Source organism: Salvelinus fontinalis, chromosome 5 (assembly GCF_029448725.1).
Source record: "Salvelinus fontinalis isolate EN_2023a chromosome 5, ASM2944872v1, whole genome shotgun sequence".
Taxonomy (NCBI): Eukaryota; Metazoa; Chordata; class Actinopteri; order Salmoniformes; family Salmonidae; genus Salvelinus; species Salvelinus fontinalis.
In genome coordinates, this window is record NC_074669.1 from 53,488,581 (window position 1) to 53,546,004 (window position 57,424).

The following is a 57,424-nucleotide window of genomic DNA, read 5'->3' on the forward strand; positions in this document are numbered from 1 at the left end:
CAAAATATATTTTGATACATAAAAAGGAAGTAGCTAAATGATCCTTGGTATGACCATCTTAAAATAATTCTACATGTTAGCTTAGTAGAAACCCAGTCCCGGGCCCTTAGACTTTAGTTATAGTTACTGAAATAAAACAGATCTTGGTCAGCTAACAACTTACGTGAGTCTGGAAAACACAAAATTGCAGAGATAGAAAAGTTAGATAAATAGCAAGTTAGGTTCTCCATGTCCAGCACTGGTTGTGTGACTTACACCTGGGCCCTTAGACTTTAAGGGGTTTTAAGTTGAACATGTGCTCTTTAAGACAGAGTTTTACAATGAGGTTACACTACTCAAAAGGCACCTAATTGGTGGAACGACCCAGGTTTCAGATAAATGGATCATTTATTTACTTTTGTAAAACATTATTTGATGTAAATAAGTTTGATTTAATTTGAATAACGATATAATGGTCAAACAGTACAGTATAGGCTGTTGTTCAAAGTGTGGTATTGATTTTTTCATGTTAGAAACCAGAATTTCCCAGTCATTGGTTTTGGAATGTTTTGAGACAAATGTTATTGATACATTCAACATTTTGTACTAAACATTTTAAATAAAAAACAACTAATTAACTAATCAATTATTTTATTAGAAACATTAATCCCCCCCCCCCACACACACACACACACTTATGCCGTGTTCACGTGCTTGTCAGAACTAGGAAACTCAGACATTTCTGACTTGCTAATTGTTTGAATGCAGCACGCAGTGGAAACCCATTCAGGGTAGGTGGGGCAGAGACCCACCTGTTTTGAGACCCACCTGTTTAGCTTTAAAAAAGTAACTGTTTTTGTGTGCCTGTTTTGCATGTTATTTTGGCATTGATACGTGTCACATATCAGTTTGCAAACAATGTAAATAAAATAATTAAAAAATGTTAATAAAGCCGCATACAAAAATTGTCTATTTTTTGCTTTCTTGGGTAAGGCTGTTCCAAAATACAGGTGTTTCAGCATAGCTTAGTGCATTCTGTGGTGGTGGGGCAGCCAGCGGAAAATACGAAGTGTAGGGGTTGGTAATGTTCTCTAGTTACGCCGTGATTGGCTCAGTGTTCTGTCACTCATGGGGACACTACATCGCCGCAAAATCTACGGGGAGAGCTTGAAAATTCAAGCCCCTTCGGTGCTGCCATAGAGTTACATTATAGGTGCCCATCCAAGAAGGCTCAAGGTCATGGCCACAGATAAAATGATGTCACATCATGTTATCTCTACCATAGCTTTGATTGGACTGATCATGACAACATCATACTTTCAAAATCTTAGTAGCAAGCTAGCAGTCATCATCATGAATCAAGTCAATAATCGACTGGAAAATCCTTTTCAAATCCGTGTCATATAAAGAGAAATTATGAAGAGAAATTATAGATAAAATGTATCGGTGCTCATCAGCCATTGGACATAAACATTACACAACAAGTTGGAATTAGAAAAATTCAACAATAAGTGGTTTGGAAGGAATCAGTGGCTAACGGCAAAGCAATCACAAGCCTGCTACTCAGTGAAGTGGGTGTGTAGTCCAAGTCTCAGTTTAAGGGTTTCTTTTCCAAGCTTAAAAGGATAAACATTCAACATTTGCCATGCTGTCAATCCATCATGACTTCTGCCGCATTCAAAACAACTGGAAACTCAGAACTGGGAAATGTCAGACTTCAGTGAGTTCAATACAACTGGGAAAATGAGCTCCTATTGGGAAAATACGTTTTGAACGGTCATTAAACTCGGAATTCCAAGTCAGGAACTTGGGCCTCTTTCGAGGGCTCCAACCTGAAGATCACTGGCGTAATGATTCAGCTTTGTTTTTTTCCCAATTGTCTGAAAGCACCATACATCCAGAGAATGCCAGACTTTGATGTCAAAGTTTGATGACAACATTTCCCCACGAAGGACCACTGCGCCACCTTCCTGTTCCAGTGATCACAGTAGAACAGGGTGAGTCAAAAAATGTATTGTATGCTGCTGCATAAATTATGTAATATGACAGGGAAATATGTATCCTGCAGCTAAGAAAGTAATACTAAGTGTATGTTATGTAGTAAGCTGTTCATAATTTAGCCTACTGTTCTGACTTGGTGGTGCACACGTATTGTAAGAGCTTTCATTGTCTGCTTATATGCCCTCTTTATTTATCCTCAGGTTCTGACTTGGTGTACAGGGAGAATACTGTAATAATGACCCATGTTTTGAATTCTGTCGCTGTACATTTCAAAAGTGCTGAACAAATAGTTATATTGACTACGTCCACCCTAGCTCGCTCATTAATGTCTTCATCGAAATTACAGATTCCCTCTTATCCGCTTGTCGTCCCCTTTTGCCATAGTTTGTACATCTTAATTGTCAGTAGAAACCACATTTGTTTAAGCGAGTCAGCCATATCAGCTATGTTTTTTTAAAGGCAGTAAATGAGGCTGAATTAACTGTTTCGCTGCCAGACAAGGCTCCGCTGATAGCCAGGTGTAGCAGTGGTATTGTGATGGGACTGCTGGTGAGACAGCTCTTTGTCGGCCCAAACAGTTTGTGGTCACCGTTTTCACCGTTATAGTGCAATTAATGTATTGTTTAGTGTTGTGTAGGGGCTTTGCTGGCATGCATCTATAAAAACATTTTGTTGTTTGCCCCACTAAGATTTACATGCTACAATGACCACTGGCAGCACGTGTATAACTACAGTTTCCTAGTTCCGACGCGTGTGGCAATAACTATTGCAGGTGTGAGGGCATTTTCTATTGAACCTTACCAATGCTTGTGTACTAAAATATCCTTCTTTAAGCCTAGGCATTGGGCTTGAGATAGTTAAAGAAACTAACTCATATAAGATAGAAAAGTGTGTGTGTATTAATACGAGGCCTGCTCTAACTGTTCTGTGTGTGTAGAATGACCTCATGATACCTGGGCTCTCAGCCAACAGCTGACAGAGATTAACTGGTTCCTCTTAGTTTAGCTGGAGACAGGGCAAAGTGTATTATTCTGCACACCAGTGATAAAGCTATTGTTCTGTTTGGAGCCTTTTTCTGGGCGAAAGATTCATGTTTTGTGTGTGTGTGTGTGTGTGTTCTGTGTGTGTGGCCAGTACGACCATACATAGAGGAAGTATATCTGGAGTGACTTCCTGTCACTCTGGCCCCTGTTGTCCTCTCTCAGTTGCGACAGACCGAGGCAACCTTTTCACCCAGTTTTCTCCCCTCACACACACATACACATACATAGGGTCACGTGTTTTGCAGATTCATGCATGGGGTAGCTTGACTATATAAATGCTCCTGTACTCTTTGTACAGCAGGCTCCCACTCCATTTCACCTGCGTGGGTGGTGCGACCAGCCTCCTTATTATAATACGTTTTTAATAAAAGTACTACCTTGATTGATTGTTGATTTTGCCTCTCCTCATTATTAGTTAAAGGTAGAAATTCCACCACACAGGTGAAATGGTTGGGGAAAAATAACAAAAAATGTGTCAGGATGTGAAACATCTGAAAACAAGGCCCTTTATCTAAATAAAAACATTCACAATTTCCTACAATACGGGGAATATCGAAGACATGATGTCATACCCATGCCTAGTATACATTTGTGGGAAAACATTTGTGGGCCAGGTGGGAAACGTCTTAAGACTATCCAGTCTGCTCCAGGAGTTCATCCAGGTCCAGATTACGGATGATACTGATCAACCCCTTACTGATGCGATAGGTGCGCTGGGGGTCAAAAGCATCTCTGTGATGATCATGCTGGGTCACGTAGATTCTGTCCAACACCAGGTCTGACTGAATGCTGATAATGATCCGGTCTATGTTGCTGTCGTTATTGTGTCCTGTGTGGTTTTCGCTGACATAATGCGGTAGGTTCTCAGACCCTGGAGCATTCAGATTGCCCACTTCGTAGTATGGTAAGCCCTGGTCTGGTAGCAGTTGGTTACGCTGGCCATCATGCTCCTCTATGTAGTCGAAGAAGCGGTGGAATCCGAACGCCTTCTTCTTGGGGCTTCGCACGGTCACCATTTCATCCTTCTTGTTGAATTTGACGTATTCATGGGCGAACCAGTGAAGGAGATGAAGGCCGTGTCTGGGCCGGGGTGTACCAAAGCCAGATGACTGGAGGTGTCTCATTTCGTTCAGTGTCTCAATGGAGGCAGGGCAAGGAAGAAAATATCCAGTCTGCTCCAGGAACTCATCCAGCTCCAGATTACGGATGAAACTGATCAACCCCTTACTGATGCGATAGGTGCGCTGGGGGTCAAAAGCACCTCTGTGATGATCATGTTGGGTCACGTAGATTCTGTCCAACACACGGTCTGACTGGAGGCTGATGATGATCCGGTCTATGTTGCTGTCATCATTGTTTTCTGTGTGGTTTTGGATGACAGAATCAGGCAGGTTCTCAGACCCTGCAGCATTTAGATTGCCCACTTCGTAGTATGGTAAGTCCTGGTCTGGTAGCAGTTGGTTACATTGGCCATCATGCTCCTCTATGTTGTCGAAGAAGCGGTGGAAGCCGAACGCCTTCTTCTTAGGGTTGCGAACTGTCACCATCTCGCTGTCGTTGTTGAATGTGACATATTCATGGGAGAACCAGTGAAGGAGATGAAGCCCGTGTCTGGGTAGGGGTTTACCAAAGCCAGATGATTGGAGGTGATCGATTTCATTCAGTGTTTCCATGGTTATGATGTTCTCTAGAAAGGAGGGAGGGCAAGGTAGAAAAGGGGGAAAGATGGAGAGAGAACGAGAAAATAAGAGTGGGTTTTGTCGTGGAAATTCAGCGCTGAGAAATAATTTCTTATTGCATTAATGAAACCGTCAGCCCAACAGTCTTGTTCTGCCTGTTAGGCTGAGAGCCTGAATCATACAGACAATGCACAGTTCATATAGCTAATAACCAGAATTCTTGGTTCCACCCCTCCCATTGGGGGGCACCATAAGCCACTTTGGGCTCATCCTGTCTTTATCTGCCCCTGGAGTTATCTTAACCCCCGACCCTGGCCTAATTTCCCAGGCTAGGATGTCTAAGAACCATTGAGGCCTTTGTTCTACTCCTCTCTATCCCAGTTACAACACCACACATCCTGTCACTGGAATGCCAACTGTAGATTTTGTTCACCAGGAAGCTAGAGTGGACACCATAAAACTCAGCAGTAGCAGGACAGAAATATTTCACTGTTTAGGTAAATAATTGTTACATATCCAACAAATAAGGAGAATACATTATTTTTCTGTCACAGTTTGCTTGCCAAAGAGTACGAGTGAAACCTTTATTTAACTGTCTGTTCCAAGAGAAAGAGGACACACACTTTTCTGTCATTGTCTCTACGGAGTGGTCCTTGAGAAAATGGTTTGCATCCTCTTCTCAACACGACAACCACACACTAACTGGAGGTGGACTTCACCCTCATTGTATCTTTGCTGTTCTGCCTATGTGCCCTTCCATGGAAATCTGAACAATAAAAGGGATATAACAAAGGTGTGGGCAACGGCAGGACAGTCAAGTTGCATCTGACTGTAAAACTAGAGGAGCAGCGTAATTTCTCGTGACCATTCATAGAGGCCAGGAGGGTACCGGCTTAGGTGTACACACCTGAATGCAGCAGTCACACCGGTTCAGGAAATGGTGGGTACCCCAAGTCAGGTGGCTGAGACCCTAGCAGGACAGGGGGCCTGACAAGGCAGGGGACTCATAGCCAGCTACTACTAAGGCCACAAACTGCTGGAGACTTGATGCCTAACTGGGCATGAGATATACAGCAGGGCCTAGGACTTCAAATCGAACAAGGGACTGTGGACCTATGGAACAGGTAGCCTAGTAACTGGACAGAAGACAATCCGATAGGGTGAGATGTTTTTCATTATCGATGGCAGATCAGTATTGGGGTTATGGTCATCTGAGGCTAGATCTGTGGGTAATGTGAATGTATCCCAATTGGGTTACTATTTATTAATCCACATATAATCATAAATAAAAGTCCCAATACAAAATCCCCTCTCCCTTTCATATTTTAGCCGTCATTAAACAGGTGATCACGTGATCAACCTTCTGAGCCTGAATTGTAATGTCCTCAAGAGGAATTTGCATTTCAATACAGACTTCTCAGCTAGCATAAAACATTCTAAGAACCATAGAGCGTGGTGAGTGTTGATGTCCAATGGTTATTTTGCAAACATCCTTCCCTGGGAATGTTGAAGCATAGTGGCTTGGCTTTGGTACATTCTCAGCACATTTAAGGAACTTAATAAAAAAAGCTGGTAAGGCGTGCTTGTAAAACAATTTTAAAACATTTAGGCCTACATTGTTGTCTTAAATCAGTCAAGCCTCAATGCAAGATATCATCTTTGAGCAAACCTTGAACGTCTTGTCCAACTAGTCTAATAAAACAACCAAGACTTTCTGTAACCAACCAGCTTATGTCCATCATTATCCAGAAGACATTGATGCCAAAGAAATAATTCAAATTGACAACTTACCTATTACAAATCAAGTATATTCAATGTTCGTGAACTGGTAATATGCTAGGCTGCTATGGAGTTACAATTGTATAGCAATAGTTTCACTCTTAGTCTGCCGAGTTGTTTATGTGCAGAATGTAGACGTGTCCTAACCACTCCCCAAAGTTCCATGGGCAAAAAGCCAAGGCTATTTAACACTATAATCTCCTAATATTATTTGGTAAAAATGTTTTTGTTTGTTGCCAACTCTCAACTAAAATCACAGTTTATCAGTATGCTTAGTAACACAATATACAAACTCCAATTTGTTAATTGGATCTGAAAATAATTTCAATACATGAATTGAAATGGCTTGCGTTCAACTGTCCAAAATTAAATTCAAGCCGGTAATCACAATACATTTCATAGAATGCTGATAACGATGAGCAGCATGCCACCCTTTTCAAATCTTGTAATTGTTTTAAAGCAACCACACTGTGTGGTTTGTATTTTTCATGAATCCCCTCTGGAGAGAGTACCGGTACGTTAATATATACACATTAATTTAGAATCAACTCACTATTTAAGACATGAGTCATACTTTCAATACCACATATTCTTTAGATTCAGAGATGTCTCTGACGTAAGAGATACATGGAATACTGAAAGCCAACCTTTGTTTCAAACATTTTAATTCTTGTGCCATTTCCATGTCACACAGTCACAAAACTTAACCATAAAGAGGACAAACTGTACTAACAGGTTCTTCGTTGTCACACGGACACATGAGAGAATCAATACCTCAGGGCACGTAATGCAAACAACTTATTTTGCATTGCCTGCCCTGAATCATTCATTGTTTCATGTGTCAGTGTGACAACGAAGAAGCTGTTTAGCAGAATAAGGCAACAGCGTAAAATCATGTTTAATTCCCGTACTATAAACAGCATTTTATCAACACAGAAGTTATACAGTGTTATGCTTGAATGTTTGTAGTTGAGCTACATCTGATGACAATGTTTTCCTTTCAAATTACACAACTGGATTGGTTACTATGGGCGTTCACATAACGCCTCCTGCAACACCCATATTTGCAAAGCTGCTGGTTATAAGCGCAGTGTGTCTTTCTAAAACTTGTTTTGCAAAGACGCGCTGAAGGGAAAGGTATATATTCTCAGATTAACTTGTATTCCAACATCAAAAAAATGTAGTCCTACATTCTGATGTGACATGTTGGGAAATTCTCTCTCCATTTCATGATGCGTCTTTCCACAGTAATCCTTTTTTAGTCCGAAAAATATAATATATTCTTCTATAAAATGTCCTGATGGATATTTTTTTAAAGGGGGTTGTAAAGTAAGAGTATGTCAGAGAAATTGTACAGGAAGAGAGACTGCAGATTCTTTCAAACAACAGTTTTGTCAATGCAGATTAAGATAGTTGACGTTGCCATCGTTGTCTGTTCCTTCCTGCATGTTTTCCACACATCTGAATTCCTGTAGATGGTTATGTAACGTCCTGACCAGAGTTATTATGTGTTTTGCTTGTTTAGTGTTGGTCAGGACGTGAGCTGGGTGGGAATTCTATGTTGTGTGTCTAATTTGTCTGTTTCTGTGTCCAGCCTAATATGGTTCTCAATCAGAGGCAGCTGGTAATCGTTGTCCCTGATTGAGAATCATATATAGGAGGCTTGTTTGGTGTTGGGATTTTGTGGGTGATTGTTTCCTGTCTCTGTGTTTGTGTTCTGCACCAGATAGGACTGTCTCGGCTTTCACGTTTGTTGTTTTTGTATTGTTGTAAGTGTTCACCGTTTATTGTCGTATTAAACATGTTGAACACTAACCGCGCTTCATTTTGGTCCTCTCCTTCATCCCAGGAAGAAAGTCATTACAGGTTAAAACAGTTTGTCACATACTGCAGTCGTATCCCAAAGGGCTCTTATCTGTACACCCAGACTTATGACTAAGTCACATGACAAGATTGTATCAGTAAAAATACTAACATAACATAATAGACAATTCTCTAAGTAAAAACAGCATAGTATGTCTAATTAAACAGTGGAGTATGTAATTCATATTTCATTTCCACTCCAAGTATTATTTAAACAATGATGTTAACTGGCCAACGACATCTTTTTTGGTGTTTTTTCTCTCTCAGATTAATCAAGTGCATCAATCAACAGGGCAATGTACAATCTAAACAATCTCAAATCAAATGACCAGACAAAACAGGACAGATAAATAGAGGAGGGAGGGGTTGGAAAGAGGATACAAACCCGATTTAGGGTAAGGAGAACATCAGAGGAAGAGCAGAGGGAGCAGGGGGGGGGGGCATAGACTGGGAGAAGATCAGAGAGGTAGGTGGATACCAGGTCGTGGAGGGCTTTGAAGGTGAGAAGGAGTGTTAAAGTTAATACAGGATTGCACAGGGAGCCAGTGTAGATTGATAAGGATGGGTTTGATGTGTTCAGTTGAGCCGGTGTGGATTCTGGAGAGTTCAGCACCATTATAGACTTATTGGTGAGTTTGGTGGGGATCTGGTGAGGAGAGTGTTACAGTATTTTAGTCGGGAAGTAATGACGGCATGGATGAGGGTTTCGGTGCTGGAGTGTGACAGTGAGAGGCGGAGCCTGGAGATATTGCGAAGATGGAAGAACGCTGTCCGGGTGCTGGTTTTCATGTGGGGTTCGAAAGAGAGGGAACTATCCAGGGAGACACCGAGGATTTTGACTTGTGTTTACAGAGGGACCGGGAAATCATCTGTGGTGATGCTTGGAGAGAATGTATTGGAGCAGAAGAGCATGACCACTGTCTTGTTGCTGTTCAGTTTGAGGAGTTTCATGCTCATCCAGCTCTGGATGTCGTGAAGACAGCTGACGAGGGAGGTGGGAGGGAGAGTGGGTTTGGTGGAGAGGTAGAGCTGGGAGTTATCAGCATAGCAGTGGAAGTGAACTTTGCGATGTTGCATTTTCTCGCCCAGGGGTAGGAGGTATATGGATTCTTCTGACAGTAAGCATTCATGGATGAGGAAGCTTTTTACACATTAATGAGTGATTTACAGGAATGAGGTCCGTGGTTTGAATCATAAGTGGATTGTATTCGGAAATCTATTACTTAGAACTATGCGGTTCACTACAAATCACTTATCAATCCATAATCATTCAGGAGCTGTGAGATGGATGCCTATGTAAGTAGTAATGACAGTGTATCTAGTCACACAAAATCAAGCTGCCCTAAAACCTTTATAACTAGTACACAGTAATAAATGCAGTATCAACATTGTTCTGAAACATGTTGGCTGGAGTTGTGCTGTTATCTAACAACCAATACCGCTAGACTGTAATTACATAGCACTTATATAGCAGTTCTTATGTAAGAACAAAGTGATGCCATGTTTCCTAATTAGTTTCCAAGTGAACATTAAGAAAGCATTTTTATCCATCCAGCCACTATCACACCTGAATTGAGTGGCCAACGAATCACAAAGCCCTTGATAAAGCCTAATGCAATCAGTTGTATCTGATGTGCCTGAGATAGATTTCAAATAGACAGCAGATTTATTTTCTGAAGCGTCAATATCTTTCAGCACCAATATTAGAGAGTCGCGTCTCTATAATCACCATTGGAGCACTGCAATAATGTAACACAATCTTCAGAGCTAATATGATGTCACACAATCTTCAGAGATAACATAATGACACACAATCTTCAGAGCTAATATAATTTCACACAATCTTCAGAGCAAATATAATGTCACACAATCTTCAGAGCAAATATAATGTCACACAATCTTCAGAGCAAATATAATGTCACACAATCTTCAGAGCTAATATAATGTCACACAATCTTCAGAGCTAATATAATGTCACACAATCTTCAGAGCTAATATAATGTCACACAATCTTCAGAGCAAATATAATGTCACACAATCTTCAGAGCAAATATAATGTCACACAATCTTCAGAGCAAATATAATGTCACACAATCTTCAGAGCAAATATAATGTCACACAATCTTCAGAGCAAATATAATGTCACACAATCTTCAGAGCAAATATAATGTCACACAATCTTCAGAGCAAATATAATGTCACACAATCTTCAGAGCTAATATAATGTCACACAATCTTCAGAGCTAATATAATGTCACACAATCTTCAGAGCAAATATAATGTCACACAATCTTCAGAGCAAATATAATGTCACACAATCTTCAGAGCAAATATAATGTCACACAATCTTCAGAGCTAATATAATGTCACACAATCTTCAGAGCTAATATAATGTCACGACCCGGTGCGAGAAACAGTCACTAATAATCGGCAGAACCCAGAAGATGAGGCAGACACAGCAGTACTAGAGATGGTGGTTTAATAAAAGAACAAGATCTTCAGGCAAAGAATATAAATCCACAATGTCCAAAATAAAGTCAAGAGGCAAAAAATGGATATCTTCCAAAATACAAAGAAAATCCACAAAGTGGCAAGAACAGCAAGGGAAAAAACAAACCTCAAAAGACTAATCCAAAATACACAAGAACAAAACCAGAGAACCTCTGGAAAATCCAACAAGAGAAAATATATGTTCACAACAAGGCTTGGGCTAGGGCTGGGTGCTAACATACAAACACTGAGCAAAGAACTGAGGAACACACAGGGTTTAAATACCAACAAGGGAATGACACACAGGTGCAAACAATAATAGAGCAAGGAAAAAACAAAAGGTTCAAAAAAGGTGCAATGGGGACATCTAGTGACAAAAACCAGAACAGTCCTGGCCAAAACCTGACAGAATCCCCCTCCTAGGAACGGCTCCTGACGTTCCTACCAGCCTTCTCAGGGTGGAGGGCCCTGAACTGACGAATGAGGTCAGGGTCCAGTATGTCCTTGGCAGGAACCCAGGAGCGCTCCTCGGGACCGTAGCCTTCCCAGTCCACCAGATACTGCCAGGACCGCTGCACCCGGCGGGAGTCCAGTATCCGGTGGACGGTATAAGCCGACTGGCCTCCGATGACACGGGGCGGAGGGGGAGGTCTGCCTGCCGGGATAAGGGGAGAAAAAACAACAGGTTTTAATAAAGAAATGTGAAATGTGGGATTGATCTTAAGGGATCTGGGTAAGTGCAGGCGAAAAGTAACGGGATTGACTCTCCTGGCAATCTTAAAGGGACCGATGAATCTCTGGGACAGCTTGCGATACTCCACCCGTAGCGGTAAGTTTTTTGTTGAGAGCCATACTCTCTGGCCAGGGTACAGGGTAGGACCGGGACGGCGACGTCTGTTGGCTTGTCGTTGGTACTGCTGTGAGGAACGCAGGAGATTAAGACGGGCCTTCTTCCACGTAAGCCGACAGCGTCTGATGAACCTCGAGGCTGAAGGCACTCTGACTTCTGCCTCCTGGTCCGGGAACAATAGAGGAGCATAGCCAAACTGACACTCGTGCGGGGATATACCAGTGGAGGAGGAGCACAAGGTGTTGTGCGCGTACTCGGCCCAAACAATGAAGGATGACCATGTGGATGGGTTGTTGGAAACCATACATCTGAGGGTGGTTTCCAGCTCCTGATTCATCCTCTCAGTTTGGCCGTTGGACTCCGGATGGTACCCTGAAGATAAACTGGCCGTGGCCCCTAAGAGTTGGCAGAAGGCCTTCCAAAACCTTGAGGCGAACTGGGGACCTCTGTCAGAAACCATATCTTGCGGGATGCCAAAGACTCGGAACACATGGTTAATCACCAACTCAGCTGTTTCCTTGGCAGAAGGTAATTTGGTCAAGGGAACAAACCTGGCCGCCTTAGAAAACCTGTCGATGATGACTAGGATAGTAGTATTACCATGGGACGGAGGAAGGCCAGTAATAAAGTCCAACGAGATATGGGACCAGGGTCGGTGGGGAATAGATAAAGGGTGAAGGAGTCCTTGAGGGCGGAGGTGAGAAGATTTGCCCTGGCAGCACACGGGACAGGCCTTGACGAAAGTGGCAACGTCTTCTTTTATGGTGGGCCACCAGAACTTACGCTGAATGAACTCCAAGGTGCGACCTACGCCCGGGTGACAGGTGAGGCGAGAGGAGTGCCCCCACAGAAGGACTTGGGATCTTGCTGCCTTGGGAACAAACAACCGATTGGCAGGACCTCCTTTAGGACCCGGTTCGATGGCTTGAGCTTGTCTCACGGTATCCTCAACTTGCCACGAGATTGGAGCCACGATCTTAGCGGCAGGAAGAACAGTCATGTCAGTATCTTCTCGAATGGCAGGAGAGTAGACTCGTGACAAGGCATCCGGTTTGAGATTCTTCGACCCGGGTCTATAGGTGAGAATAAACTGGAATCGGCTGAAGAAAAGAGACCATCGAGCTTGTCTGGAGTTCAACCGCTTCGCCTGCTGGATATACTCCAGATTTTTGTGGTCCGTAAGCACTTGAAACGGTTGAGAAGCCCCCTCGAGCCAGTGTCTCCATTCCTTCAATGCCATCTTAACCGCTAGGAGCTCACGATCCCCCACATCGTAATTCCTCTCGGCCGGGGTAAGCCGGTGAGAGAAGAAGGCGCAAGGATGAAGCCTCTTGTCTTCACCCCTCTGAGACAGGACAGCTCCAACACCAACCTCTGATGCGTCTACCTCCACCACAAAAGGTTAATCTGCCGTCGGTAGTGTCAGGATGGGAGCAGAGAGGATGCGCTGCTTGAGTCCTTGGAAGGCCGTCTCAGCTTCTCTTCCCCACAGAAACCTTGTGTTGCCACCCTTGGTTAAAGCTGAGAGAGGGGCTGCCACCGAGCTGAAGTTCTTGATGAACTTGCGGTAGAAGTTAGTGAAGCCCAGGAAACGCTGAACTTCCTTAACGGACTTGGGGGTGGGCCAATCTGCTACCGCCCCTACCTTCTTGGGGTCCATCTGGACTCGACCGGGTTCCACTACAAATCCCAGGAATTGTACTCGAGAGGAATGGAATTCACACTTTTCCGGCTTAACGTACAAATGGCTGTCTAGGAGGCGTTTGAGCACTTGTCTGACATGCTTAGTGTGTTCTTGAAGGGAGCTCGAAAAGATGAGGATGTCATCCAAGTAAACAAACACGAAAATGTTAAGCATATCCCTAAGCACATCGTTTATGAGCGCTTGGAACACAGCCGGGGCGTTGGTCAGGCCGAAGGGCATCACCAAGTATTCGTAGTGACCAGTAGGCGTGTTGAAAGCGGTCTTCCACTCGTCACCGGGTTTGATCCGCACAAGATGGTATGCGTTCCGCAGGTCAAGCTTAGTGAAGACCAATGCTTCCTGGAGCAGCTCAAAGGCTGTGGCCATAAGGGGTAGCGGGTAGCGATTACGGACGGTTATGGCATTAAGTCCCCGGTAGTCGATGCAAGGACGTAATCCCCCGTCTTTTTTGGCCACAAAGAAAAACCCTGCTCCCGCCGGTGAGGTGGATGGACGCATGAGGCCTGCTGCCAGAGTGTCCTTGATGTTGGTATCCATTGCAGCTCGTTCGGGAGGAGATAGGGAAAAGATCCGACCCCTGGGGGGGCAGGTGCCCGGAAACAGGTCGATGGGGCAATCGTAAGGTCTATGGGGTGGTAGTTTGGTGGCCCTCTGTTTGCTAAATACCGGTTTGAGGTCATGGTAACACTCGGGAACTCGGGACAGGTCGATGGATTCTAGAGACTCGGGAGGGGAACTCGGGGAACTTGGGAAGATACAAGTGGCTTGGCACGTAGGACCCCACTGCTTGATAGTGCCCACAGACCAGTCGATGTGAGGGTTATGGCTGTGAAGCCAGGGGTATCCAAGGACGAGAGGGAACTCGGAACACGAGGTCAGATGAAAGTTCATCACTTCCTGGTGTTGGGAAACTGAAAGTCGCAAGGGGGTAGTGACACGAGTGACAAGTCCAGATCCCAAAGGGCTTCCATCCAACGTAGTAACCCTTATGGGGTCACTTAGAGGTTCAGAGGGAACGCCATTCTCCTTCGCCCAGACACCATCCATGAAGTTACCTGCGGCTCCAGAGTCTACCAAGGCTTGAAGGGGAAGCTCGTGGTTGTCCCAGGAAAGGGTAACTGGAATGAGCAGGCGGGAGTTGGATGGATGGGAGGAGGTTATGTTTCCCGTTACAGTCCTCCCAGGCCTGCACGGGAGAGTGCGTTTTCCCTGGAGCCCGGGACACGTAGAGAGGAAATGGCCCGGTTTGCCGCAATATAGACAGCATCGCTCCCTCATCCGGCGGTCTCTCTCAGCCTGGGAGATGCGTCCAACCTGCATGGGTTCCGGTGGAGTCAGCGACGATAAAGGTGGAGACTCGGAGCTGGGACCGATAGGAGCTAGGGTGAGAGATCTACGGTTGAGCTCTCTCTCTCTCAGACGCTGGTCTATGCGTGAAGCCAACTTGATCAGGGACTCGAGGTTGTCCGGTGGTTCCCGAGTGGCCAGTTCATCTTGGATGGTGTCGGAAAGGCCCTTCAAAAAGCACACTGTGAGCGCCTCGTCGTTCCAGCCACTCGCTGCTGCCACCGTGCGGAACTGGATGGCATAGTCCGTCACGCTGCGCCGACCTTGGCGGAGTGTCAGGAGCTGTTTGGCTGAGTCAGGACCGCTGGTAGGACCTTGAAACACTCGCTTGAATTCTTCAGCAAAGGTAGAGTAGCTGGCACAGCAGGGACTTTGGGCATCCCACACAGCAGTAGCCCAGGCTAGGGCTTTTTCCGACAGCAGGGTGATGATATATGCTATCTTGGACCGGTCGGTGGGAAACGACGAGGGTTGCAGCTCGAAGGAGAGAGAACATTGGGTGAAAAACCCCTTACAAACACTCGGATCACCTGAGAACAGTTGGGGAGGCGGCAGACGAGGTTCAGCCAGGGGGTTAACTGCCACGGGCACTTGAATCTGATGAACTGGAGCAGAAGCGGTTGCAGGAGAAAGTTGATCAGAAATCTGCTTTATGGAAGTCATCATCTCCGACAGAAGTTGAGAATGTCCAGCCATTAAGGCCTCTTGCTGAACCAGAGCAGCTTCGTGACGTTGGACAGTCCCCTCGTGGTGGGACAGCATGGGAAAAAAGTCCTGGGTACTGGCTGCCTCTGGGTTCATTTTAATGGCTCAGTGTTTCTGTCACGACCCGGTGCGAGAAACAGTCACTAATAATCGGCAGAACCCAGAAGATGAGGCAGACACAGCAGTACTAGAGATGGTGGTTTAATAAAAGAACAAGATCTTCAGGCAAAGTATATAAATCCACAATGTCCAAAATAAAGCCAAGAGGCAAAAAATGGATATCTTCTAAAATACAAAGAAAATCCACAAAGTGGTAAGAACAGCAAGGGAAAAAACAAACCTCAAAAGACTAATCCAAAATACACAAGAACAAAACCAGAGAACCTCTGGAAAATCCAACAAGAGAAAATATATGTTCACAACAAGGCTTGGGCTAGGGCTGGGTGCTAACATACAAACACTGAGCAAAGAACTGAGGAACACACAGGGTTTAAATACCAACAAGGGAACGACACACAGGTGCAAACAATAATAGAGCAAGGAAAAAACAAAAGGTTCAAAAAAGGTGCAATGGGGACATCTAGTGACAAAAACCAGAACAGTCCTGGCCAAAACCTGACAGTCACACAATCTTCAGAGCTAATATAATGTCACACATTCAGAGCTAATCACCAATATATACTTATTAGCCTTCACTGTAAATTAGAAACGGCAATACATACAAAGGTCATAGGTTTAGGGAGACGTGCCCAGGGAGAAGGAGAGCTGATCCTGGCAGGAGGTCATACTTTTACAATACTTAAGGTTCAGCTACCAGGCTGCCATTACTGGAAATTTGGTCTAAGTCACCTTCACCTATCTTGTCCTCTCAAGGCACTCCAACCTTAACAAATAATGGGAATCTTCTAGCCACAGAGGAACACTGTCAATTTATAGGTAAAACCCCATCAACCAATAACGAGACGCACCTGGGCGCAATCACAGTTAGGTGACGCATGTCAAACCAATAAAACAGTCGACTTGGGTATTCCATAATGTTTAATTAGAGAACAATTTAAAAGTGAATTGTATTGTGAACATATTTAGAAAGAGGTTAAGCTACGCTTGTCTTGTACCACCGCATCGGTACAATAAACCTGAGATTCGTGCCAGTTTTTAAAAGTTTTTGTTTGCTATTTTGGAGGGCTGCACTGCTAAAAGCAACGTCTCCTATGGAGTTGAGCATGGTGCAAGGGATGATGAGGAGGTCACTGTTAGAGTGCAGTGAGCTGGTGGGAATGTAGGGGTGCAGAAGGTCAGTAATGTATGAGGGCGCAAGTCCATTGAGTGCTTTGTAGGTGAGCATGAGCAGTTTGAAGGTGATCCTGTTCAAGTAAGTCAATAGCTCACGACAATTTCACCACGACAATATTGTTGTTATTGTGGACATCAGTATACAATATTGTCTTCTCAGGTGACCAGACAAGCCTCGTTGACAGGTGGGGGAGTTTAGGTGAGATGGAGAGGAGGACATTCCAGAAGATGACTGAGGAGCTCAGGGATTCAAGAGATAAAGGATAGATGACTGAAGCCGTTATGGCAAGAAGAGTTGATGACCACATACAGTCATTTACAGGCCAGGTCAGAGTAGGATGACAGCCTAGCACTATATTTTAGCCCACACTTTTTAGGCACTAATTTGTAGTTTGTAAGTGTTTCATAGGACGTTTCTTGGACCCTTATTAGATATTACTTCAATTTGATTTCAGAAAAACTCCAGTGGTTTGAACCAGCAACCTTGCAGCTATTGGCTCTTACTTAAAATCTGCAAATTGGTGCCTGATAAGTGTGGGCTTAAATAAAGTGCTACTGTTTTAGAACCTCACATAGGGTAAGATAAGAAGTCTGAAAGAAGAGAAGATGTTAATAAAGGTTCAGAGATGACTTAGACAGACTTCTGCGTTACAGAAAATGTAATTAGTCATTTGTTTTAAGTATTAAAAGTGTATAATTTACTATTATTGTCACGCCCTGACCGTAGAGAGCTTTTTATGTCTCTATTTTGGTTAGGTCAGGGTGTGATTTGGGTGGGCATTCTATGTTCATTTTCTATGTTTTGTATTTCTTTGTGTTTGGCCAGGTGTGGTTCTCAATCAGAGGCAGCTGCCTATCGTTGTCTCTGATTGAGAACCATACTTAGGTAGCTTTTCCCCACCGATGCTTTGTGGGTAGTTGTTTTCTGTTTTTGTGTCTGCTCCAGACAAAACTGTTTCGTGTTGTTACATTTTGTTATTTTGTCTCAGTGTTCAGTTTTTAATAAATAAACATGAACACTTCCCACGCTGCGCTTTGGTCCACACCTTCTTCAACAGACGATCGTTACAATTATCAAATACATGTAATGTTTGGTTCCTCCCAGCCATCAGGCTCCTACGCCTCAGCCGGTTCGTCAGGCGCCCACGTCTCAGTGGGATCATCAGGCTTTCACGCCTCAACAGGATCATCAGGCTCCCACGCCTCAGCCGGTTCGTCGGGCTTCTATGCCCCAGCCGGCTTGTCCAGCGCCCATGCCACTGCCGGCCCGTCAGGCTCGCCCAGTCAATAAGTGAAGCCGGTGCTCATTCTTGCAGGAAATCCCCAACACGTCTGTCTCGTCCAATTTAGGTGTTATGGGTTTGGACCTGATTGCCCGTTTGAAAACCCAGGCAACTCTACACATTTTTTAAAATATCAAGTACAGTACATGTATAACGTACTGAGCTGTTGCCTGAAGCAGATCACATAGGTGTGCCAGGTTCAGTGCCTAAATGGATGTTTCATGCATAATATTACATTCAACATACACAAAACCAACATGCCGTCTCCAACCTTAAGACCAATGAGTCAAACAGATGAAGTGGAGGGACAACTGCATCAAAGGTGTCTCCAGTTTGCATTCTTAGCCCGGTGCGCTCTATTCTAGCTCCTCGCGTTTGCCGGACTAGAATGGGCATCCAGCCAGGACATATTGAGCCAGCTCTATGTTCTGGATCTCCAATGCGTCTCCACGGTCCAGTGTATCCTGTTCCTCCTCCCCGCACTCGCCCTGAGGTGCGTGTTCCCAGCCCGGTACCACCAGTTCCGGCACCACGCACCAGGCCTCCAGTGCGCCTCCAGGGTCCAGTACGCCCTGTTCCTCCTCCCCGCACTCGCCCTGAGGTGCGAGTCCTCAGCCCGGTACCACCAGTTCCGGCACCACGCACCAGGCCTCCAGTGCGCCTCCAGGGTCCAGTACGCCCTGTTCCTCCTCCTCGCACTCGCCCTGAGATGTGTGTCCTCGGCACGAAGCCTCCAGTGATGATCCATGGCACGAAGCCTCCAGTGATGATCCATGGCATGAAGCCTCCAGTGATGATCCATGGCACGAAGCCTCCAGTGATGATCCATGGCACGAAGCCTCCAGTGATGATCCATGGCAAGAAGCCTCCAGTGATGATCCATGGCAAGAAGCCTCCAGTGATGATCCATGGCACGAAGCCTCCAGTGATGATCCATGGCAAGAAGCCTCCAGTGATGATCCATGGCAAGAAGCCTCCAGTGATGATCCATGGCAAGAAGCCTCCAGTGATGATCCATGGCACGAAGCCTCCAGTGATGATCCATGGCACGAAGCCTCCAGTGATGATCCATGGCAAGAAGCCTCCAGTGATGATCCATGGCAAGAAGCCTCCAGTGATGATCCATGGCAAGAAGCCTCCAGTGATATTCCATGGCACGAAGCCTCCAGTGATGATCCATGGCAAGAAGACTCCAGTGATGATCCATGGCACGAGGCCTCCAGTGAGGAGTTATGGCACGAAGTCTCCAACAAAGGCTGTCAGTCCGGAGCCTCCAGCGACGCCCTCCAGTACGGAGCCTCCAGCGACGCCCTCCAGACCGGCGCCTCCAGCGAAGCCCTCCAGTACGGAGCCTCCAGTGTCGCCCGTCAGTCCGGAGCCTCCAGCAACGCCCTTCAGTCCGGAGCTGCCAGAGTCTCCCTCCTGTCCGGAGCTGCCAGAGTCTCCCTCCTGTCCGGAGCTGCAAGAGTCTCCCTCCTGTCCGGAGCTGCCAGAGTCTCCCTCCTGTCCGGAGCTGCCAGAGTCTCCCTCCTGTCCAGAGCTGCCAGAGTCGCCCTCCTGTCCGGGGTCTCCAGCGACGGTCCCCAGCCCAGAACATTCACGATGATCCACGCAGCGAGGGTCCCCAGCCCGGGGCCTACGGCGAGGATCCACAGTCCAGAGCCTCCGGCGATGATCCACGGGTCAGTGCTACAATTGAGGACTCAGTGTAAAGAAGGGGGGCGGCATCCAGATCTAGAGCCGCCATCGAGGGTAGATGCCCACCCGGACCCTCCCCTATAATTTCAGGTTTGCGGTCGGGAGTCCGCACCTTTGGGGGGTGGGGGTACTGTCACGCCCTGACCTTAGTATTCTATGTTTTCTGTATTATTTTGGTCAGGTCAGGGTGTGACGAGGGTGGATATGATTGTTTTGTATTGTCTGGGGTTTTTGTATGTCTAGGCGTGTGTGTGTGTAGTCTAGGCATATGTAGGTCTATGGTGGCCTGGATTGGTTCCCAATCAGAGGCAGCTGTTTGTCGTTGTCTCTGATTGGGGATCCTATTTAGGTTGCCATTTTCCAGTTTGGTTTGTGGGTTATTGTCTATGTGATGTTGCATGTCTGCACTCGTGTCATTTAGCGTTCACGTTCATTTGTTATTTTGTGTAGTTTGTTCAGTGTTATTTCTTTATTAAAAGAAGGTGGAGTATCATCACGTTGCGCCTTAGACTCCTCTCTACGATGTTCGTGACACAAAACCATGCCTTCCGAGTTGTAAAGGGGTGGTCAGCTAAATATTTTTTTTTAAGTCTCCCATGACAACAAAAACTATCCCAAAGACTATATCCAGTAATAGACTCTTATTGCTCTAGTTACTCTAGTTATGATATCATAACACAGTGACGCTACTACAATTAATACACAAGCCATAATCAAGGGGTTTATACTGAGTATACCAGACATTAGGAACACCTTCCAAGTATTGAGTTGCACCTCCCTTCCCCCCACAACATTTTGAAAACACAAAAATGGTTATGTAGAGATCAAGTTGAAAGGTTTTTGTTTACTGTAAGATATTACAAACAAATGCTTAATTACTTCATCAAATACCCTCAGAAGTCTACTGTGGAGAGAACACTTATGGCATCTCTCCGCATCCAGTGTCATTCGAAAGCAAATTGAAGGGTCCTTTTAAATTGACTGTCCTAAAGAGGAAGAGATTTGGTTTAGAGTTTGGGCTTGGTTTCAATGATTTAGTCATGGCTAAAAAGTGTGACCTGGTGAAAATAAGTAAGTTGTGGGTGGAAATATGATTCAGATAGACAGATAGGCAGAGAGAGAGACACCACACAGTCAGAGCAAAATATTGTCTCAGAACCACCATATCATCTCTGGCTCGATCCAACACACAGAGCAGATTGATTTTACTGGGGGGGCCACGTTCTCCACATGGATGTTGTGCAGCTGCTCCCTCATTTCTTTCCATACACCATCCACAAGCTTCCATCCACAAGCTTCAACAGGAAGAGGAAATAACCTAACATTTACTGACTCACACAGGAGAGAAACCATTTAGCTGTGATGTCTGAGGGAAAAGCTTCTGACTCGAGGAGCCTTACGCATGTGCAGACATACAGGTACTGGAGAGAAACCATTTAGCTGTGGTGACTGCGGGATATTTTTCAGACACAAATTTAACCTTGAGAGTCATATATTGAACATCCACAAATAAAGAAAACAGGAGGAATTAGAAAAAAAGAAGGAAAGAAAATGAAGACAGGGAAGATTGAGTGCAGGCCAGGGGAAGCTCAGGCGAGTTGCAGGAAACCAGGTGCGGAGGCTGAGGTTGGAGCGAGAGGTATTGGGACATGGTAAGCAGGTCCGGAGGGGAATCCAAGGGAGCCGTAGAGTGGGGGATCCAGGACAGAGTAGCAGGACTGACGAGACTTCAGACTGGAGACAGCGACCAGAGTCAGAGCGGGCAGAACTGTAGCGGAGAGGAAAACAACGTCAGGCAAGGGAAAACAGGCACAACAGGACAACAGCATCTAAACAGCTAGAAACATAGACTGACTGAGCAGAGATTACAATCTGGCTGGTGGAAGTGGCAGGGCTGAGTATTTGTAGAGGTCTTGATTATGGAACAGGTTGCAGCTGGTGGGGATCTGCTCTGACTCCAGCACACCTGTCTCCACCAACACAATCACACACACACACACACACACACACACACACACACACACACACACACACACACACACACACACACACACACACACACACACACACACACACACACACAGAGAGAGAGAGAGAGGGAAAGAGCACTGAGGGAGTGGCGGCAGTTCAAGGGGACACTGGATGAGCTGTAGAGGGCGTGGCAGGTGCAGATGTAATAAGTACAGAGTATTGTAGGAAAACAAAATCCTACACTTTGACGAAACTCACACGGCTGTTGTTCAAAGTATGTTGATGTTTTCATGTTATTTGAAACAAGAATTCCTGGTCGCTTGCATGTCTCTCGGGGCTATGAGAGAAGGGTGAGAGTGATCTTATTGATACAATAAACATTTAGTAATTTCCAGAAAAAAAATAAACAAATAATTAACCAATCATTGATTCAAGTTCCTCTTTTCATTTTAAAGAAGTGTATCTTTAAAATGGTGTGAAATACTTGTATGCTTGAGGAATTTTAATTATGAGATTTCTGTTGTTTGAATTTTAAAGATACACTTCTTGTTAATCCCACCACAGTGTCCGATTTCAAAAAGGCTTTACAGCGAAAGCAGCACAAACGATGATGTTAGGTCACCGCAAAATCACAGAAAAACACAGCCATTTTTCCAGCCAAAGACAGGAGTCACAAAAAGCAGAAATAGAGATAAAATGTATCACTAACCTTTGATGATCTTCATCAGATGACACTCATAGGACTTCATGTTACACAATACATATATGTTTTGTTCGATAAAGTTCATATTTATATCCAAAAACCTGTTTACATTGGCGCCATGTTCAGAAATGCCTCCAAAATATCCGGAGAAATTGCACAGCCACATCAAATAACAGAAATAATCATCATAAACTTTGATGAAAGATACATGTTTTACATAGATAAAAAAGATACACGTGTTCTTAATGCAATCGCTGTGTCAGATTTCAAAAAGGTGTACGGCAAAAGCACAATATTCAATAATCTGAGAACAGCGTTCAGCCACAAAAGGAAGCCATACAGTTACCCGCCAAATTGTGCAGTCAACAAAACTCATAAAAATAATTATAAATCTTCACTTACCTTTGCTGATCTTCGTCGGAATACACTCCCAGGACTCCCACTTCCACAAGAAATGTTTGTTTTGTTCGGTAATATCCATCATTTATGTCCAAATAGCTATTTTTGTTAGCGTGTTTGGTAAACAAATCCAAAGTCACGAAGCGCGTTCACTAAAAGCAGACGAAATGTCAAAAAGTTCCAGAACAGTCAGTAGAAACATTTCAAACGATGTAATGAATCAATCTTTAGGATGTTTTTAACATAAATCTTCAATAACGTTCCAACCGGAGAATTCCATTGTCTTCAGAAGTGCGATGGAACAGAGCTCCCCTCTCATGTGAACGCGCATGGTCAGAGCATGGTCAGCTCATGATAGACCTTACTCATTCCCGTATCTTTCGACCCCACCTCACAGTAGAAGCATCAGACAAAGTTCTACAGACTGTGACATCTAGTGGAAGTCGTAGGAAGTGCAAACTGACCCATATCCCACTGTGTATTCGATAGGCGATGAGTTGAAAACCTACAAACCTCAGATTTCCCACTTCCTGGTTGGATTTTTTTCTCAGGTTTTTGCCTGCCATATGAGTTCTGTTATACTCACAGACATCATTCAAACTGTTTTAGAAACTGCAGAGTGTTTTCTATCCAATACTAATAATAATATGCATATATTAGCAACTGGGACTGAGGAGCAGGCAGTATACTCTGGGCACCTCTGGGCACCTTTTCATCCAAGCTACTCAATACTGCCCCTGCAGCCATAAGACGTTTTTTAATCAGCTTCTTGACATGCCACACCTGTCAGGTGGATAGATTATCTTGGCCAAGGAGAAATGCTCACTAACAGGGATGTAAACAAATGTGTGCACAACATTTGAGAGAAATAAGATTTTTGTGCAAACGGAAAATTTCAGTGATCTTTATTTCACATCATGAAACATGGGAACAACACTTTACATGTTGCGATTATACTTTTGTTCAGTATATACTGTATATTTTGATACATAAAAGGGTACTAAAAGTCAAAATTCAATAGCTAAATGATCCTTGGTATGACGATCTTAAAATAATTCCATATGTTAGCTTAGTAGAACCCCAGCCTTAGACTTGAGTTAAAGTTACTGAAGTAAAACGGATCTTGGTCAGCTAGTAACTCACGTGAGTCTAGCAAACACAAATGTCTATTATACATTTTTAAGAAAATAATTAATTAATTTAAAGATCTTGAATTTGACCATCAGATTATGTGTACGATGCCTCTGTCTATATGCCCTTGGCCAGGGGGGAAAATTCTTAAGACTATCCAGTCTGCTTCAGGAGCTCATCCAGCTCCAGATTACTGATGATTCTGATCAACCCCTCACTGATGCGATAGGTGCGATGGGGGTCAAAATCATCTCTGTGATGATCATGTTGGGTCACGTAGATTTTGTCCAACACCAGGTCTGACTGTATGCTGATAATGATCCGGTCTATGTTACTGTCGTCATTGTGTCCTGTGAAGTTTTTGCGGACATCAGGCGGTAGGTTCTCAGACCCTGGAGCATGCAGATTGCCCACTTCGTAGTATGGTAAGCCCTGGTCTGGTAGCAGTCGGTTACGCTGGCCATCATGCTTCTCTATCTTGTCGAAGAAGCGGTGGAATCCGAACGCCTTCTTCTCAGGGTTGCACACTGTCAACATTTCACCCTTTTTGTTGAATTTGACGTAGTCATGGGCAAACCAGTGAAGGAGATGAAGCCCGTGTCTGGGTCGGGGTCTACCAAAGCCAGATGATTGGAGGTGATTGATTTTGTTCAGTGTCTCCATGGTTAGTATGTTCTCTAGAAAGGAGGGAGGGCAAGGTAGAAAAGGTGGAAAGATGGAGAGAGAGAAAGAGAGAATAAGAGTGGGTTTGCTTGTCAAAAAGTACGAGCTAAACATTTATTTAACGGTCTGTTCCAAGAGAAAGAGGACACACACTTTTCTGTCATTGTATCTACGGAGTGGTCCTTGAGAAAATGGTTTGCATCCTCTTCTTAACACGACAGAAACACACACTAACTAGAGGAGGACTTCACCCTCATTGTATCTTTGCTGTTCTTCCTATCTGCCCTTCCATGGAAATCTTAACAATAAAAGGGATATAACAAAGGTGTGGGCAACGGCAGGACAGTCAAGTTGCATCTGACTGTAAAACTAGAGGAGCAGCGTAATTTCTCGTGACCATGCATAGAGGCCAGGAGGGTACCGGCTTAGGTGTACACGCCGGAATGCAGCAGTCACACCGGGTCAGGGAATGGTGGGTACCCCAAGTCAGGTGGCTGAGACCCTAGCAGGACAGGGGGCCTGACAAGGCAGGGGACTCATAGCCAGCTAAGGCCACAAACTGCTGGAGACTTGGATCCTAACTGGGCATGAGACATACAGTAGGGCCTAGGACGAGAACAGGACACTACGGGATGTGTTTCAGGTTTTAATGTCACACGCACAAGTACAGTGAAATACCTTGCTAACTTTCTTCAAATCGAATGAGGGACTGTGGACCTATGGAACAGGTAGCCTAGTAACTGGACAGAAGACAATCCGATAGGGTGAGATGTTTTTCATTATCGATGGCAGATCAGTATTGGGGTTATGGTCATCTGAGGCTAGATCTGTGGGTAATGTGAATGTATCCCAATTGGGTTAGTATTTATTAATACAAATATAATTTTAAATAAAAGTCCCAATACAAAATCCCCTCTCCCAGTCATATTTTAGCCATCGTTAAACAGGTGATCACGTGATCAACCTTCTGAGCCTGAATTGTTATGTCCTCAAGAGGAATTTGCATTTCAATACAGACTTCTCAGCTAGCACAAAACGTTCTAAGAACCGTAGAGTGTGGTGAGAGTGTTGTTGTCCTATGGTTATTTTGCAAACATCCTTCCCTGGGAATGTTGAAGGATAGTTGCTTGACTTTGGTACATTCTCAGCACATTTAAGGAACTTATTAAAAAAAGCTGGTAAGGCGTGCTTGTAAAACAATTTGAAAACATTTAGGCCTACATTGTTGTCTTCAATCAGTCAAGCCTCAATGCAAGATATCATCTTTGAGCAAACCTTGAACGTCTTGTCCAACTAGTCTAATAAAACAACCAAGACTTTCTGTAACCAACCAGCTTATGTCCATCATTATCCAGAAGACAGGTTTACAATTGTACATTGATGCCAAAGAAATAATTCATATTGACAACTTACCTATTTTTGAATGAAGTATATTCAATGTTCGTGAAGTGGTAATATGCTAGGCTGCTATGGAGTTACAATTGTATAGCAATAGATTCACTTTTAGCCTGCCGAGTTGTTTATATGCAGAATCTAGACGTGTACTAACCACTCCCCAAAGGTCCATGGGCAAAATGCCAAGGCTATTTAACACTATAATCTCCTAATATTATTTTGTAAAATGTTTTTGTTTGTTGCCAACTCTCAACTAAAATCACAGTTTATCAGTATGCTTAGTAACACAATATACAAACTCCAATTTGTTAATTGGATCTGAAAATAATTTCAATACATGAATTGAAATGGCTTGCGTTCAACTGTCCAAAAATAAATTCAAGCCGGTAATCACAATACATTTCATAGAATGCTGAAAACGATGAGCAGCATGCCACCCTTTTCAAATCTTGTAATTGTTTTAAAGCAACCACACTGTGTGGTTTGTATTTTTCATGAATCCCCTCTGGAGAGAGTACCGGTACGTTAATATATACACATTAATTTAGAATCAACTCACTATTTAAGACATGAGTCATACTTTCGATGTCATATATTCTTTAGATTCAGAGATGTCTCTGACATAAGAGATACATGGAATACTGAAAGCCAACCTTTGATTCAAACAATTTAATTCTTGTGCCATTTCCATGTCACACAGTCACAAAACTTAACCATAAAGAGGACAAACTGTACTAACAGGTTCTTCGTTGTCACACGGACACATGAGAGAATCAATGCCTCAGGGCACGTAATGCAAACAACTTATTTTGCATTGCCGGCCCTGAATCATTCATTGTTTCATGTGTCAGTGTGACAACGAAGAACCTGTTTAGCAGAATAAGGCAACAGCGTAAAATCATGTTTAATTCCAGTACTATAAACAGCATTTTATCAACACAGAAGTTAGACAGTGTTATGCTTGAATGTTTTTAGTTGAGCTACATCTAATGACAATGCTTTCCTTTCAAATTACACAACTGGATTGGTAACTATGGGCGTTCACATAACGCCTCTTGCAACACCCAAATTTGCAAAGCTGCTGGTTATAAGCGCAGTTGTCACGTTCGTCGTAATGTGGAAGAGAGGAGGACCAAGGAGTAGCGTGATGTGAATTCATTCTTCTATTTATTAACGAAGAACAATGGAAAAACGTATAAAACAACAAAATGAACGTGACGCTATAGAACAACAAGTGCAGACACAAGCAAATAACATAGACAATAACCCACAACCCACAATACAAAACAGGCTACCTAAATATGGTTCCCAATCAGAGACAACGCAAAACACCTGTCTCTGATTGAGAACCATATCAGGCCAAACACATAGAAATAGACAAACCAGGCATACAACATAGAATGCCCACTCAGATCACACCCTGACCAAACAAAACATAAAACCTACAAAGCAAACTATGGTCAGGGAGTGACAGTACCCCCCCCCCCCCCCCTCAATGTGCGGACTCCGGCCGCAAACCTAAACCTATAGGGGAGGGTCTGGGTGGGCATCTGTCCGCGGTGGCGGCTCCGGCGCGGGACGTGGACCCCACTTCACCATAGTCATAACCCGCTTTGGTGGACCCTCTGGAGCGGGGACCCTTGCAGCGGGTCCCGGACTGAAGACCATCCTAGAGGGTGCCACTGGACGGAGGGGCAGCTCCGGACGGAGGGGCAGCTCCGGACTGAGGGGCAGCTCTGGACTGAGGGGGAGCTCCGGACTGAGGGGTAGCTCCAGACTGAGGGGCAAGATAACACTCATGAGCATGATGGTGTTTTGTTTTACAACCCCACAAGGCGTCATGGGACTCATCTGAAGGTGTCCCGGGACCGGGACTAAAAAATGAATGGAAGTGAATAAGGCATTTCCACGTGAAAGGTATACGGGTAATTACACTAATTATTGTTTTTTTATGAGCTTTCGGGTCTCTCTCAGATATAGCACAGACACTTCAAAAACAGAACTCCTTTAGATTTTCTCCATGTCAGAATCTGTTATTTCATGTGTTTCTATGGGCTAATAGCAGTAAGGCCAAATTCAATGTTTCATCAAATAATTTCCAAAATATATTTTGATACATAAAAATGAAATAGCTAAATGATCCTTGGTATGACCATCTTAAAATAATTCCGTATGTTAGCTTCGTAGAAACCCAGTCCCGGGCCCTTAGACTTTAGTTATAGTTACTGAAATAAAACAGATCTTGGTCAGCCAACAACTTACGTGAGTCTGGAAAACACAAAATTGCAGAGATAGAAAAGTTAGATAAATAGCAAGTTAGGTTCTCCATGTCCAGCACTGGTTGTGTGACTTACACCTGGGCCCTTAGACTTTAAGGGGTTTTAAGTTGAACATGTGCTCTTTAAGACAGAGTTTTAAAATGAGGTTACACTACTCAAAAGGCACCTAATTGGTGGAACGACCCAGGTTTCAGATAAATGGATCATTTATTTACTTTTGTAAAACATTATTTGATGTAAATAAGTTTTATTTAATTTGAATAACGAAAAAATGGTCTAACAGTACAGTATAGGCTGTTGTTCAAAGTGTGGTGTTGATTTTTTCATGTTAAAAAACAGAATTTCCCGGTCATTGGTTTTGGAATGTTTTGAGACAAATGTTATTGATACATTCAACATTTTGTACTAAACATTTTAAATAAAAAACAACTCATTAACTAATCAATTATTTTATTAGAAACATTAATCCCCCCACACACACACACACACTTATGCCGTGTTCACGTGCTTGTCAGAACTAGGAACCTCAGACATTTCTGACTTGCTAATTGTTTGAATGCAGCACGCAGTGGCAACCCGTCATTCAGGGTAGGTGGGGCAGAGACCCACCTGTTTTGAGACCCACCCGTTTAGCTTTAAAAAAGTAACTGTTTTTGTGTGCCTGTTTTGCATGTTATTTTGGCATTGATACGTGTCACATATCAGTTTGCAAACAATGTAAATCAAATATTTAAAAAATGTTAATAAAGCCGCATACAAAAATTGTCTATTTTTTGCTTTCTTGAGCAAGGCTGTTCCAAAATGCAGGTGTTTCAGCCTAGCTTAGTGCATTCTGTGGTGGTGGGGCAGCCAGCGGAAAATACGAAGTGTAGGGGTTGGTAATGTTCTCTAGTTACGCCGTGATTGGCTCAGTGTTCTGTCACTCATGGGGACACTACATCACCGCAAAATCTACGGGGAGAGCTTGAAAATTCAAGCCCCTTCGGTGCTGCCATAGAGTTACATTATAGGTGCCCATCCAAGAAGGCTCAAGGTCATGGGCCACAGATAAAATGACGTCAAATCATGTTATCTCTACCATAGCTTTGATTGGACTGATCATGACAACATCATACTTTCAAAATCTTAGTAGCAAGCTAGCAGTCATCATGAATCAAGTCAATAATCGACTGGGAAATCCTTTTCAAATCCTTGTCATATAGAGAGAAATTATGAAGAGAAATTATAGATAAAATGTATCGATGCTTATCGGCCATTGGACATAAACATTACACAACAAGTTGGAATTAGAAAAATTCAACAATAAGTGGTTGGAAGGAATCAGTGTCTAACGGCAAAGCAATCACAAGCCTGCTATTCAGTGAAGTGGGTGTGTAGTCCAAGTCTCAGTTTAAGGGTTTCTTTTACAAGCTTAAAAGGATAAACATTCAACATTTGCCATGCTGTCAATCCATCATGATTTCTGCCGCATTCAAAACAACTGGAAACTCAGAACTGGGAAATGTCAGACTTCAGTGAGTTCAATACAACTGGGAAAATCAGCTCCTACTGGGAAAATACGTTTTGAACGGTCATTAAACTCGGAATTCCAAGTCGGGAACTTGGGCCTCTTTCGAGGGCTCCAACCTGAAGATCACTGGCGTAATGATTCAGCTTTGTTTTTTTCCCAGTTGTCTGAAAGCACCATACATCCAGAGAATGCCAGACTTTGATGTCAAAGTTTGATGACAACATTTCCCCACGAAGGACCACTGCGCCACCTTCCTGTTCCAGTGATCACAGTAGAACAGGGTGAGTCAAAAAATGTATTGTATGCTGCTGCATAAATTATGTAATATGACAGGGAGATATGTATCCTGCAGCTAAGAAAGTAATACTAAGTGTAGGTTGTGTAGTAAGCTGTTCATAATTTAGCCTACTGTTCTGACTTGGTGGTGCACACGTATTGTAAGAGCTTTCATTGTCTGCTTATATGCCCTCTTTATTTATCCTAAGGTTCTGACTTGGTGTACAGGGAAAATACTGTAATAATGACCCATGTTCTAAATTCTGTCGCTGTACATTTCAAAAGTGCTGAACAAATACTTATTTTGACTACGTCCGTCCTAGCTCGCTCATTAATGTCTTAATCGAAATTACAGATTCCCTCTTATCCGCTTGTCGTCCCCTTATGCCATAGTTTGTACATCTTAATTGTCAGTAGAAACCACATTTGTTTAAGCGAGTCAGCCATATCAGCTATATTTTTTTTAAAGGCAGTAAATGAGGCTGAATTAACTGTTTCGCTGCCAGACAAGGCTCCGCTGATAGCCAGGTGTAGCAGTGGTATTGTGTTGGGACTGCTGGTGAGACAGCTTTATGTCGGCCCAAACAGTTTGTGGTCACCGTTTTCACCGTTATAGTGCAATTAATGTATTGTTTAGTGTTGTGTGTAGTGGCTTTGCTGGCATGCATCTACAAAAACATTTTGTTGTTTGCACCACTAAGATTTACATGCTACAATGACCACTGGCAGCACGTGTATAACTACAGTTTCCTAGTTCCGACGCGTGTGGCAATAACTATTGCAGGTGTGAGGGCATTTTCTATTGAACCTTACTAATGCTTGTGTACTAAATTATCCTTCTTTAATCATAGGCATTGGGCTTGAGATAGTTAAAGAAACTAACTCATATAAGATAGAAAAGTGTGTGTGTATTAATACGAGGCCTTCTCTAACTGTTCTGTGTGTGTAGAATGACCTCATGATACCTGGGCGCTCAGCCAACAGCTGACAGAGATTAACTGGTTACTCTTAGCTTAGCTGAAGACAGGGCAAAGTGTATTATTCTGCACACCAGTGATAAAGCTATTGTTCTGTTTGGAGCCTTTTTCTGGGCAAAAGATTCATGTTTTGTGTGTGTGTGTGTGTGTGTGTGTGTGTGTGTGTGTTCTGCATGTGTGGCCAGTACGCCCATACATAGAGGAAGTATATCTGGAGTGACTTCCTGTCATTCTGGCCCCTGTTGTCCTCTCTCAGTTGCGACAGACCGAGACAACCTTTTCACCCAGTTTTCTCCCCTCACACACACATACACATACATAGGGTCACGTGTTTTGCAGATGCATGCATGGGATAGCTTGACTATATAAATGCTCCTGTACTCTTTGTACAGGAGGCTCCCACTCCATTTCACCTGCGTGGGTGGTGCGACCAGCCTCCTTATTATAATACGTTTTTAATAAAAGTAATACCTTGATTGATTATTGATTTTGCCTCTCCTCATTATTAGTTAAAGGTAGAAATTCCACCACACAGGTGAAATGGTTGGGGAAAAATAACAAAAAATGTGTCAGGATGTGAAACATCTGAAAACAAGGCCCTTTATCTAAATAAAAACATTCACAATTTCCTACAATACACAATGTATGGGGAACATCGAAGACATGATGTCATACCCATGCCAAGTATACATTTGTGGGAAAACATTTGTGGGCCAGGTGGGAAACGTCTTAAGACTATCCAGTCTGCTCCAGGAGTTCATTCAGGTCCAGATTACGGATGATACTGATCAACCCCTTACTGATGCGATAGGTGTGCTGGGGGTCAAAAGCACCTCTGTGATGATCATGTTGGGTCACGTAGATTCTGCCCAACACACGGTCTGACTGCATGCTGATAATGATCCGGTCTATGTTGCTGTCGTCATTGTGTCCTATGTAGTTTTTGCGGACATAACGCGGTAGGTTCCTAGACCCAGGGGCATTCAGATTGCCCACTTCGTAGTATGGTAAGCCCTGGTCTGGTAGCAGTTGGTTACGCTGGCCATCATGCTCCTCTATCTTGTCCAAGAAGCGGTGGAAGCCAAACACGTTCTTCTCAGGGTTGCACACTGTCAACATTTCACCCTTTTTGTTGAATTTGACGTAGTCGTGGGCGAACCAGTGAAGGAGATATTTGCCGTGTCTAGGTCGGGGTGTACCAAAGCCAGATGACTGGAGGTGTCTCATTTCGTTAAGTGTGTCCATGGAGGAAGGACAAGGAAGTGAGTATCCAGTCTGCTCCAGGAGATCATCCAGGTCCAGATTACGGATGATACTGATCAACCCCTTACTGATGCGATAGGTGCGCTGGGGGTCAAAAGCACCTCTGTGATGATCATGTTGGGTCACGTAGATTCTGTCCAACACACGGTCTGACTGGAGGCTGATGATGATCCGGTCTATGTTGCTGTCATCATTGTTTTCTGTGTGGTTTTGGATGACAGAATCAGGCAGGTTCTCAGACCCTGCAGCATTCAGATTTCCCACTTCGTAGTATGGTAAGTCCTGTTCTGGTAGCAGTTGGTTACATTGGCCATCATGCTCCTCTATGTTGTCGAAGAAGCGGTGGAAGCCAAACGCCTTCTTCTTAGGGTTGCGCACTGTCACCATCTCGCTGTCGTTGTTGAATGTGACATAGTCGTTGGAGAACCAGTGAAGGAGTTGAAGGCCGTGTCTAGGCCGGGGTCCACCAAAGCCAGACGATTGGAGGTGATCAATTTCGTTCAGTGTCTCCATGGTTATGATTTACTCTAGAAAAGAGGGAGGGCAAGGTAGAAAAGGTGGAAAGATGGAGAGAGAATAAGAGTGGGTTTGATTGTCAAATAGTACGAGCAAAACATTTATTTAACTGTTCTAAGTGAAAGAGGACACGCACTTTTCTGTCATTGTCTCTACGGAGTGGTCCTTGAGAAAATGGTTTGCATCCTCTTCTCAACACGACAGAAACACACACTAACTAGAGGTGGACTTCACCCTCATTGTATCTTTGCTGTTCTGCCTATGTGCCCTTCCATGTAAATCTGAACAATAAAAGAGATATAATCAAAGGTGTCTGCAAAGGCAGGACAGTCAAGTTGCATCTGACTGTAAAACTAGAGGAGTAGTATAATTTCTCGTGACCATTCATAGAGGCCAGGAGGGTACCGGCTTAGGTGTACACGCCTGAAGGCAGCAGGCCCACCGGTTCAGGAAATGGTGGGTACCCCATTTCCTGAGACCCTAGCAGACTCACAAGGCAGGGGACTCATAGCCAGCTAAGGCCACAAACTGCTGGAGACTTGGAGCCTAACTGGGCATGAGACATACAGTAGGGCCTAGGACTAGAACAGGACACTACGGGATGTGTTTCAAGTTTTAATGTCACACGCACAAGTACAGTGAAATACCTTGCTAACTTTCTTCAAATCGAACGAGGGACTGTGGACCTATGGAACAGGTAGCCTAGTAACTGGACAGAAGACAATCCGATAGGGTGAGATGTTTTTCATTATCGATGGCAGATCAGTATTGGGGTTATGGTCATCTGAGGCTAGATCTGTGGGTAATGTGAATGTATCCCAATTGGGTTACTATTTATTAATCCACATATAATCATAAATAAAAGTCCCAATACAAAATCCCCTCTCCCTGTCATATTTTAGCCATCATTAAACAGGTGATCACGTGATCAACCTTCTGAGCCTGAATTGTAATGTCCTCAAGAGGAATTTGCATTTCAATACAGGCTTCTCAGCTAGCATAAGACATTCTAAGAACCATAAAGCGTGGTGAGTGTTGTTGTCCAATGGTTATTTTGCAAACATCCTTCCCTGGGAATGTTGAAGCATAGTAGTTTGGCTTTGGTACATTCTCAGCACATTTAAGGAACTTAATAAAAAAGCTGGTACGGCGTGCTTGTAAAACAATTCGAAAACATTTAGGCCTACATTGTTGTCTTAAATCAGTCAAGCCTCAATGCAAGATATCATCTTTGAGCAAACCTTGAACGTCTTGTCCAACTAGTCTAATAAAACAACCAAGACTTTCTGTAACCAACCAGCTTATGTCCATCATTATCCAGAAGACAGGTTTACAATTGTACATTGATGCCAAAGAAATAATTCAAATTGACAACTTACCTATTACAAATCAAGTATATTCAATGTTCGTGAAGATGTAATATGCTAGGCTGCTATGGAGTTACAATTGTATAGCAATAGTTTCACTCTTAGCCTGCCGAGTTGTTTATATGCAGAATGTAGACGTGTCCTAACCACTCCCCAAAGTTCCATGGGCAAAAAGCCAAGGCTATTTAACACTATAATCTCCTAATATTATTTGGTAAAAATGTTTTTGTTTGTTGCCAACTCTCAACTAAAATCACAGTTTATCAGTATGCTTAGTAACACAATATACAAACTCCAATTTGTTAATTGGATCTGGAAATAATTTCAATACATGAATTGAAATGGCTTGTGTTCAACTGTCCAGAATTAAATTCAAGCCGGTAATCACAATACATTTCATAGAATGCTGAAAACGATGAGTAGCATGCCACCCTTTTCAAATCTTGTAATTATTTTAAAGCAACCACACTGTGTGGTTTGTATTTTTCATGAATCCCCTCTGGAGAGAGTACCGGTACGTTAATATATACACATTAATTTAGAATCAACTCACTATTTAAGACATGTGTCACTTAACCATAAAGAGGACAAACTGTACTAACAGGTTCTTCGTTGTCACACGGACACATGAGAGAATCAATGCCTCAGGGCACGTAATGCAAACAACTTATTTTGCATTGCCTGCCCTGAATCATTCATTGTTTCATGTGTCAGTGTGACAACGAAGAAGCTGTTTAGCAGAATAAGGCAACAGCGTAAAATCATGTTTAATTCCAGTACTATAAACAGCATTTTATCAACACAGAAGTTATACAGTGTTATGCTTGAATGTTTGTAGTTGAGCTACATCTGATGACAATGTTTCACCTTTCAAATTACACAACTGGATTGGTTACTATGGGCGTTCACATAACGCCTCTTGCAACACCCATATTTGCAAAGCTGCTGGTTATAAGCGCAGTGTGTCTTTCTAAAACTTGTTTTGCAAAGAGGCGCTGAAGGGAAAGGTCTCAGATTAACTTGTATTCCAACATCAAAAAAATGTAGTCCTACATTCTGATGTGACATGTTGGGAAATTCTCTCTCCATTTCATGAAGCGTCTTTCCACAGTAATCCTTTTTTAGTCCGAAAAATATAATATATTCTTCTATAAAATGTCCTGATGGATATTTTTTTAAAGGGGGTTGTAAAGTAAGAGTATGTCAGAGAAATTGTACAGGAAGAGAGACTGCAGATTCTTTCAAACAACAGTTTTGTCAATGCAGATTAAGATAGTTGACGTTGCCATCGTTGTCTGTTCCTTCCTGCATGTTTTCCACACATCTGAATTCCTGTAGATGGTTATGTAACGTCCTGACCAGAGTTATTATGTGTTTTGCTTGTTTAGTGTTGGTCAGGACGTGAGCTGGGTGGGAATTCTATGTTGTGTGTCTAATTTGTCTGTTTCTGTGTCCAGCCTAATATGGTTCTCAATCAGAGGCAGCTGGTAATCATTGTCCCTGATTGAGAATCATATATAGGAGGCTTGTTTGGTGTTGGGATTTTGTGGGTGATTGTTTCCTGTCTCTGTGTTTGTGTTCTGCACCAGATAGGACTGTCTCGGCTTTCACGTTTGTTGTTTTTGTATTGTTGTAAGTGTTCACCGTTTATTGTCGTATTAAACATGTTGAACACTAACCACGCTGCATTTTGGTCCTCTCCTTCATCCCAGGAAGAAAGTCGTTACAGGTTAAAACAGTTTGTCACATACTGCAGTCGTATCCCAAAGGGCTCTTATCTGTACACCCAGACTTATGACTAAGTCACACGACAAGCTTGTATCAGTAAAAATACTAACATAATAGACAATTCTCGAAGTAAAAACAGCATAGTATGTCTAATTAAACAGTGCAGTATGTAATTCATATTTCATTTCCACTCCAAGTATTATTTAAACAATGATGTTAACTGGCCAACGACATCTTTTTTGGTGTTTTTTCTCTCTCAGATTAATCAAGTGCATCAATCAACAGGGCAATGTACAATCTAAACAATCTCAAATCAAATGACCAGACAAAACAGGACAGATAAATAGAGGAGGGAGGGGTTGGAAAGAGGATACAATCCCGATTTAGGGTAAGGAGAACATCAGAGGAAGAGCAGAGGGAGCAAGGGGGGGGCATAGACTGGGAGAAGATCAGAGAGGTAGGTGGATGCCAGGTTGTGGAGGGGCTTTGAAGGTGAGAAGGAGGGTTAAAGTTAATACAGGATTGCACAGGGAGCCAGTGTAAATTGATAAGGATTGGTTTCATGTGTTCAGTTGAGCCGGTGTGGATTCTGGAGAGTTCAGCAACATTAGGAGTCTATTGATGAGTTTGTGGGGATCTGGTGAGGAGAGTGTTACAGTATTTTAGTCGGGAAGTAACGACGGCATGGATGAGGGTTTCGGTGCTGGAGTGTGACAGTGAGAGGCGGAGCCTGGAGATATTGCGTAGATGGAAGAATGCTGTCCGGGTGCTGGTTTTCATGTGGGGTTCGAAAGAGAGGGAACTATCCAGGGAGACACCGAGGATTTTCACTTGTGTTTACAGAGGCACCGGGAAACCATCTGTGGTGATGATTGGACCAGATGAGCATGACCGCTGTCTTGTTGCTGTTCAGATTGAGGAGTTTCATGCTCATCCAGCTCTGGATGTCGTGAAGACAGCTGACGAGGGAGGTGGGAGGGAGAGTGGGTTTGGTGGAGAGGTAGAGCTGGGAGTTATCAGCATAGCAGTGGAAGTGAACTTTGTGATGTTGCATGATCTCGCCCAGGGTTAGAAGTTATATGGATTCTTCTGACAGTAAGCATTCATGGTTGAGGAAGCTTTTTGCGCATTAATGAGTGATTTACAGGAATGAGGTCCGTGGTTTGAATCATAAGTGAATTGTATTCAGAAATCTATTACTTAGAACTTTGCGGTTCACTACAAATCACTTATCAATCCATAATCATTCAGGAGCTGTGAGATGGATGCCTATGTAAGTAGTAATGACAGTGTATCTAGTCACACAACATCAAGCTGCCCTCAAACCTTTATAACTAGCACACAGCAATAAATGCAGTATCAACATTGTTCTGAAACATGTTGGCTGGAGTTGTGCTGTTATCTAACAACCAATACCGCTAGACTGTAATTACATAGCACTTATATAGCAGTTCTTATGTAAGAACAAAGTGATGCCATGTTTCCTAATTAGTTTCCAAGTGAACAGTAAGAAAGCATTTGTATCCACCCAGCCGCTATCACACCTGAATTGAGTGGCCAACGAATCACAAAGCCCTTGATAAATCCTAATGAGATCAGTTGTATCTGATGTGCCTGAGATAGATTTCAAATAGACATCAGATTTATTTTCTGAAGCGTCAATATCTTTCAGCACCAATATTAGAGAGTCCCATCTCTATAATCATCATTGGAGCACTCTGCAATAATGTCACACAATCTTCAGAGCTAATATAATGTCACACATTCAGAGCTAATATAATGTCACACAATCTTCAGAGCTAATATAATGTCACACATTCAGAGCTAATATAATGTCACACATTCAGAGCAAATATAATGTCACACATTCAGAGCAAATATAACGTCACACAATCTTCAGAGCTAATATAATGTCACACATTCAGAGCAAATATAACGTCACACAATCTTCAGAGCTAATATAATGTCACACAATCTTCAGAGCTAATATAATGTCACACAATCTTCAGAGCTAATATAATGTCACACAATCTTCAGAGCTAATATAATGTCACACAATCTTCAGAGCAAATATAATGTCACACATTCAGAGCAAATATAACGTCACACAATCTTCAGAGCTAATATAATGTCACACATTCATAGCTAATATAATGTCACTCATTCAGAGCTAATATAATGTCACACATTCAGAGCTAATATAATGTCACACAATCTTCAGAGCTAATATAATGTCACACAATCTTCAGAGCTAATATAATGTCACACAATCTTCAGAGCTAATATAATGTCACACATTCAGAGCTAATCACCAATATATACTTATTAGCCTTCACTTTAAATTAGAAACGGCAATACATACAAAGGTCATAGCTTTAGGGAGACGTGCCCAGGGAGAAGGAGAGCTGATCCTGGCAGGAGGTCATACTTTTGCAATACTTATGGTTCAGCTACCAGGCTGCCATTACTGGAAATTTGGTCTAAGTCACCTTCACTTATCTTGTCCTCTCAAGGCACTCCAACCTTAACAAATAATGGGAATCTTCTAGCCACAGAGGAACACTGTCAATTTATAGGTAAAACCCCATCAACCAATAACGAGACGCACCTGGGCGCAATCACAGTTAGGTGACGCATGTCAAACCAATAAAACAGTCGACTTGGGTATTCCATAATGTTTCATTAGAGAACAATTTAAAAGTGGATTGTTTATTTCAAATGTACTCGTCATTACATAAAGCAATTTGTTTTCCAACATATTTAGAAAGAGGTTAAGCTACGCTTGTATTGTACCACCGCATCGGTACAATAAACCGGAGATTCGTGCCAGTTTTTAAACGTTTTTGTGTGCTATTTTGGGGGGCTGCACTGCTAAAAGCAACATCTACTACGGAGCGGAGCCTGGTGCAAGGGATGATGAGGAGGCCACTGTTAGAGTGCAGTGAGCTGGTGGGAATGTAGGGGTGCAGAAGGTCAGTAATGTATGAGGGCGCAAGTCCATTGAGTGCTTTGTAGGTGAGCATGAGCAGTTTGAAGGTGATCCTGTTCAAGTAAGTCGGTCCTGGCACCGTGGCATCCGAGTCAGACCGAGGCTCCTGCGGTGGAGGAGTGGGTGCAGCGCTCCAAGGAGACCTGGAGGGCCGTCCAGGAATCCCTTAAACAAGCCAGTGGATGGCAGAAGAGGAGAATTTCGACAATTTCACCACGACAATATTGTTATTATTGTTGACATCAGTATACAATATTGTCTTCTCAGGTGACCAGACAAGCCTCGTTGACAAGTGGGGGAGTTTAGGTGAGATGGAGAGGAGGACATTCCAGAAGATGACTGAGGAGCTCAGGGATTCAAGAGATAAAGGATAGATGACTGAAGACGTTATGGCAAGAAGAGTTGATGACCACATACAGTCATTTAAAGCCCAGGTCAGAGTAGGATAACAGCCTAGCACTATTTTTTAGCCCACACTTTTGAGGCACTAATTTGTAGTTTTTAAGTGTTTCATAGGACGTTTCTTGGACCCTTATTAGATATTACTTCAATTTGATTTCAGAAAAACTCCAGTGGTTTGAACCAGCAACCTTGCAGCTATTGGCTCTTACTTAAAATCTGCAAATTGGTGCCTGATAAGTGTGGGCTTAAATAAAGTGCTACTGTTTTAGAACCTCACATAGGGTAAGATAAGAAGTCTGAAAGAAGAGAAGATGTTAATAAAGGTTCAGAGATGACTTAGACAGAATTCTGTGTTACAGAAAATGTAATTAGTCATTTGTTTTCAGTATTAAAAGTGTATAATTTACTATTATTGTCACGCCCTGACCGTAGAGAGCTTTTTATGTCTCTATTTTGGTTAGGTCAGGGTGTGATTTGGGTGGGCATTCTATGTTCATTTTCTATGTTTTGTATTTCTTTGTGTTTGGCCGGGTGTGGTTCTCAATCAGAGGCAGCTGTCTATCGTTGTCTCTGATTGAGAACCATACTTAGGTATCTTTTCCCCACTGATGCTTTGTGGGTAGTTGTTTTCTGTTTTTGTGTCTGCTCCAGACAAAACTGTTTCGTGTTGTTACATTTTGTTATTTTGTCTCAGTGTTCAGTTTTTAATAAATAAACATGAACACGTCCCACGCAACGCTTTGATCCACACCTTCTTCAACAGACGATCGTTACAATTATCAAATACATGTAATGTTTGGTTCCTCCCAGCCATCAGGCTCCTATGCCTCAGCCGGTTCGTCAGGCTCCCACGCCTCAGTGGGATCATCAGGCTTTCACGCCTCAACAGGTGTCACACCCTGGCCTTAGTTATCTTTGTTTCCTTTATTATGTTTGTTAGGTCAGGGTGTGACATGGGGAAGGTTTGTGTTTGGGTGGTTATATGGTTAAGGCACAGGTGTCAAACTCATTCCACGGGGGGCCGAGTGTCTGCGGGTTTTCGCTCCTCCCTTGTACTTGATTGATGAATTAACATCACTAATTAGTTAGGAACTCCCCACACCTGGTTGTCTAGGGCTTTATTGAAAGGAAAAACCAAAAACCTGCAGACACTAGGCCCTCCGTGGAATGAGTTTGACACCCCTGGGTTAAGGGGTTGTTGGGTTTTTGTGTGTGTGGTTTTGTGTTGAGTGAGTATGTCTAGGTATGTCTATGGGTTAGTGAGGGTTTCTAGGTATGTCTATGGTTGCCTGAGTGGTTTCTCAATCAGAGACAGATGTCTTTCATTTGTCTCTGATTGGGAGCCATATTTTAGGCGGCCATAGGCATCATGTGTTTGTTGGGTCATTGACTTAGTCGGTGTCTTAGTCTGTGTCTAGGTCTGTGTCAAGTTTGCATGTTTTGCATTTAGTCGGTTTTGGTTTCACGGTCTTCGATTTGTTGTTTTGCTTCGTTTGGTCATCTCCTTAATAAAGAGAAGATGCATTTTTTACACGCTGTGCCTTGGTCTTTTCTCTCTCCCATGGACGATCGTGACAGAATGACCCAACCATTCAGGACCAAGCAGTGTGAAAGTAGGGAACCAGAGCCCGTTGTGCAGATACTGGAGGTGAGCAATGGGAAGGATACAGAGACTGTTAAGGATTTATTGAGGAGTTTGGAGGAGAGTGAAAAGAGGGACCTGCTGTGTTGGTGCGTGAGGCACGACATCCACCCGACAGAGCGTGTGCGGGAGGTGATGTTACCTGAGTCAGTTCTCCATGCTCGTCCTGAGTTGCGTGCTAACCGTCTGGGAATGACAGTCCCACGAACCAGGCCTCCTGTGTGCATTCCTAGTCCTACACCTCCTGTAACACCTTCCCGCTCCAGCCCGGTACCACCAGTTCCGGCACCACGCCCCAGGATTCCAGGGTGTCTCCAGAGCCCTGTTCGCATTGTTGCTTCTCCCCGCATTCGCCCTGAGGTGCGTGTCCTCATCCCGGTACCACCTGTGCCGGTACCACGCACTAGGCCTATAGTGCGCTTTGAGAGCCCAGTGTGTCCTGTTGCTGCTCCCCGCACTAGCCCTGAGATGTGTGGCCCCAGCCCGGTACCACCAGTTCCGGCACCACGCACTAGGCCTAATGTGCGTATCCAGGGTCCAGTATGCCCTGTTCCTTCTCCCCGCACTAGCCTTCAGGTGCGTGTCCCTAGCCCGGTACCACCAGTTCCGGCACCACGCACCAGGCCTATAGTGCGTCTCAGCCGGCCAGAGCTGCCAGTCTGCCCCGAGTCGTCAGAGCTGCCAGTCTGCCCCGAGCCGTCAGAGCTGCCAGTCTACCCAGCACCATCTGAGCCATCCGTCTACCCAGCGCCATCTGAGCCATCCGTCTACCCAGCGCCATCTGAGCCATCCGTCTGCCACGAGCCATTAGAGTCGCCCGCCAGCCATGATCAGCCAGAGTCGACCGCCAGCCATGATCAGCCAGAGTCGCCCGCCAGCCATGATTGGCTGAATCCGCCATTCAGCCAGGATCTACCAGAGACACCGAAGCGGAGATCGACTATGGTGGAGTGGGGGCCACGTCCTGCACCCGAGCCGCCGCCATATTAAGGCCTACCCTGGATCCTCCCCTAGACTTTGTGTTGGTGCGCCCGGTGTTCGCACCTTAAGGGGGGGGGGGGTTATGTCACACCCTGGCCTTAGTTATCTTTGTTTCCTTTATTATGTTTGTTAGGTCAGGGTGTGACATGGGGAAGGTTTGTGTTTGGGTGGTTATATGGTTAAGGGGTTGTTGGGTTTTTGTGTGTGTGGTTTTGTGTTGAGTGAGTATGTCTAGGTATGTCTATGGGTTAGTGAGGGTTTCTAGGTATGTCTATGGTTGCCTGAGTGGTTTCTCAATCAGAGACAGATGTCTTTCATTTGTCTCTGATTGGGAGCCATATTTTAGGCGGCCATAGGCATCATGTGTTTGTTGGGTCATTGACTTAGTCGGTGTCTTAGTCTGTGTCTAGGTCTGTGTCAAGTTTGCATGTTTTGCATTTAGTCGGTTTTGGTTTCACGGTCTTCGATTTGTTGTTTTGCTTCGTTTGGTCATCTCCTTAATAAAGAGAAGATGCATTTTTTACACGCTGCGCCTTGGTCTTTTCTCTCTCCCATGGACGATCGTGACAACAGGATCATCAGGCTCCCACGCCTCAGCCGGTTCGCCGGGCTTCTATGCCCCATCAGCTTGTCCAGCGCCCATGCCTCGGCCGGCCCGTCAGGCTCGCCCAGTCAAGAAGTGAAGCCGGTGCTCATTCTTGCAGGAAATCCCCAACACGTCTGTCTCGTCCAATTTAGGTGTTATGGGTTTGGACCTGATTGCCCGTTTGAACTCCCAGGCAACTCTACACATTTTTTTAATATCAAGTACAGTACATGTAAAACGTACTGAGCTGTTGTCTGAAGCAGAACACACAGGTGTGCCAGGTTCAGTGCCTAAATGGATGTTTCATGCATAATATTCCATTCAACATACACAAAACCAACATGCCGTCTCCAACCTTAAGACCAATGAGTCAAACAGATGAAGTGGAGGGACAACTGCATCAAAGGTGTCTCCAGTTTGCATTCTTAGCCCGGTGCGCTCTATTCCAGCTCCTCGCGTTTGCCGGGCTAGAATGGGCATCCAGCCAGGACATATTGAGCCAGCTCAATGTTCTGGATCTTCAATGCATCTCCACGGTCCAGTGTATCCTGTTCCTCCTCCCCGCACTCGCCCTGAGGTGCGTGTCCTTAGCCCGGTACCACCAGTTCCGGCACCACGCACCAGGCCTCCAGTGCGCCTCCAGGGTCCAGTACGCCCTGTTCCTCCTCCCCGCACTCGCCCTGAGGTACGTGTCCTCAGCCCAGTACCACCAGTTCCGGCACCACGCACCAGGCCTCCAGTCCGCCTCCAGAGTCCAGTACGTCCTGTTCCTCCTCCCCGCATTCGCCCTGAGGTGCGTGTCCCCAGCCCGGTACCACCAGTTCCGGCACCACGCACCAGGCCTCCAGTGCGCCTCCAGGGTCCAGTACGCCCTGTTCCTCCTCCCCACACTCGCCCTGAGGTGCGTGTCCTCAGCCCGGTACCACCAGTTCCGGCACCACGCACCAGGCCTCCAGTGCGCCTCCAGGGTCCAGTACGCCCTGTTCCTCCTCCTCGCACTCGCCCTGAGGTGCGCGTCCTCGGCACGAAGCCTCCAGTGATGATCCATGGCACGAAGCCTCTAGTGATGAACCATGGCACGAAGCCTCCAGTGATGAACCATGGCACGAAGCCTCCAGTGATGATCCATGGCACGAAGCCCCCAGTGATGATCCATGGCAAGAAGCCTCCAGTGATGATCCATGGCAAGAAGCCTCCAGTGATGATCCATGGCACGAAGCCTCCAGTGATGATCCATGGCAAGAAGCCTCCAGTGATGATCCATGGCACAAAGCCTCCAGTGATGATCCATGGCAAGAAGCCTCCAGTGATGATCCATGGCACGAAGCCTCCAGTGATGATCCATGGCACGAAGCCTCCAGTGATGATCCATGGCAAGAATCCAGTACGGAGCCTCCAGCGACGCCCTCCAGTACGGAGCCTCCAGCGAAGCCCTCCAGTACGGAGCCTCCAGTGTCGCCCGTCAGTCCGGAGCCTCCAGCAACACCCTTCAGTCCGGAGCTGCCAGAGTCTCCCTCCTGTCCGGAGCTGCCAGAGTCTCCCTCCTGTCCGGAGCTACCAGAGTCTCCCTCCTGTCCGGAGCTTCCAGAGTCGCCCTCCTGTCCGGGGTCTCCAGCGACGGTCCCCAGCCCAGAACATTCGCGATGATCCACGCAGCGAGGGTCCCCAGCCCAGGGCCTACGGCGAGGATCCACAGTCCAGAGCCTCCGGCGATGATCCACGGGTCAGTGCTACAATTGAGGACTCAGTGTAAAGAAGGGGGGCGGCATCCAGATCCAGAGCCGCCACCGAGGGTAGATGCCCACCCGGACCCTCCCCTATAATTTCAGGTTTGCGGTCGGGAGTCCGCACCTTTGGGGGGTGGGGGTACTGTCACGCCCTGACCTTAGTATTCTATGTTTTCTGTATTATTTTGGTCAGGTCAGGGTGTGACAAGGGTGGATATGATTGTTTTGTATTGTCTGGGGTTTTGTATGTCTAGGCGTGTGTGTGTGTAGTCTAGGCATATGTAGGTCTATATGGTGGCCTGGATTGGTCCCCAATCAGAGGCAGCTGTTTATCATTGTCTCTGATTGGGGATCCTATTTAGGTTGCCATTTTCCAGTTTGGTTTGTGGGTTATTGTCTATGTGATGTTGCATGTCTGCACTCGTGTCATTTAGCGTTCACCTTCGTTTGTTGTTTTGTGTAGTTTGTTCAGTGTTATTTCTTTATTAAAAGAAGATGGAGTATCATCACGTTGCGCCTTAGTCTCCTCTCTACGACGTTCGTGACACAAAACCATGCCTTCCGAGTTGTAAAGGGGTGGTCAGCTAAATATATTTTTTACGGTCTCCCATGACAACAAAAACTATCCCAAAGACTATATCCAGTAATAGACTCTTATTGCTCTAGTTACTCTAGTTATGATATCATAACACAGTGACGCTACTACAATTAAGACACAAGCCATAATCAAGGGGTTTATACTGAGTATACCAGACATCAGGAACACCTTCCAAATATTGAGTTGCACCCCCCCCCCCCCCCCCCCCCACAACATTTTGAAAACACAAAAAAGGTTATGTAGAGATCAAGTTGAAAGGTTAATTACTTCATCAAATACCCATCAAATACCCTCAGAAGTCTACTGTGGAGAGAACACTTATGGCCATCTCTGCTTACAGTGCCATTTGAAAGCAAATGGAAGGCTCCTTTTAAATTGTCGTCCTAAAGAGGAAGAGTATTGGTTAAGAGTTTGGGCTTGGTTTCAATGATTTAGTCATGGCTAAAAAGCATGACCTGGTGAAAATAAGTAAGTTGTGGGTGGAAATATGTATCCGAGAGACAGAGAGACAGAGAGAGAGACACCACACAGTCAGAGCAAAATATTGTCTCAGCCCCACCATATCATCTCTGGCTCGATCCCACACACGGAGCAGATTGATTTTACTGGGGAGGCCATGTTCTCCACATGGATGTTGTGTAGCTGCTCCCTCATTTCTTTCCATACAGCCACAAGCTTCAACAGGAAGAGGAACATAACCAAACATTTACTGACTCACACAGGAGAGAAACCATTTAGCTGTGATGTCTGAGGGAAAAGCTTAAGACTCAAGGAGCCTAATTTTGCATGTGTAGACATTCAAGTACTGGAGAGAAACCATTTAGCTGTGGTGACTGCGGGATATTTTTCAGACACAAATCGAACCTGGAGAGTCATATATTGAACATCCACAAATAAAGAAAACAGGATGAATTGGAAAAAAAAGAAGGAAAGAAAATTAAGACAGAGGTCTTCTGTCAGGAGATTGGCATAAAAAGGCAAGATATGGACAACTCTTTTAAGAAAGCCAAAGCAACTATGGATCATTCATGTTGTAGATTTCAGAAAAATATGTGTGATTAATTTACGTTTCTACAACGTTCTATGTAGATAAGGTTTGATTTTATGTAATGATCAAACAGTACTGTCACGATCGTCTTGCTGAGAGAGAGTGGACCAAGGCGCAGCGTGTGCAAAATACATTCTCTTTTATTTTAGAGAGAAAGGAAAAAACACGCAACGAACACTTTAACAAACTGAAACAAAACAACAAACGATCGTGAAGCTATAGACGTAAGTGCACACACAAGCTACAAACGTACAACATAGACAATTACCCACAAAACCCCAATGCCTATGACTGCCTTGAATATGGTTCTCAATCAGAGACAATGAACCACAGCTGCCTCTAATTGAGAACCAATCTAGGCAGCCATAGACATAACTAGACAACTACACTAGACACTGCCCCATACACATACAACACCCCTAGACACTACAAAAACACATACATTCCCCATGTCACACCCTGACCTAACTAAAAACCATAAAGAAAACAAAGAATACTAAGGCCAGGGCGTGACAAGTACAGAGTATTGTAGGAAAACAACATTCTACACTGTGACGAAACTCACACGGCTGTTGTTCAAAGTATGTTGATGTTTTCATGTTATTTGAAACAAGAATTCCTGGTTGCTTGTATGTCTCTCAGGGCTATGAGAGAACGGTGAGAGTGATCTTATTGATACATTACACATTTTGTAATTTCCAGGGAAAAAAATAAACAATCATTGATTCAAGTTCCTGATTAGATTTTTTTTTTGTAGTGCTGGGCTTAAAACATAAATGTGCACTCCCTGGGGATCCCCCGGGAATGTATTGAGGAACACTGTTCTGTTATGTTCTCTAGAGTCGAGAGTCCTGGTGGATTTAATAAGGATGGAAACTCCAACCAGCCAAAGCTTTCACCAACCCAATGCTTTGAAATCCATGATGGGGAGTATGCAAGTGCACACTTGGGACAAGTGTGGAGAGTCGACACAAATGCCTTTTCTCATCTAGAGAACAGTCCGTTATCCACCCTCTTCCTCCGTCCTCTTTCCTCCTTGACCTGGAAACCGATGAGTGGTCGAGATGTCAATTCGTTAGCAGGCAAAATTAAGAGTGTACTCGACTCCTCGATATCCACCTTTCGTTCAAGAGAGTCATTTGTACCCAACCTGAGTCCATCGCGGAAGACTACTACCTGATCTGCTACCTGATCTGGAAAACTCACTAAACACAAATGCTTTGTTTGTAAATTATGTATGAGTGTTGGAGTGTGCCATTGCTATCCGTAAATAAAATAAATTAAAATGGTGCCGTCTGGTTTGCTTAATATAAGGAATTTGAAATTATTACTTTTGACACTTAAGTACATTTGTTCAATTACATTTACTTTTGATACTTAAGTACATTTAAAACCAAATACTTTTAGACTTTTACTCAAGTAGTATTTTACTGGGTGGCTTTCCCTTTTACTTGAGTCATTTTCTATTAAGGTATCCTTACTTTTACTCAAGTTTGACAATTGGTTACTTTTTCCACCACTGGTTATTTTATGCCCAATAAAGGTATCTTTACAGCCTTATAATGTTTCAATGTATATGTTACTGTATAACGCATATCATATTATTATATTGATTATTTTAAACATTTTACATGAGCACACTCACATTTCAGTTGAATGCATTCAGTTGCACAACTGACTAGGTATCCCCCTTTCCCTTTCCTTTTCCATAGTAACCTTCCAACCAAATGTTTGTTCTTGTCTATCCCAGCTCACAACTGCTGGGGGCGCTGTTATCTGCTTCTTGGCTCAACCGCTGACAAACACAAATGAAGAAGACAACACGGTAGTAGAATTGAAGGGACATTTGTTTTGTTTTTACAACAGGCACATTCCTTGCGTAGACGCAGTGAACTGAATACCAAACTCTCAGTCCTCTGAAGATGGCTAAACTACAGTCTTTGAGTGTGTTTATTAGTGAGAGTTTAATGGTGGCTGCAGTGGAGATTTTTGACGTAGTAGAGAAAGTGGTAATGGAATATCGCGAAGAGATTTCCCGATCTCAACAGGAGAATGACCGGTTTCAGAGACTGCTGCGGGTCACACCAAAAGATACACAATATGTAGAATAGACTCCCACCAGTTCTTGTTCGCTGTCTCTGAGGAGGAGGTTACCCATGAGCAGCAGCACTGTGAGCAGGAGAGCCCCAGTCTGGGACAGGAGGACCCAGAGCCCACACAAATTAAAGAGGAACAGGAGGAAATCGAGACCAGTCAGGATGTAGGACAATTTCAAGGGCTGAAGGCTGACATCCTAGAGTTCATATTCATTCCTCCCGATGTTAAAAGTGAATGTGATCAGGAGGATCAACTTCAGTCCTTGACTCTTCCCCAAACGGTGGAGTACAGAGAGAGTGACTCTAAACCAGTGAATCTAAAACATTTTGTCACTGTAACCCACCATGACAATCCCTGTGTCCCTCCAGATAATCAAGAAAATGCCTCCAGCCACAGATCATCCGAAAGCAGCGATCCAGTAGGACTTGACATCAGCCGACCATTGGATCCCAACACACACCACGTCCAAAAAACACAAGGGGAACCTAAATGAGCATATAAAGACTCACACTGGAGAGAAACCATTTAGCTGTGGACACTGCGGTATAAGCTTCAATCACAAGGGGATCTTTCACAGGCATATTCTGACTCATACACGAGAGACATTATTTAACTGTGGTGACTGTGAGAAAAGTTTCAAGGAGAAGGGAGACCTAACCAAACATATAATGATTCACACGGAAGAGAAACCTTTAAGCTGTGGCGATTGCGGGAAATGCTTCAGACACAGGGGACATCTGTACAGACACATACAGACTCACACACGAGAAACATTATTTAACTGTGGTGACTGAGGGAAAAACTTCAATCGCATAGAGCACTTGAACGTGCATACATTGACTCACACAGGAGAGAAACCATTTAGCTGTGGTGACTGCGGAGAAAGCTTCTGACATAAATACAGGTTTAAAAAGCATATACTGACTCACACAGGAGAAACATTATTTAATTGTTCTGACTGTAGGAAAAGCTTCAGACATAAAGTTAACCTGGACAGTCATATACTGGTATTCCACAAAGAAAGAAATCAGGACGAAAATAGAAAGAAACAAGAAACTTAAGACGGAGATATTCTGTCAGGAGATGGTGGGAGGGTTGGGGTGGTGATGGTTTGGGGGTCATAGTCTGCTTTCCCGGGGGGTTGGGTGGCTCTGTTTTTTTATTTTATATCCCTGTTTGTTGAAATATCCACGCTTTTATCTAATAATATCTGGGAATTGATTTGTAATCAAAACAAACAAAAAATTATAATTCCTGAAATAAAGTTAGATTTTTTTTAAAGAAACCATAATTATTCTTTGTTTGTTTTGGAATGTCTATCAGGGCGATGAGATAATGGTGAGATTGATGTTATTTTTATATAAAAGATTGTATACTTCAGGCAAAAATAACTAAATAACCAATCATCAAGTCCTTGATTATAAACAGGTCTAGTGCTTGGCTAAAACAAAAATGTGCACTCATGTACCAGCAATTCACACTCCTTGCATATCTTTACCATAACCAGGGTGCTGTGACCAAAGGAATCTCCCAGCAATCCACCGGTCATTTTATGACTCGTGGTATCTGTTGATTTACAAAGAAATAACGATGAAACGGCCAACATTGATTACTTTTCCTCCTTATGGTGGTGCTGTGGCAAATGTGTGTAATCTTTACATTCCTAATGTAATAAAATCATGTTTATAAAAATGTTCATCAGGTTCACTTGTGTGCTGTCACAAGGTTAATCTCGCGTGAACAGATCTACGTAAACATAACTGGAACCATAGAATCTGTCGGAAATTAATGGGATGCGTGATATAACTAGCAACACCAGTTCCCGTGGTTGGGTTTGTCCTCACTGTTTTTTTGGGATAAATCACAATTTCGCGGGTGTTAGCATCTTTCGAAATTCAGCCCGTAACTTGCAAAAAGAGAGGTTGAAGCTCCTCGTTCCGGTTCCGCTCCTCATTCTAGAATCTCCTCATCTCTTCTCTTAACACGTATGGACCCAGAACTTAATCAAGCAGCTGACCAATTACATTCGTCTTTAGTTCTGGGTTAAAAGAGATTATCACAACAAAATCAACTCTAGTTATTATTACCTCAGTAAATTCTCCAAAAGGATGTTAATTATCCTCTGAACCCATCTGGTTTGTTTGATCTACAGAATGATACAGTAGCATCGTCTGTTATTATAAGTCTGGTAATGTTATGCCCAATCATTTTGCATTTGTACTGCAACTGCACTGCCTAATATTTATTAATCTGAACTGTTACTGTATACTGGACTTATTATATTGATTCCGTTAAACATTTTACACGGTCACACCCAATACCAGTGGTCACCAACCTTTTCTGAGTCAAGATCACTTTCTGAGTCAAAATACAAGCCGAGATCTACCTCTCAGATTTTTTCTTTAACATGACTTAAAAAATGTAAGACTATGCAACATGAACATATTAAAAACAGTACCGTAGCAATGAGGTTTGTGCAGTAGGCTATAGGCCCAATACAATATCACCGCATATTGGCTTTGCTTGAATTGCCGTGCCTATACATTGTTGTTCGGACCATTTAAAAACAAATATATATATTTAAAAAAATGGAGGTAAGCTACATGATCACACCGGTAATAGATCAGTTGTTGTATTACTTGTGAGGCACACTTGAGTGAGCATACATTTAAATCATTTGATTTTTATTTTACTGGGCTGATTTTGCCTGCATCTGAGAGTCCGCCTCTCAACATCCCTCAACTCTCCCTTTCCTCCGCTGAGACTGACCAAAAAGGGACACCGTCTTCCAGCTGATGGCGAAACTCAAGTCGCACCACATTATTTCTACCTCGTGCTCAAATTAATGTTGTTACTCCTATAAACATAAAAAGTAAAATATTGCTCGATATAAAAAAAGACACAAGGCACTAATAACACCAACGTATTACACTTATTACACACTGTCCTACTCATTCATTACAGCTGCAGTGCTGGTTGTAGCGCGAGTGCAAGTACAAAGGCACATTTTATGGCTTATAAAAGGGTTGAATTAAACGTGTTGGCAGTGCTGAGTACAAACTTAAACATGAACTCACTCGTAGAAACAGCAGCTCTCTGTTGTATTCGTTGAGAGTCTCTATCTAGTCATGGTTTTATACATTTTGATATCTCACAGTATCAACATCAGCTATGTTACTGCAGACATGGTAATCTGAGCCGTCCGATTGGCCAGTGTTAGGCCTATAGTGTATTTGATTTGCTCTCCGTACCTGGTGGGAAGGCAGAGTTTATACCTTCAGACACATGAAATGGGAACACTTTGCCTACCCGGAGCACAGGGCAGCTGAATCGGGTGCACCTACAGCCAACAGCGTGATAATAAATAAATAAAAATAGGAACGCAAGGCTTTATCGTTGTTTTTTTTTACAGAAATGTTTGGAGATAGACTAAGAATGCCTTGGAGATCAACCAGTTGATTGCAATCGACCGGTTGGTGACCACTGCCCTATAGAGTACCACAGTATGAGTCATAGTACCCATAAAACCTAGCAGTCAAACAATTTAATAGTTTTTCCACCTTAAATTTTTCCATAGGGGATTTTAGAAACACAAAATAAGGGCTGTGTTTCGTGTCGGCTTACCCTGGTGTGACGTTTTGATAACTGTGTAAATCTCTCTAGGACAAGGTGATTTTTATCAATATATTCACTTGTATTTACCCCTAAAAAATGTAATTCTAATTAGCTGCAAATGCGCTATCATAAAGAACTACAAATGCCATGATGATATGGACGAGACTGACGAATTGAGGCAAAGGTAAGAATCTCTGGATTAACTATCTAATGTTAGCTAAATTTAGTGATGAATAAATAGGCAACAATTCTTTAAATTGAATATTCTTTGAAATGTCTTGTGCAAGTTTTCAATTGACACAATAGCTGTTAGCAAAGATGTCAGCTAGAGATGACGTGCAGGAGCTTGCAGGGATTTGTAGTCTTGCATAATGTCTACTTTGATGTTAATGAGTGTTTTTACAAATCAGAGTAAATAGAGCCGAATATATTGTTAAAAGTCCCCTTGTCCGGGAGAGATTTACACGGTTATCAAAACGTCACGCTAGGGTAAGCCTACACAAAACACAGCCCCTATTTTAAGTGTTTCTAAAATTCCCTATGGGAAAAATGAATGATGGAAAACGATTGGAACCATTTCACTGTTTGATCGTTAGGTTTCATGGGTATTATAGACTTAGGCCGTGGGGCTCTATACAGTTATTGGATCACACTCACCATATCACCTATTGCAGCTCAGAACTCCATCCAGCTGGTGGCGCTATTTTCCTTTTCTGGGCTCGGCACTCACTGAAAAAAAAGAGAGAAGAAAACACGGAAATCGATTTGGAAGCGAGTTTGTTTTGATATCGAACAGTCATTGTGTCGACCAAGGAAGACACGAAACTTAATACCGAATTCGCAGTCTTCTGAAAATGGCGAAACTACAGTCTTTGAGTGTATTTGTTAATGAACGTTTAACAGTGGCTGCTGTGGAGATTTTTGACGTTGTAGAGAAAGTGGTAGCCAAGTACCAGGAGGAAATTTCCCGATCTAAAGAGGAGAATGACCAGCTACGGAGACTTCTGCGGATCACAACAGAGATAAAAGAGGAGGAAACCCCTGAGCAGCAGCACTGTGAGCAGGAGTGGAGCCCCAGTTTGATGCAGGAGAAACCAGAACCTATACAGATTAAAGAGGAACAGGAGGAAATCTGGACCAGTCAGGAGGTAGGGAAGCTTCAAGGCCTGGAGGCGGACACCATAGAGTTCATATTCACTCCTCCTTGTGTGAAAAGTGAATGTGATCTTACCCAAACCCAGACTGTGGATGACAGAGGGAGTGACTTTAAACTGTTGGATCGCAACCCTTTTGGCACTGTGACTCACATAAAGGGTCTTGACATTTCGTGTAACCCTCCAGATAATGAAGGTAATACCTCCAGCCACAGCTCAGCCATAAGCAGCGACCCGTTAGGACTTGACAGCAGCCCACCTTTGAGGAAACATACAAAAACCAGCACCACGTCTAAAAAAACTCATTGCTGCCTTGACTGTGGCAAATGCTTCACTCAGGTTGGCCGACTGAAGATGCACTCGAGGATTCATTCAGAGGCGAAACCATTTAGCTGTGGAGACTGCGGGAACAGATTTCAGCTGAAAGGAGAACTAACCAAACATATAGTGATTCACACTGGAGAAAAACCATTTAACTGTGGTGACTGTGGAAAAAGTTTCAATCGCAAGCTTACCCTCAACAGGCATATACTGCTTGTCCACAAAGAAGGAACACAGTACGAAAATGGAAAGAATAAAGGGGAGAAGCCATTTTGTTGTGGTGACTGCGGGAAAAGTTTCACTCGTAGGCAGACCCTGAACAGACATAAAATGATTCACACAGGAGAAAAACCATTTCATTGTGGATTTTGTGGGAAAGGCTTCAATCGCAAGGAGACCCTCATTGATCATATCCAGAATCACACAGGAGAAAAACCATTTAGCTGTGGTGACTGCGGGAAAAGCTTCAACAGGAAGAGGAACCTAACTTCTCATTTACTGACTCACACGGAAGAGAAACCATTTAGCTGTGGTGACTGTGGGAAAAGCTTCAAGCAAAAGAGTGACTTAACCAAACATATAATGATTCACATGGAAGAGAAACCATTTAAGTGTGGAGAATGTGGAAAAAGCTTCAATTACAAGGTTAACCTCAACAGGCATATGCTGTTCATCCACAAAGAAAGAAAACAGGAAGATAGTGGAAAGAAGAAAGGCAATTAAGACACAGAGATCTTCTGTCAGGAGATGAGAATAAGAAGCAGGATATGGACAAGACTGTTAAGAAAGCAAAGCAGCTCTGGATCATTCATCTTGTAGGTTTCAAATACATTGATATGTGATTCCATCTACTTTTGTAAAATGTTATTCAATGTAAATCATGTTTGCTTTTATTTGAATAATGATCAAACAGTACAGTACAGGCTGTTGTTCAAAGTATGGTGTGGATGTTTTCACGTTGTTAGAAACAGCAGTTTCCCGGTCTCTTAAGGTGATGAGAGAATGGTGAGACTGACGTTATTAATACGTTCAACATTTTGTAAAACATTTTAAAGAACTACTAATGAACTAATAAAACATTTTATTATGAACATGTATTATTGTGCTGCACTAAAACAAAAATGTGCCCTCGCTGTGGGTCCCCCGGGAATGGATTTAGGACCACTGTTCTATTACGTTCTCGAGTCTAGATTTAGAGGCCCAATGTAGCCGTTTTTATCTCAATATCAAATAATTTCTGCGTGACAACTAAGTACCTTATTGTTTTCAATTAAAATGGTGAAATAGAAACAAAAATAGCTTCTTAGCAAAGAGCAGTTTCTCAGGCATGAATTTTTGCTAGGACTGTGTGGGAGTGATCTGAGTGGGGAGGGGAAAACTGAAAACAAACTGTTGGCAGAAAGGTTTAGAAATCTCTTTCTTATTGGTCTATTAACTAGTGATGTCACTAGGCAGGCCAAAACTCCATCCCACCAAAACAGGCTGAAATTTCAGCCGATGTTTTCAAACAGCTTTTACACTAAAAGGGCAATATCACTATTTTTATTTATTATTCCAACCTCATAGTGTGGAGATGTATACAACACAGGCAAATCACAGTTTTGACTGTACTAGGCCTTTAATAACAATGATGGTAACTCTAGACCTCAGTCTAGAGATGGATTCTGCAAGCAATCCACAGTATCTCTATTGACTTGAAATAACCACGAAACATATCCCTGTTAATTTGTCGCCTCACGGTGCTGTGGAGTAGTATTATCTTTGCCGCTGAGGGTTGTATGGAGTAGGATTAAATTATCCCCAGACATTGATCTAATATATCTTTTTTAAAGAGCATAAACCATTACGAACAAATGACAGCTGCTTCTCTCCCACTCCCATCAGAACACTTGTACTCCATTAACTTTTCCATTAGTAGCCAATCCTGGATTCACAAACACACATAACTGTTGTAGGTGAAATGGTTGGGGAAAGAAAACAACAAAAAAACATTAACTGTGGCAGGATGTGAAAGATCTGATAACAAGACCCTTTAGCAAAATTTCCCACAACATTAATCATTTTTAAGAAGAAAAAAATAATTTAAAGATTTTGAATTTGACTATCAGATATTAGGCTCAAAGTGTACCGATGCCTGTTTTTATGACTTTGGCCTGGGGAGAAAGTACTAACATTACTTAACATTGGGAACATGGTTTTATGTAAATAAATGCTTAATTTTGTGTATTAGATGACCATGAATCTATGGTTATCCTTCTACTAAAGCTCAATTAAAAATAACCTTGACACAGACTCAATCTTTATATGATCCTTTTATTGTAAACATTTCCTTATGGGAAAATATGATAATAATTAGAGCGTCATCAACAAAGTGCAAAGGTACATAAATACAATAAATATATAAACACCAAATAGATTAGATTAAGAATTTTGTCTCGTCATTCCATTCACCATATAACTAATATCAAATTGCTTCAAACCAAAACACAGAAAGAGTTGGAGAGTTGGTAGGTGTGTGACAGACATGCTTTTTAGTGCTCAATGCTTTGTACTTTGCCATCAACATCTTTAAAAGATTATATGTGAGGCTCCTTCTACGCTGACTAAGTAGCATCTGATCATTTAAGAAAAGTCTCTCTACATGCGGTGATGTCTAAGGTTGCTAGGTAGTGGGGAGGAACAGATGTATCGCCACAATGGGAGTGAAAAGGCTAGCATCCTGTCCTGCCTAGCTGCCCACTGCACTCACTTCCATAGCGTCTGCCTTGTCGATACCCATGTATCTGTACCACTCCTCTGCAGATACCTGGCTCAGAGCAGGGATGGCATGGACATAGTCCTTATTGTCTCTTCTTGCCCCTACCACCTGGACTGGATATTGTGGGTAGAGCTCATCCCATCTACTCTGTGCGTAGATGGGATGGCGCTGGGATAGACCCTCCCTGCTTGCAGTGTTTCTTCAGAAATGTGGAGAACTTGGGCCTCTTCTCAAGAGGTATATCTGCTTTGATTAATGTTCTTGTGAAGTCCCAAGATGAACTTCTTTCTGACAGCTGTGGAGGGGGTCTTTGCCAGACAGGAGGCCAGGGTCTGTGTTCTTGTTTGCACTGAAAATGTTTCTGAAAATAAAGAACAATGTTAAATTTAGCAAATTAAGTATTGTCAGGTTGAGTTCAATAGCAGCCCTACATTGATTCTCAAGCTTTGAAGCTAAGCACACTCTCCTGAAGCTACACACACAGACCATAAACCTGACAGTATGTCTCACACACACATTTTTAAAACAATGATAGTTGACAATTTTTTTTTACAAAAAATTATGTCTGTCGTTCTCATTCAAATTGCCCACCTCTTAGTACGGTAAACCCTGGTCTGGGAGCAGTTAGCAACCTTAGACATCACCGTCCTCTATGTTGTTGAAGAAGCGGTGGAAGCCAAACGCCTTTTGAGGTTTCGCGGCATCACCATTTCACAGTTTTCAGTGAATTTGATGTATACTGAACAAAAATATAAACGCAACATGCAACAATTTCAAAGATTTTACTGAGTTACAGTTCATAGAAGGAAATCAGTCAATTGAAATAAATAAATGAGACCCTAATCTATGGATTTCACATGACTGGGAATTGGTCACAGATACCTTAAAAATAAAGTTTCTGGTGTGACCACCATTTGCCTCATGCAGAGCGACAAATCTCTATCGCAAAGTGTTGATTGTGGCTTTTGAAATGTTGTCCCACTCCTCTTCAATGGCTGTGCGAAGTTGCTGTATATTGGCGGGAATTGGAACACGCTCCATACACGTCAATCCCAGAGCATCCCAAACATGCTCAAATGGTGAAATGTCTGGTGAGTATGCAGGCCCTGGAAGAACTGGGATATTGTCAGCTTCCAGGAATTATGTATAGATCTTTGTGACATGGGGCTGTTCATTATCATGCTGAAACATAAGGTGATGGCGGCGGATGAATGGCACGATAATGGGCCCCAAGATCTCGTCAAGGTATCTCTGTGCATTCTGTTGAGGGAATTAAATAATTCCTCCATGTACTCATTAATTAAAATCAATTTGTCTATTTATAAGAATTTGTAAGATACTTATTAACATAAAATAGACAGGATACAGTTTTATTAAAATTAGATAATAGTGTTTATTCTCGGAGCACGCTACCATTTGACCATAAACAACAGTTTATATACAAGATATGACGTCATAGGTAACAGAATAAATCTCCTCCTGACCAATATAAAACAGGTTCAAAAGTTCATTCCAACTCCCCAGCGCACACACATGACACACAATATAATCTATTCTCCTGAAGTCTCACTATAATTTATTACCACTTTAGCAGACAACTCAAGATAATGGAA

The 57,424-nt window shown here is 43.4% G+C and overlaps 3 protein-coding genes across 4 annotated transcripts; 1 reads left to right on the plus strand and 2 right to left on the minus strand.

The window, feature by feature from the left end:
- Positions 1-350: 350 nt before the first annotated feature.
- On the minus strand, positions 351-26,128 carry LOC129855825 (uncharacterized). 2 transcript variants are annotated; one of them, XM_055923872.1, is made up of 2 exons: positions 25,996-26,128; positions 351-4,710 (listed from the first exon to the last, which is right to left on the minus strand). In XM_055923872.1, the coding sequence occupies exon 2, from the start codon at positions 4,694-4,696 to the stop codon at positions 3,656-3,658; it is 1,041 nt and encodes a 346-aa protein (XP_055779847.1). In that variant the 5' UTR covers positions 4,697-4,710; positions 25,996-26,128; the 3' UTR covers positions 351-3,655. The 2 variants fall into 2 exon arrangements, with proteins under 2 accessions (XP_055779847.1, XP_055779848.1); XM_055923873.1 differs by lacking the exon at positions 25,996-26,128 and adding an exon at positions 6,494-6,628.
- Positions 26,129-27,127: 999 nt separating this feature from the next.
- On the minus strand, positions 27,128-34,303 carry LOC129855826 (uncharacterized). Its single transcript, XM_055923874.1, has 2 exons — positions 34,178-34,303; positions 27,128-32,809 (listed from the first exon to the last, which is right to left on the minus strand). Exon 2 carries the CDS (start codon positions 32,793-32,795, stop codon positions 31,755-31,757), a length of 1,041 nt encoding a protein of 346 aa, XP_055779849.1. The 5' UTR covers positions 32,796-32,809; positions 34,178-34,303; the 3' UTR covers positions 27,128-31,754.
- An 18,014-nt stretch (positions 34,304-52,317) lies between these two features.
- On the plus strand, positions 52,318-54,144 carry LOC129855827 (zinc finger protein OZF-like). Its single transcript, XM_055923875.1, has one exon. It carries the CDS (start codon positions 52,433-52,435, stop codon positions 53,774-53,776), a length of 1,344 nt encoding a protein of 447 aa, XP_055779850.1. The 5' UTR covers positions 52,318-52,432; the 3' UTR covers positions 53,777-54,144.
- Positions 54,145-57,424: the final 3,280 nt, after the last annotated feature.

Excerpts from the sequence above, each read along its gene's own strand:
- LOC129855825 (XM_055923872.1), bottom strand. The coding sequence starts at position 4,696 with ATGGAAACACTGAATGAAATCGATCACCTCCAATCATCTGGCTTTGGT.
- LOC129855826 (XM_055923874.1), bottom strand. The coding sequence starts at position 32,795 with ATGGAGACACTGAACGAAATTGATCACCTCCAATCGTCTGGCTTTGGT.
- LOC129855827 (XM_055923875.1), top strand. The coding sequence starts at position 52,433 with ATGGCGAAACTACAGTCTTTGAGTGTATTTGTTAATGAACGTTTAACA.